Below are 72,089 nucleotides of genomic sequence, written 5' to 3' on the forward strand. Positions count from 1 at the left end.
TGATACACACTTTTGAGAGCTATCCAAACCTTAGTGTAGAACAGATGCTCTAACCACTGTGCCACACGGGCGACCTTCAGTTTTGAAGAATCCATTCAAGACATTTTTATCAAACTTTAGTATCCTGATACATTTTGATCTTGCACTTTCCTGTGACATTGACCTCACTTGTCTTTAATCTGCATTTTTCTTAGTATTAAAGAAACCATTTCAGATATTTTTATGTAAGCTTATGCATATATGCATTATCTGAAGGGAATTTTTTAATCTATATCCATTTTTAAGATTTCAATTTTTAAGAAACTATTCAAGATATTCTCAACAAATGTCATACACTTATACAGATTTAATGTTGCATTATTTACTAATAAACACTCGGCGGGGCATTCATGTCCTATAGATATATTTCTAGTTAAATCGTTATGTAAATCATAGTTTTGAACCTAATAAATTCTTTCGATTCGATATATGTTCAGAAAAAAATTTGCAGAACATATCCAGTCTTTTGGACGAGTCAATGTTACTGACAGAGAAACTTTAAATTCTCAACCGTATTTGTACCAGTGAAGCATTGCTGATATAATGCATGGTGGGGCATGTCCTTGACTCAACTTCAAGGTCACTAAAGATAAAATGTTTTGGGTGCATGTATGGACTAAAAGAATATCTAAAAAACATACGTAAACTTTTCCAGTTGGTAACACACAGATTATGTATTTTTATAAAAGAGTTTGTCATTGCTTGTCGCAAGGTCATTTAGAAAGTTCAAGGTCATGCACAGAGCATTCCTTTACAGTCTTTTTCCTGGCGAAACATTGTAAGTTGCTTCCTTAACAAGCCTTTAGGTTGCTTACTAACATAACTTTAGAATTGTTTGACCTAGACTCAAGGTTACGTCTTCCTTTCCGTAGCTCCAACGGAAGACCTATTCGTTGCTTTGCAACGAGCTCGGCTCTAGTTTGAATTACTTTTTCAATTCGAACTTCTGTGATCAATTTAATTAGTACTAGTTAGATGCCTTGGGATTTAAAAAGAAATCAAATGATGCAGAGTTTGGGGGAAAAAAAATCGTGAGAACTGTGAATTGGCAGAAAAATTTAAGTTTTGACTGAAAGGAAAATTCAGTAAAAAGAATGCAAATTGATGCTTTAAAGAAAAGAATCTTTAAAGAATGGAGGCGTACAAGACGAGGACAATCCCCCGCTCTGAAAAAAGACATTTCTCAATTCTAAAAGTTATATTAATTTTTTCAAAATTATGTGGTTTATAGTGTTTTTTGATTTATTATGTGATGTGTTCATTTTAATAAATCTAAACCTTTACCTTTTGTCATGTTGTGTATAAATCATCTTTTAAACATTTAATTCTGTTTTTCATTGTTTTGATATTTTATTAATAATTTATTTTTCACCCATGTTTTTAAGATATGTAAAAACAAAAAAGAAAAAGCTTCACATATGATTCGAACTCTCTCCATGGGGCAGGGTTTGGTCCAAGACCAACTGCTTTAACCACTACGCTACGAAGTATATGCATTATCGACGTCTGTCAGTGTGATTGTTGAAGCATACATTTTTTCAGAAATTCTCGATTCTCATATAGAATGGGTTCAGATTACATTTTTTGGAAAAATGAAATAGATTTCACATTTACGTTTCCATCATTTAAGCATTCACGAAGAATGGAGACTTGACCCACTTGCAACGATATGTCAATAAAACAAGCATAATAATTTGAAATTTCTATATCTTTAAAACGAAATAAGATTTTTAATTAATTTTTGTGTGAAATGCTATTAAAATATATAAGTCGTAATATTATAGAGAAAATAATAACTTCAAATCTGTGTCCAAGTACCTTTAAAGTTTTAGGAGCAGGTCCATTTCCAAGGAACTATAAGCCCTACCTGGACCAAACTTGCATGGATGATGCATCTAGGGATGGACACTACCTGAATCTTGCTACGGATGCTGGATGTGACCTACATTTTCCAGATGAGTGACCAGGTTAAAGTTTTTGGAGCAGGTCCATTCCCAAGTAACTATAAGCCCTACCCAGACCAAACTTGCAAGGATGATGCATGTAGGGATGGACACTACCAGACTTAATTTGGATGCTGGATGTGACCTACATTTTCCAGATGAGTGACCAGGTTAAAGTTTTTGGAGAAGGTTTATTCCCAAGAAACTATAAGCCCTACCCAGACCAAACTTGCATGGATGATGCATCTAGGGATGGACACTACCAGACTTGCTTCGGATGCTGGATGTGACCTACATTTTCCAGATGAGTGACCAGGTTAAAGTTTTTGGAGAAGGTCCATTCCCAAGTAACTATAAGCCCTACCCAGACCAAACTTGAATGGATGATGCATCTAGGGATGGACACTACCAGACTTGCTTCGGATGCTTAATCTGATCTACATTTTTCAGATGAGTGACCAGGTTAAAGTTTTTGGAGCAGGTCCATTTCCAAGTAACTATAAGCCCTACCCGGACCAAACTTGTATTGATGATGCATCTAGGGATGGACTAATCGAAACTAGCTTTGGATGCTGGATCTGACCCACATTTTCCAAACGAGTGATGAGGTTAATGTTTTTGGTACAGGACAATCCCCAATGAATTTTAAGACCTATTTAAACAGAACTTGCTTGAATATTGTTGTCAGAATAAAAACCAAGTGTTAAGAAAATATGATGAGATTTGCATTACCTAAACTGATAACATTCATCGAGGTGAGCTTCATAATCTTTGATTACCTATGTTTTATAGCTCTAGTAAACCCATTTTCCACTAAATATGCTTAAGGGTCAACTCTGAAATAAAGATTATCAAATGTTAAGTCGTTCAGTAAAATAGAGTAATAAAAAGTTTTGAAGATGACATTACTGAGAACATGATTTTAGAAAAATATTACTTTTCTTTGAATTTAGAAAATTAAGAAACATTTTGTCTCAGAGCGGGGGATTGTCCACACCTTGTACGCCCTCTTTCTTTTTAACTTTAATTATCCTAATTAAATTTTACTTCGCACAAGTGAATTTTGACTGGACAAAAGTTGTGTATGAAATATGAATCAATTAAATTTTTTTTATTTAAGATAGCAAAAAAAATTTTTTTTTGAATATTCCTGTAGATAATGCAGATAATGAACGTAGGATATTATAATAAGACTTTAAAAAAAATTAAAATGTTGGGGGGGGGGGGAGTCACTGTCAGGCCTTAAAAATTTAGGCCTGCAAAAGAAATATTTTTGTATAGCATTGTTGTGATTTTCTTTTATTGTAGAAATTTTGATAAATCTTAAAAATGAAAGAAATATTTTAGATCTTAAATTTATCAAAAGAGGATGAAAAAAACAGGGTCTGCACTGTTAATTATATCAAGGGTTGGTCAGGAAAGCTGAAACATAATATTTTTCAAAGCCTAACAATTTTATAAACAAGTACTTTGTATGGTAATCCATATCTAACACATTGAGGATTAGGCCTGATAAGTTTGTTAGCTTTAACACGTGCTTCATGATCAGTTGTTTCCTTTTACAGGCAAGTACTCGTGTGTTTGTTTACATGGCGACAGAAAGCCACAAGAAAGGAAAGCAAATTTACAGAAGTTTAAGGTAATGAAAATAGGAGTGTGAATGCGTGAAACAGATATGATAGGTATTATATGCTAGTCTAGAGTACGTACATTTACAGCAAAACATGCCTATAGTGAACATCCCTACGAAGTGAGTGCTTACAGCGAAGTTAATTTCATTCCCCACGACTTTGAATTGTAAGCTTAATGGATATAATGAATTGAGCTTATATTGAAGCAGAACCATCCGTCCTGGGTGCTTCATTATTAATAATAATAATTAATGATAATGAGGCTGTTAGGCCAAAGGCAGACAAAACGCATTTTGCCCGAGAACATAGTTAATAAATGTTTTGTTTTACCTTTCATATTATTGTTTTTGGACATATATGTATTTTGTACTGTCTTCCGTGATGTAACCTCAGGTCCATCACTTTTGAACACCAACGAATGAAAATGTGATTAAGCTCTGCCCATTTTGTGACGTAAGCAGTCCAACATCTCATTCGACCAGTCCAACATCTCAGCGGTCCAATATCGATTTTTTTTATGCACGCTCAGCAAAACATTAGAAATGTTAGACTTTTTTCGTATTGATTTGTATTAGGAACAAATTTTTAAAGGTATATCAATATGTTTTACTGTATATAGGCATTAGAGAATTCTCTTTATGTAATTAATTGTAGCACAAGGCGAGTGACAAAACATATCTGTATAAGCAAGTGTCCATTGTATTTGTATATTTTGCATTCACAATCTTCTTGGGCAAACCAAGTATGATCCAAAGAGATTGCTAGGATCTTAATAAAAAGCTTGTATGTTACATTGAGCAAGGTTATTTTTAGCAGACTTCTGAAATTTTTGGGAAGCAGTTTATCTACCATAGATCACTAAATTTTTGGGACACCTTAATTTCATGAGATAGTCAATAACTCTTTAAAAGTGAGACAAAATTTTCATGAAATGTGGATAATATTGATTTACATAATCCTAAGGAATACTTAAGGATGTACAACACACCTACCTCCAAAAATTCCTGTCGTTTAATTTTCGTTATTTTTGTTTACATAGTACATGACTATACCTACTGCATGTATGCATATTTTGGACAAAATCGTTCGAGTGGTTTTTGGACAGGAACTTCCGAAAGTTACCCCCCTTTAGTTGTTTACAAGGAGAGAAAATTTTTAATCAATGAACTACTTAAACCTTGATTTTCAAAAAAACCAGGTTAGATATAAATGTCAAATTTCATTGGCTTATTCCTTAAACCATTTAACACAAAAACATAGTCATCTTTTTGATATACATATCATCAAAACAATTTTTAAAGACCTTAAACTGAAAAACTATGAATTTTCTAAGCCTTGAAAATTGCGTATTTTTCAAATTCAAAATTTTTTTGTGAAAAAACCTGTCGTTTAATTTTTGTAAAAAACTTTCTTTAGGTAGCTGATAGTAAAAATAATCTTCATAATTTTTTAAATAATTTTTGAACGACCAGTTTTGATTTAATAGTGGAAAATTACCCCCCTCCCCCTTTCTCAATAAATCACGTTCCCGCACGTCTTACAGACGGGGTCGATCATTTTGTTATATGAATCTACAAATACACATTAAAAATAATTAAATTGGAATATTGCTTTTGTTTAAAAAATATATTAACTTACAAAATTTAAAAGTTCTAATATGTAAAGCGTATTTAAATGTAGATTTTTAGACAATTTTTGAATACCCCTATCACCCCCAACCCTTCCTTTTTTGCGTCGCAGACCATTATCGTTTGACGAAACGTCGTTTACGGTGCAAATATACTGGTATTTTGTCAAGAATCCCGGAGGTATGCATTCGTTTTTAAATTCATGAATGCAGAATAGATATTGACTACTCTTTTTATATGTATCAGGAAAAATTTACTGAAAGATTTTAGTGTTTAGTCCATATACGTATGCGTTATGCATTCCATATCACATGAAACCTGGATACGAATTCAAGTTTTGTTGAACTTCAATATGTTGATTTTTAATTTTATTTCTTTAATTTCATTCAATAAGAAATGGTGTATGTTCAACTCTCCTGTGATATAAATGGAATAATTGTAGTTTCTTTCATGTCATTATTTCAAACGATACAGTATGTGGCCGTGGGGATACATCGACATTTGCATTAGGTGCACATACACCCCTCGTGATATTGTACGCATTTCTTTCAATGTCGTCGCTTCTAAAGTTAAAATGAAAATTCCGTATTCTTCCACATTAACTTCAAAATATCAAACATAAAACTCTTCATCTATTTCAATTTATATCAAATCGCACATTGATATTTTTTAAAATCTTATAGGCTACGTTTTGTTTTGATTCGAGGAAATGCGAACCGACATTGTTGACAGAAAGTCAAAGTTACGATTTGTTGCAATAGGATATTCATAAATGCAGATAATTTCAGTACAAGTGAACAACTCTTTTCAATTCTATACTTACATTGTGTATATGAGGTCTATAGTATTCAATTCTCGGATTTATCAGGTCTTGCTGTAAATGTATCTGATTCTGTGGAAAACCGTAAATAAAGGGAGGAAAATAAACATCTACATTTTCAGAGTTGTTCCTCTTTGATCAGTAAGGGGCTGAGAACAACATCGTCTTTACATTGTAAAAAGTTTTTTTTGTTTATTTAAATTGTTGTTCTATTTAATTAAAGAAGAAAAACAATATTTATATCGTGTATGCACAAATTGTAATGAAGACCATTAATCGGAATGTTATATCGCCAATTGTACATAATGAGAATTTCGGCAATGTAAAATAAAATTTTCAAAATAAAAAAAATGCTGCGCTTTGATCAAAAATACAATTTATTGTATATGAAATGAAATGAAATAAACATTTAGGGATGGTATTTAACTATTTTATGTCTTGCTTTTTACGGAGTTTAATCGGATTAATTAAAAAAATACTTAGTGATTGAGTATGGTACGCATAATCACAGCCAAGCCCCATATCTCAATTTTCTTTCATGATTGATATACATCGGGATCGTTTTACTCGTCGTTTTGACGCTTTATTTTTGACGTTAAATTTGACGTCACGTCAAACGTTCAATTGAAATCGCAAGAGTTATCTCCCCCAGTGTGTTGTACGTCTTTAAATATGTGAGAATGAAAGTTTCATGAGAACATTGTCTTGCACAATTACGCGAAAATAAAGTTCTCACGAATAAAAAGTGACATACATTATCATTGAATTGAAAAACTTCTATAGATCCCTTACAGTTTGTATTATACTCAGGTGACTGATGAGGCCCTGTGGCCTATATTTAAAAAAAATTATGAGGGAAATGGAAAATTTCTTGTTATAAATGTATTTTCCAAGCAACCCTGATTGTAATATTTTACAGCTCTGTTTGTGAAAAGATGCTAATATGGGCTTTACATTAACAGGTCAGGTACATCACATTCCTTATATGGAATTGAATGAGTCACAAAGCATGAAAGTCTACTACATGTTTTACAATTTGATGGCAACACATGGTTTTCATGTGTCTATTGCATACTATTTACATAATTGTCACTTGAAAATCCGTAGTGCTTTTTTTTTACTTTATAAGGCCGAAATTGAAAGATTATATTCCAAAGACACTGCTCCATGCTCACTTTTAATATTGAGGTTGTTTTAGATGATTATTAGTTGCTTCTAATACAATACAAATGCTTTGACGTTTGCATGTACATTCATGAAAACATTTTTGTGGTATTGAGGGGTACGCAACATGATAATTGTGCACTCTGTATACTGCTTTCTAAAACTGTGTATGTGTACATAATGTGGAAAAAAACACTCAGTGCTTTATCGACATGATAGCACCTACACTGCTTTGAGCAAAGATTTAGACCGATATACAGTGGCTGCAACGTTATTGTTGACAACTTACATGAATGATCATGTTACACGAATGATTCCGCACGATTAACGCACGATTAAACCTGTTACACGAACGATCTTTCATGCACACAATTCTACACGTTACAGGATCTTACACGATTGCTAACGCAAACGCACGATTCTTCACTCAAAATAGTTCAAAATCTTTAGGAATCGATATTATCAAAACGAAATACGGCTTAATATTAATTTAAGATTTTAAAGAATTATCAATATTATTTCATAGACTTTGAAAAAAAACGGATATTGATATTTCTGCATGTAGGTAAATACCTGTAAGACTTAATATTTTAGAATATAAATAATTATTTCTAAGGTAATTCTCAGACCTAAGAAAATGTTGTTGTTTTTTTCTATCAGAAGATGTACATGTATGTGCGTCGCATAATTTGATTGAATATTGGATTTCATGATAATTATGCAAAAACAGGGATACGATTGAAAAAAAAAAATGGCAGCATGGAATGACTTAAATTACAAATTATATCCGTATGTATTCATTGATTCACTGTCCGTGAATCTCTAAAAATGAACTTGTCAATTATTTATCTTTTTTTATTCGCAGAAATTTAAAATTAATTAATTAAAAATAAGCTAAAGAGATAAACACAGATAATCAAAACCCCCAAAAATCATGTCGTGTGCATGTATATTTGTCGACTAAATATTTATGTAAGCATTGAGAAATGTTTATTTATTTGTAAAAACAAATATTTATTTTCGATGTATTGATTTCAAAATTATCTTGACCACAATTAGTTGTAAATAAAAAATAAAAATCAGATTTTTATTAAGAGCGTTAAAGATCTAAGTACGGTTTATCACAATATTAACCGCGCTTTTTGAAGAGAACTTAATATTGTACAACTTACTATATAACTTGTTTACGGGCGATAATTAGTTCGTTCTGCATTCTATTATGTAAATTGCGCTTCACTCATTTTATTTGGATTTAAATAAATAAATTTTAAAAAAACAAGGGAAATGCTTATCTTACAAATAACATTCCGATTGAAACTTACAAAACGAAATTTACACGATTCTAAATGCACGATCTCGCATGATTAAAAACGCAAACGATTGAATCTGATACACGCATGATCTCGCACATTACACGAACGATCACGCACGATATGCGAACGATTCTACACGATTGGTTTGTCAACAATTACGTTGCAGCCACTGTATTCAAAGGTGATATAAGGCTTCATAAAGCAAATTTTACAAGATTAGTTTGAAAATGTACGATTGTATATTTTCAATATTGCTTTCATAAATCTCGAGAATGAATTGAAAGTCAGTTTCCAAGGGACAATTAAAGTTGCCCTTTATTTTAAGGTCACCTGAGTCACTCAGGTGACTTATTCCTATCTGTTTTTGTCTGTCATGCGTTGACATTTAAATTTTTTCAGCTTCTTCTCTGAAACCAATATACAATTTTTTTGCCCCAGGGTCAGTGGTTCCTGTGGGTTGGGGTACTACTGGTTATATAGTGGCAATGCATTTTTTCTTTGTTCCTCAGATACCTCTGGGTATTGATTAACCAAAGTAAGCAATATGCTAAGCACATAATTATGATTATCAATGATGCTTCTTTCAAAATTATGAATTTCATGGCTCGTTTAAAACACAAACCAAATTCAATTGTTGGAAAGTTGTTGCATGATACTCAGGTGACCTATAAGGCCCTGGGCCTCTTGTCAACACAACTGAATAGACCTTGATGCATTATGACACATTCGTCAGTGGGTAAAGTAAACAGCTAATTTACACTCAAATTTATACGGATGTCAGAAAATCCAGTGGTTTTGATCTGATTTTATATTGGTTCCTTTGAGGCACTGCTATTCATTATTTTAAAAAAAAACATGTCATTGTATTGATGATGGGAAATATTTGTGAAAAAAAAAAAAAAAAAAAAAATGTTTGTTTTAGTATGCTTAAAATAAGAATGTCCAAAGTTAATTTTATGTTTAATATCACCCACAGGTACAGTTTTCAGAGAAAATGTCATTTGGAAAGATAATTCTTTACCTCCTGTTTGCTTTTACTTTGGGTATTACTAACTTAAAGTAAAAACAGCATTCCATAGTTAAATGAACAAGATTTAGTGCCCTTTAGGACCCATTTCTGTGACTTTTAAATAAAATATATTGTGAAAGTAACAGATATTGCAAAAAACAACATTAATTTAATGATGGAGCAAAATTGTCAGTCCTTGGTACTTCTTATAAGTATTTTACTTTTACAATATTAAGTCGTTATACCTTCATGAGCTTTTCAGAAATTAAATACAGTATTAATTAAGACCTATGGTATTTTTTTTTCAAACAGGATAATAAAGTGAAGTACCTGATCTGTACAGATGTAGCAGCTAGGGGCATTGACATCAGTGGTTTACCATACGGTAGGGAAACGTTATGAAGTACATGTATTTAATCCTGCAATGGCAGATTAAGTTTTATTGTTTTTTTTTTAAATTTGTTTTAAGTTCAAATAAGTTAATATGTTTGATGTCTCTAACCTGTATTCAGTCATTGATCCTTTCAAACTGAAGACAACCATGCAGTGACATTGTCTTTTTTCAATGTTATATTCTTTATAAACCATTTTTCCCTATTGTTTTTTTTTTACCTTGGTGAGTTTTGCAAGGGTAAAGGATTCATCAAAGATTGTTGATGTGAGAGTACAATTTGAAAAGAAAATTGAAACATAGTTGAAAGTCATTATCTAGAACTTTGTCATCCCAAATACCGTGGATATGATGAAGCGAATTATATGCCCTGAGCACTTTTTCTATATGAAGTTTCATTTTATTTATTTATATCGGAATTTATTTGAGATTTCAAAGTTTTTTTTCTTGGTCCCATTTGGTTCAAGATAACAAGTTTTGATTGTTAATATTGGTCTTCAGTTTGATTCATCTGAGCATCATATCCCATTAGCATCATCTTGGGCACCCTAAAATTTCTTGGATAAAAATATGCAACTGTATTACTATTATTGATAATTTGTAACTTGGTACAGGTTTCTTTCTTTTGAAATTATCATTATAATGGACACTGTCTGTTTCAGTTATTAATGTTACTCTCCCTGATGAGAAGCAGAACTACATCCATCGGATTGGAAGAGTTGGAAGAGCAGAAAGGTAAGGTGGATAAAAGTGCCATCTATTGATATTTCTGGCACATCCATTGATATTTCTGGTATATCCATTGGACTGGAAGAGCAGGAAGGTAAGGTGGATAAAAGTACCATCTATTGATATTTCTGGTACATCTATTGGTATTTCTGGTACATCCATCATATTGGAAGAGTTGGAAAAGTAGAAAGGTAAGGGATAATAAAGTGCCATCTATTAGTATTTCTGGTAACCAAGTGGCACATTCTTTGTTAGTGACAAGAACTTTAAGGCATATATAGTAGGTTAATATACAGCAAACCATATCTTCTCTACTCCTTAATTTCTGGGAGAAGGATGAATGTGATAATGATTATTTAGTACCCACCTATCTGTAACCTTTTTGTCACATGAATTGAGTGTTACAGAGAAGGCCATAGTGATAACTGCCTTAGAAACTTGTATTACTTGTGTGACCAATAAGGCCCAAGAACCTTTTAATTTGTTTTTTTAAAACAGCTGCCTCATCCATTGTGTAAATTTCTATATCAAAGCTTATTTACACCTTTGCCCACAAATTCATTAAAATTTTCATAAAAACAATTAAATAGATCATGCTTTGATGTAATCCTGCCATAATTTGTATGGGTGGGACTACATGAAAAATGTGTGAATTAAAGTGATGAAGGTTATTGTATTACATTAAGATAACACTTTGATAATACATTTATCTAATGTTATATATGTAAAATCTGCTAATTAAACCATCTGCCTATCTGTGCCAAGGTGGGTTAATGTCTTTGAGTCATCATTATATTACTGTCATACTATTTTGAATTCTATACTGTCATGAAAATTAACTACTCTTTCAATTTTTTGCTTCATGTTAAATTATTTGTTAAACATGATGAACAAATTTAAAATAAACTTAAGGGTAAACGAAAAAAATTGATGCACGGATTAATAAATATTTTTTGACTGATTTTGATTTGAAATGACATATATAATGAATTTGTATTAAGAAATCATAAGTTTTCTTTGGTGCTTAGTGATAGGATACTGTGTTGCTTTCTATATAATTCTACACAAAATTGAGTTTTTAACCTTATATATGCAAAATCTTATAATTAATAAAACATTATTCAAGTTACCAATAAAAAGATTAATCTCTGAGAAATGCTGCCAATTTCTGAAAAAAAGTTTGACAGTATTTGTGTTACATATCGTCAACTAACATTAAGACCATGGCCAGCCTTAAAAAAAAAAAGAACCTTGTTCATGCATATTTGATGTCAAAATAAAATCTATTTCCATGACTGAATGATCTGTGGATTGGATTAAAATGCAATTTCTGTCATACATACAGAAGAATAATTGCTGAAGACAAGCCCAATGTCATGTTAGATGCATCACAAAAGATGAGATTTGTCCAAATTTATCTATGTTTTATCTTATGAGGAAAAATATAGCAACCTATTGTCAGTTTAATATCAATCTAATCGCCTGTTTAATAGAGTTTTTATAGTTTGTGTCAGTATCTACTGTTTTAATATAATTTTATCTATCTGTCAATGAAAGTGGAATCGTATTATGTATTATAATAATAATAAAAAATGGAAATAAACTGGGTTAGATTGGAAACAGATTTCATTTTAGTTTGAATTATTAGGGCTTAAATTTTCCTTAGGGTTGGACTTGACAAGAATAGTAAAAAAAAAAGTTTTAAAATCTAATCTTAAATTAAGCCAATTACAGTGGACCCTCATTTATCCGGACGCTTTGGTTCCCAGTCCATTTGTCCGGATATGTGAAGCATCCGGATATCTGAATCACCAATTAAACAAGACAACACAGCATTTAAAAATTTCGTTCCGATGAAAAATCGTCCGGATACTGAAGCATCCAGATATCTGGCGTCCGGATATCTGAAGGTCCACTGTATAGATCTACTAAAAAGAATTGGTTTTAAAAAGGTGTTCTTTTGAAAGTTGCTAAATATAAGTTACCATCTCATGAAAATTGTTATCTTGAACACCGATATCTCAATTATATGTGAAGTGCTTTGTCAATTCCAATAAATTTTTTTTTCACCTTTTTATCTCGAATCATGCATATATTTTATTAAATTGAATGTTATATCAGTCCATTTGAATTTGAGTTAAGAAAGTTTGACTGTACCTTAGCCTAAGTCTAAAAGAACTACGAACTCTAACTCTTGATTCCCGCCTACATTTTGCACCCATTAAATTCAATTTTAGTGGCAAATTGGCCATTAAATCTTTGTTTAATACAAAGAACAGTTCTATGGTAATTGATTAATCATTTTATTTCCAGCGCTAGATAGTAAATTATCATTAATTCCAGCTCTTGAAAAAAGGGGGGTAGGCGATATTTTCTGGTAAAATCGAACTTTCAAGAATCGCCATATTTTGAAATAGTCTTAAATATCATAAAATGTATCTCATATCTTTTATTATGTTTTACGCAAATAAATTAAACATATTTAGATAAATAAATTTCAATTATTTAGTTGTAAATAGCTTTAAAGTTGGTGAAAAATCAACATTTTTTCCGTTTTTTGTCTATAAACATATGTTCCCCCCCGTGAAACACAAAAAGCTTTGGCATGAATTTGTAAATTGAGAGTCCATATTACCTGTAAAAAGGAATTTTTGTTTCACGGGGGGGGGGGGGGGGGGGAAAGATGTTTTAAAAATATTTTCTGTTTTCCTTTGATTTCTATAGTGAAAAACACAAGTTTAACCAAAATTATAGAATAATCTCTCTTTGATATCCCAAACAAGTAACGTTTTATGAAAATTAATATAAATATCTATAAAAATATCGAAAATCATTCGAATATGTTAACTTTTGAGAATTGACTTAGAGGTAGGCGGGAGAACAATACTATCGTTCGTGGTTCTTTAACTTAGCATTTTAAAACCTTGGTCATAATTTTTTTTATGTTTCATGTGATAACTTGTCTGCTTTCTTTTATTTTATAGAATGGGTCTTGCAATATCTCTAGTCTCTACAGTGAAAGAGAAGGTAAGATATATACTGCTGACTGTTGTAAATATGTAAACTTCAGCTTCGATCTTTTAAATGATTGAATCACTTATATTCAACTATGTTCATTATACAGTTTAATACTTAAACTTTAAAAATTCCTCATAAAAAAGGTCAAAAATAAGTTCTCTGTCTGTCTGTTGTTTATCTTGCTGTCTGTTGTTCCACAAACAAGTTCCATTCATTTTCTTCGCATAGGTTGCACATGCTGAAATATTCACATTTGCAAATATTTTTCTCAGATGAACCTATTAAAGAGAAAACATGTTCAATTCTGTATGTGCTTATTTGAGGGTCAGAGGTCATAGCATGTTCGAACCACGTGGCAAGAAAATAACTTGATTACATATATTTCTGTATGGTTTCGGAACTACCAAGTTAAAAGCGATGAAAAAGATAAATTAATTGAAATCTATAGATATTTTTCATTCAACAGATATTTAATAAATTTTTCTTTGGTGTGAAGAATGTCTTAAATACTATAATTTTAAACCTAAAATCACACTTACCTTTTTAACCTGAAATTATTTGAATTTAAACTAAAACAGGAGATATCACAGATTTTGACTTCAAATATTAAGAACGCATAAAATAGTTAAGATTATTCTCAGTAGGGGTCACTGTTCTTACATTATAAACAAGGAATTCCTGAACTAACATCATTGTAAATATTCAAATGTTGTAGTGAGACGAACTTTCAAGATCAAACAGCTTATAGGTCATTACACGTCACAACGTAACAATACGACGGACCGTTTGTGTAATAAATGCATTTTTATTTGGAATTTATCCATCTCAAATGTAAATAAAAGTGATAAACAACTATGTTAAAAAGTTCGCTGGGAAATGAACTTAGTGAAGTCGTGATCAAATCTTCTGAAAAGCCCATAGGGCTTCACAGGATTTGATCATGTGACCAACTAAGTTCATTTCCCAGAGAACTTTGTAAGATTGCTGTTTATTTCTTAAATGGAATTTGGTGTAAAGATTTATTGTAAGAATATCCAGGTCAGGTTGTATTTTGGCTAAGATTGAGCAATTTTTGACAGAGTCATGCCCCTTGAACTCAGAAAAATTTCAATTACCATTATTTGCAGTTTCCATTCATTTTCTTTTCATGTATGGGGGGGGGGGGGGTTAAGTGTTTCACAAACATCTTTTGTCTTCAGTAAGCTTTTCAGGTTTATTTGATTTTTTTAAACTTTTTATCCAGAATCACTAAGAGAGTCTAACCGTTTGAACAAATTAAAATGTCCTTGGGATAATGATAAAGCTTGATAGAATAGTGATTAAAATAAATGGACATGCCTTGTTTAAAAGGGAAGTAATTTTAAAAAATCTGGGAATTGAGGGTGTTATTTAAAAATCTTCTTAAGAATCCCTGCCTCCCTGGGAAAACCATTCCCTTGTGGTGTAAATTCAAGTCTGTTTGAATCATACAGCCACCCTCTATAATTAGAGGAGCGTAAAAGATGGTCAAAAGTTACATGGAATAGCATTTATACAGAGGGAAATCCATATGAAATTTTAATATGAAAAAAAATCAATCTCATTAGAATTAGGTAAATCCTGCTTAAGTATATAAATCTGGGACTTTCACCTTAGTGATGTCAGTAGACATTAATATATAAAAATAGAAATAATTTTGTTCATAGCAATCTAAAGTTATTGCTTCCCACCTCAGTTTTATGAACAAGTTTGATTTGTCATTTCATACCTAGGTTCATTGAGAGGATAGTGTACGTTCTAAAATAGATATTAAATCATGACTCTTCACAATTAATTTGTATGGTTGTGCTTGTTGGGCAAAGGGGGGGTGTACTTTATATGACTTTTCTTGCTTGCAACAAAAACCTATATCGCTTACATCGTTTGACGTAAATAATTTCACTGACTTCATCAGAAATCTAAGTTCAAGTTACATTTCATGAAGATGAACCCATATCTAGCTGTGCATTTGCGACAACTTAATCTGATGTTTCCTCATAGGTAGTTTATTTTAAAAAAGTATCACAGTGGTGCTGAGGGTTGCATCATTTGGTTATAATTACATGTATCAAATTAAAATTGCTCTAGAATTACATCCACTGTCATATAGTGCAGAAAGTCTATTATTTATGTATACTGTATACAGGGTTATTTTCACCTTTTTACACCTGCTAACAATTTTGCCCCATTTAAAATTTGCCCAGTTACAGTTCTGTTCAAGAAATATTTAATACTTTGTTCTTTGAATTCGCCCCGATCTAAATTTGCCCACTTGTGAGAAGGGCAAAAGGGGCAAAAATTTCCATGTATACAGTATTAGGAAGAAATTTGCTGCAGTCTTGTGATTATTAAAATTGACATTTTTATTGACTAGGTATGGTACCACTCTAACTGTAACACGAGAGGGAGGGGTTGTTACAACACAAACCTGACAGACCACGGGGGATGCTGTATCTGGTATGATGAACCTAAGGTAAGAATTACACACACCAATGTCATCATATCAACTTCAGTTAGCAGGCAGACTAATCAGTTTTGTGGTAATTTTTATGTAGCTATTTAAAGCCTCTTTCACACCTCATCTGAAACCATTTCATAAGCTTTCAAATTAGTCATCTACCCTTGGCAATCATTGCATGTAGCAGCAAGTCTCACATTTTGTGCAAATAAGCAGTATTGTTTGGAAAGAGAATGATAATATTCTCAAGGATGAGTCTTATTAATGCTTATAAAATGCCACTTGCTTTCAAGAATTTTCTTCATTATAATATTGAATTTATATGACACTGGGATGTTCTGAGAAATGTTATCAAATTGCCAATTCCTTGACAGTACATATTCTTGCATATTTGCTCACCATTTTACAAGAAATATTTGCATAGATGACAATGTTCCATACATCCAGAATTTGCAAGTTAATTTTTATATTGTTATGCTACAATGTACCACATGAAATTGGAGTGATAATTACTCAGGTCCCTAGCTGCAGAACTCCAGCTCTCTGCTTAAGAAAATTTGGACAGATAAGTAAATAAGGTAAGGTATCAGGAATAAGAGTAAATATTGGATACTATCATACAGAGAAGGAAATAAACACCAAGAAATGATATCCAAGTGAGGACAAAAAAAGCGACAACGTAAATCAAAGGATTTTATGCTTAGATCTGGATAGCTGTCTGCTTTATCTGTCCAAATTTTCTCAAGCAGAGAAGATTTGTAGCTCCTAGGTCACCAATTTGCAAAAATAAGAAAAAATTAATTATTACAATAAGGAAAAAATTAAAGTTTGGTGACTTAAAAGTTCTCTCACAAGCTTAACACAAACAAACCTACACACCCTCACACCCATATACTGTGGTTTCATTAATATTTGTGGGCATCAATTTTTGTGGATTTAGTAAAATTCACAGTTTCTAAGATACGTTAATTCTTGGATAATGGTCCTAACAGAAAAATCAAAGTACTGAGACAGTACTGAAAGACGGGGTCAAAATAATTTTCATGCTAGATATCACAAATGTGATATTTTTTTTTACGAGTTTTAATATTTTTTTTAATCAACATACTAAAAACAAACTGTGAATAATATAAATTTGCGTTTTTCATTTAATTAATTTGAAGTGGAAATTTCAATAATTGCCAAGTCTTGAAACCTTTTTGAACTGTCCGAATTTCACCTGGTCTGAATTAATATCCTTCCAGAAGTAAACAATGGATGATGCGTACACAGTCGTAATACTACGCAGGAGAGTACTTTGTTTACTAGTGTGTTTTACAATCAATATTTTGAGTTTACATTTACAAAATGCTTCATTAATTTGATTTAGAAAAAAGTTCATATCATTTTCTTCAGTTTGATACATAATGTTTATATTTTGATCACAACAATTTCTGCACACTCTTTCATATGCTTAGATTTAATTCATGTGTTATCACCACGGTTTCCGTTTTGAGGGCTCTGACAGTAAACTAACTGACGGGGTCACGTGACGCCGTCTAAAAATTGTCTATCATCTTTTCATTTTTTCTCTCGTTTCTTTGGGATTGGACACTTAAGTTGTTCGAGAAAAAAAATTTAAAACATTTACGCCTAATGACCATCCTTTAGGGATATCCGCAGATTGCTAAATGCATTGCATTGACAGATCTACGTGTTGTTTGTTTAGGCCATAATAAATAAATTGCTAGATTCTCATCCCAATTTTTTTAAAAGTCGAGGCGGGCGGGCGGCTTTTATTTTATATTTTTTTTTTTTTTCAATTTTGCAGATTTTTTATTGACTTGGTCAATCGGTGTAATTTTATCTACAATACCCGAATAAAGGTTATAGTAAATGTTCAGCTATCTCTTACTTCACATCATCACCAATTTTTTTTAAGCAATGACTCTTGTTTAGAATATATACGCATGTATTACAGCAATTACCATCTTTTCAGCTGTCAAAATCATGTCGACTTTCGCGGGATTTAAAACGAAAGTAGAGTGGTAGATGAATACCGATCCCGATCAGAATTACGACGAAGAAAAACAGAAATATAAAAAAAACGAGGCGGGGGTATAAAATCGGGGCGGGCGGGGATGAGAATCTAGGAATATTTTTATTATGGCCTTATCTCTGTGCAGAATATTAAAACATTTTTACTCAAAAAGTTGAGATAATTATGTAAAATTATTTCTTATTATAATTCCTTTTTTTTTTTTTTTAATATTCTTAAAATGATATAATACGTCTTTAAAGTCAATCTATTAAGAAAGGGGGATATTTAATATATATTATTGAAAGCTGGAATGGGCTTTTTAAAGATTTATCAAAATGGAGGCACCAAACTTCGATGAACATTTGATTTCGGGGATCGACTTGACAACGAAATCCACGAAAATTGGTGCTCCACGAATAATAATGAAACCATGGTATGCTCTATCCGCTCTTCAGGCTGTCGCATGATGGGAAAATAACCTCACCCTTTAGTCAAATAGCAAAGTAGAGAATGGGTGTTTTGACTGTCACACCATTGACAGGAGCTTTTGATTCATTCATTTTAAGCCCATTGATAAGACAGGTCATCACTCTTAGTAATCTGCCAACTCTTTGATGTTTTTTGTTTGTATAGTTACAAATACCGGTATATACTATAGGATGAATAAAAAAAATGTAGTTGTCACTATGGACAAGAAGTCATTACCCTGGTTGTTTGGTTGCCTGTTGGATTGTTTTTTTACCTGCAGTTTCTAAAAGAGAGTTTGGGTACTGTTAAAAATCGCATATTTTTAAGGGGTCAAATTTCTGTGGTTTATGGAAAAAATTGGTGTGTGGGGATTTGATTTCACAGTGGAAGAAATGTGGTGATTCGCTTAAATTTTCATAAAGGACACAAATTGATGGGTCTCTCTGTACCCTGAAAACAATAAAATTATCCCTTATACAAAAAGTAATTGCAAGGCATATTTTTTTGTTATTCCAGTCCATCTGTCTTGTTGTCACAATTTCTTCTTCCTGTTATTCATCTTACAATTTTTAAAAGCAGTGAACAATTCATCCAAGTTTAAGAATATGTAATTTTGCAAATTCAGTAACTGATACTTATGTAGATATCACTATTTATTGTTTGTTTGTAGTTTCTAGAGGATGTACAGGAACATCTAGATATCACGATTGATTGTTTGTTTGTAGTTACTAGAGGATGTACAGGAACATCTAGATATCACTATTGATTGTTTGTTTGTAGTTACTAGAGGATGTACAGGAACATCTAGATATCACTATTGATTGTTTGTTTGTAGTTACTAGAGGACGTACAGGAACATCTAGATATCACTATTGATTGGTTTTTTTTTGTAGTTACTGGAGGATGTACAGGAACATCTAGATATCACTATTGATTGTTTGTTGATAATAACTAGAGGATGTACAGGAACATCTAGATATCACTATTGACTGTTTGTTGTAGTTACTAGATGTCAGGAACATCTAGATATCACTATTGATTGTTTGCTTGTAGTAACTAATGGATATACAGGAACATCTAGATATCACTAATGATTGTTTGTTTGTAGTTACTAGAGGATGAACAGGAACATCTAGATATCACATTTGATTGTTTGTTTCTAGTTACTAGAAGATGTCAGGAACATCTAGATATCACTATTGATTGTTTGTTTGTAGATACTAGAAGATGTACAGGAACATCAAGATATCACTATTGTTTGTTTGTAGTTACTGGAGGATGTACAAGAACATCTAGATATCACTTTTGACTGTTTGTAGTTACTGGAGGATGTACAGGAACATCTAGATATCATTTTGACTGTTTGTTTGTAATTACTGGAGGATGCACAAGAACATCTAGAAATCACTAGTGATTGTTTGTTTGTAGTTACTAGAGGATGTACAGGAACATCTAGATATCACTAATGATTGTTTTTTTGTAGTTACTAGAGGATGTACAGGAACATCTAGATATCACTATTGATTGTTTGTTGATAGTAACTGGAGGATGTACAGGAACATCTAGATATCACTATTGACTGTTTGTTGTAGTTACTAGATGTCAGGAACATCTAGATATCACTAATGATTGTTTGCTTGTAGTAACTAAAGGATATACAGGAACATCTAGATATCACTAATGATTGTTTGCTTGTAGTAACTAAAGGATATACAGGAACATCTAGATATCACTAATGATTTTTTGTTTGTAGTTACTGGAGGATGAACAAGAACATCTAGATATCACTCATGATTGTTTTTTTGTAGTTACTAGAGGATGTACAGGAACATCTAGATATCACTAATGATTGTTTGTTTGTAGTTACTAGAGGATGTACAGGAACATCTAGATATCACTTTTGATTTATTTTTTGTAGTTACTGGAGTATGTACAGGAGCATCTAGATATCACTATTGATTGTTTGTTTGTAGTTACTTGAGGATGTACAGGAACATCTAGATATCACTATTGATTGTTTTTTTTTGTAGTTACTGGAGTATGTACAGGAACATCTAGATATCACTATTGATTGTTTTTTTGTAGTTACTAGAGGACGTACAGGAACATCTAGATATCACTATTGATTGGTTTTTTTTGTAGTTACTGGAGGATGTACAGGAACATCTAGATATCACTATTGATTGTTTGTTGATAGTAACTAGAGGATGTACAGGAACATCTAGATATCACTATTGACTGTTTGTTGTAGTTACTAGATGTCAGGAACATCTAGATATCACTATTGATTGTTTGCTTGTAGTAACTAAAGGATATACAGGAACATCTAGATATCACTAATGATTGTTTGTTTGTAGTTACTAGAGGATGAACAGGAACATCTAGATATCACATTTGATTGTTTGTTTCTAGTTACTAGAAGATGTCAGGAACATCTAGATATCACTATTGATTGTTTGTTTGTAGATACTAGAGGATGTACAGGAACATCAAGATATCACTATTGTTTGTTTGTAGTTACTGGAGGATGTACAGGAACATCTAGATATCACTTTTGACTGTTTGTAGTTACTGGAGGATGTACAGGAACATCTAGATATCACTTTTGACTGTTTGTTTGTAATTACTGGAGGATGCACAAGAACATCTAGATATCACTAGTGATTGTTTGTTTGTAGTTACTGGAGGATGTACAGGAACATCTAGATATCACTAATGATTGTTTTTTTGTAGTTACTAGAGGATGTACAGGAACATCTAGATATCACTATTGATTGTTTGTTGATAGTAACTGGAGGATGTACAGGAACATCTAGATATCACTATTGACTGTTTGTTGTAGTTACTAGATGTCAGGAACATCTAGATATCACTAATGATTGTTTGCTTGTAGTAACTAAAGGATATACAGGAACATCTAGATATCACTAATGATTGTTTGCTTGTAGTAACTAAAGGATATACAGGAACATCTAGATATCACTAATGATTTTTTGTTTGTAGTTACTAGAGGATGAACAGGAACATCTAGATATCACTCATGATTGTTTTTTTGTAGTTACTAGAGGATGTACAGGAACATCTAGATATCACTAATGATTGTTTGTTTGTAGTTACTAGAGGATGTACAGGAACATCTAGATATCACTTTTGATTTATTTTTTGTAGTTACTGGAGTATGTACAGGAGCATCTAGATATCACTATTGATTGTTTGTTTGTAGTTACTTGAGGATGTACAGGAACATCTAGATATCACTATTGATTGTTTGTTGATAGTAACTGGAGGATGTACAGGAACATCTAGATATCACTATTGACTGTTTGTTGTAGTTACTAGATGTCAGGAACATCTAGATATCACTAATGATTGTTTGTTTGTAGTTACTTGAGGATGTACAAGAACATCTAGATATCACTATTGACAAGGTGGATCCAAGTATGAAAGTTCCTGTCAACGAGTTTGATGGCAAAGTGACCTACGGTCAAAAACGCAAGAATACTGGTGAGTGGGGTTTTACTTTTGTATTGTTTGCAGTTTTTAAAAATGAAATTGTATTTGAGTCTTTCAAAAGGAAGTGTTTTAAAATTCTACTTCAATATTACAAATCTGATCAAAAAGTGTATGCCAGAAAAATAAAACTGAGGTGCAATGTACAACAATGAATTTTTATGATGAGGCAGCCATAAGCTCAAATACCACATAATTTTACCTGATATAATCTTGTAGAGCAAGATTTGAAAAGAGCATTTTTTTAATCCAATGAACTCATTATTCACTTATGGTGTATGACAAAATTGTTCTGTAAAAAATGCCATTTTTTCATCATTCTGCAAATTCTGGAATTTGGCACCCCCCAAAAAATTACTCTGTAATATGGTGATAAAATGGGAAAAAAAAGCAATGTGAATGTTCTTGATTCATGGTATTTACCACAAACTAAAAAAATTCATGAATTTCATTGCATCCAATACTGTAAAATGAGAAAATTTGGCGCACTACTAATTTTAGCGCCTTGGCGCAAGAGCCCCTGAGCGCTAAAATTTATTGTGCGCTAAAGGATTTTGAAATATCTGACATTTTTTATGTGTGTTCAAAGCTTTTACATAAGTACATGTAAACCGGAACGCACGATTACGTAATGTCGAAGGTTCATTGGATTTTATAAACACATTAGCACTCCACGTGTTCGGAAGGCAGAAAGTTCTGCCAAATTATAATTTAATTAAGCTATTGTTACCCCGGTAGTTGTTACCCGATTGTCATCATTAGCACCTTCAAAGTTTGGCTTCTCGGCGTGTCAATCACCTATCGCCTCGAGGTAAACAATGCAATCAAGCATGGTGATTGAGCTTGCAGACAATACATTATTAGGATTACCGTTTTATCTATTAGTAATTTTCTGTCGATGCATGCAATGTTTTTATACGATTTAAATGAGTTAATACTCCATTTCTTTTAATTGAAAATAGAAATAAAATAAATTTTAACATTGTACCACGTCCATGTGATAGCAACATGTACAGCAGTAAACGTAACGAATGTTTACTGATATACGGGAGTGCTATTGTGTTTCCGTGCTTGACAAACAATATCACATTTACATATTTTACTGACAAGCGCAAGCGCTAAAATTTATTTGCGCCAATGCATTCCCACTTGCGTTTGCGCTAAAATACGTATGCACCAAATTTTCTCGTTTTACAGTATTGAATCTTGAAATTAACCATTTAACTTCTTAACTTCATGCTGATAGATTGGAAAGAGGAACAGTGTTAACGACAGATGGACATTTCATTAAATATACCTCTATTCAAAGTTCATTTACATTCAATTCTCTATGGTCATATACTTCAGACTTCAATAATTTCATCAACAGAAAATTCACACAACAGTTGAACTAAGTTCTATGTATCAGCAGTTTACTATAAAGTAAACATAAATCCAGACAAAAAGTCTCTGGTAGACGTGTTATGTATAAAAACCCATTGAAAACTCGCTGGTCATCTGAAAGAAATTCAATATAATTTTTGAAAAAGCTATTGTCATGCATGTGACCCTTTCATTGCAGTTATGTGAGATAGAAAAAAATGTACTTGCTAGGTAATCTTTATTTATGTGTGAAATCAAATCAGTAATAGGATTTAATATCATTTGATATATCACTTTTTATCAGACAGTGTCTTTTCTCATTTGATACTTGACTCCTTTGATAGAGTTGTTTTTATAGTCATTACCATCATCAAGTTTCTGTGAAAATACATCATGTCATTTAATGCTAGACTGAGATATTTTGATTGTGTACCCATTGATCTTTTAAAGGTAAACTGCTGATTCATACAAGATAAAATTTATCACTGGCTAAACTTAATATTTTATAAGTATAAACTTGACTTATATGAACTCGTTTTACAATTGCATTTAAATCAATTTCTTATTACATGTAATTAAATAAAGTATAAAACAGCATTCTGAATGAGACAGCAGTTTAATCTATGAAATGACTAAAGGAACTTGGATATCACAAGACAAAATTTAGAAATACACAGCATCCTGGTTATATGGGTTTTACTGCAAAGGTCAGGGAGGAACAGGAAATCTATCTTTATTTTCCTCAAATTTGTGATTTTTATCAGATGTAGAGGTGAACTGTACAGACTGTCCCCAGATTAAACCTAATTAAGGGGCATTATTATTGTGCAAAAATGCATTTGCCCTTCTGAAAAAGTAGAATTTCACTGTTTATCATTCTTTTATGAATTGTCATATTAAGGGTTATAATGCCTGTCAAATTTTGACTGCATGATTTGCTTAATTTGTGTACATTGCAATTGGAAAACAATAAACATTAGATATGACACAGCAAAACAGCATTTGATTGATAGGGAATGATGAACCTTAATTAAGGTTGTTTGACCATATGATGAAGGGAGGTAACTATAACTTGGATAAATGTTTATTAATTCCTTTATAAACTTGTGAAGTTCAAAGGCAATTCATGTCAATTTCGCCCCACAATTTCAGTGAGAACAAAAAAATCAGACTTGTTTTTTCCAGAAAACTATTTCATTTCAAAGAGAATATTGAGGTACAATGAATCTTAGGAATCAAACCGACATTTAATTTTTATTTGCGCAATTCATTTTAATTGCACAAGGTTTGACCAAGAAATCCAACTTTTGTTTTGAAGGTGGAACTTATATTGGACATGCAGCATCCTTAGCACCTGCCGTGAAAGAGCTAGCAGATTTAGAGAAGAGAGCCCAGACTTCATTCATTGACTTAAAGTACAGAAAGTTCGTCCAGCGTTAGCAGACTGTTTCTTTGTGCACTTTATTGCCAATATGTTTTGACGTTTATTGCAATCTTTGATGGGGAAATCTATATGAAAAATAGTTTAAGTAGCAATTGGGAAAAAAATTGCTGGAATATGCATTTGTTAGCGTTTGTCTGTTTCATGATTTCAGGTCAAATAAAATTGTCTTACAGTCATTTAGTTTATTCTGTATTCCCAACATGCCAATTATGTTTACTAGTACATTTAAGGATGAGATGAAGGTTTGTGGCTTAGCATTCCAGGGGCTTTGTCAAAATTTGTTAACATCAAGATTTGCAGTCCAAGAAATTCAACTGAATTTATTTAGACTGCATTAAGGAGGGATTCTTCTCATATTTCTTGTTTTTAGAAATTAAAGAAATTCCCATTGATTGAAGAAGACAGTATCACTAAGTGATGAGTTAAATTAAATTTGACCGTTTTATATAAGGCAAGGTCGAATCAAGGTCATTCTCTTTTCCCTTTACTGTGGCATTGAAAATAAAATAATACTGTTGCCAAACATGCTAAGTTGAAATCTATATTTCCAAAAGAAACCACAGAGTCTGACACATCTGTTTCATATTTACATATTTTACATGAAAAAAACATTATATGATCTAACAACCAAGCTCTGTGATAAACATGATGACTTTAACTTTTCAATCGTCAACTTCCCTTACTTATGCAGCAATATACCTTCATCGCCTTTATATGGAGTTTTGATGTCTCTGAGTCAGTTGATTCGATACCCAAGAACATGCTCTACGTATGAACAATTTCTAGAACAAGGTAAATTATTGACAAACAAGTTGATGAAACAAGAATTTCAGCAGTCTCGTTTAATTGTCAGCAAATACAATTTATCACTGAGTCAAATGCTGACTGACGTTTTTCATACTAATTGTTTGCCCATTATTTATACACTGAATTGACGACAAATTTTTCCGAGCATGACAAGGATCAAGCACACGACGGGTGTGACCGATCGGCAGCAGATGCTCACTCCTTCATGGTACCTGATCCCAACCCTGATGTTTGGGAGGTCCATGTTTGCTCTGCTCCTGTTTTGTATTTTTTGAAATGGACTTTTGATCTTGAGTGCTGTTCGTTATCTCCATATGTTTCAATCCGTAAATTTGTAGGATATAATAGTTAATTTATATGCTTTATTAAATTTTTCTTATTTTCACATATTGTTAAATAGTCATATAAAGATACAAAATGATACAAAAAGATTTGATCGTTTACTAAGAGAGAAAAATATTTGGCTCAAATCTGTACTCACATAGGAAGATTTTAAAAGCTAGCATGATTTTAGTTTGTTTTGAAAATCAGTCGGCTCCTTAAATTAAGGTGTTTTACCCAAAAAGATTTATTCCAACAAACATTCCCATGTTGTGTTAATTGGTTGAATATAAAGACAGGTAGCTCAATTATACATACATCCAAACGACAAGAAAACGAACATTTCATTCGAAATTCAATAATCTTAGCCTCTCAGTTCCAAATATATATCTTTTTCTGTTTACACATTATTAGATAACAAAAATTAAGTTTTAAGCCTTAGAATACAAATCTTTAAAGACAGTGAAATTGAGCTGCTGTTGAAAACGTTCGCTACTACGTCCAGGAAAACCCATGGTATTTGTCAGGATCAACTTTGGTCAACGAACGATAACGCACTGCTTCTGTGTATAGATAATAATCAGTACGTATGATCCCCCATATAGTGCCAACTGCTTGCTCATTGCCAACTGCCACTGCTGATTGATAGTGCATATTTTGTTTCCTTGAAGCTTGCATAGACCCGAGGACAATAAAAATATTACAATATCAAAATTGACAACATTACCCTAATTTTACTATACTGCAGCAAAAATTTGGGGAGGGGCAGTTGGTTTTTCAATGAACGTTTTTAATATTGTAAAAGTTCTTTGCGAAAAAAGAGAAGGTCCGCGACCCCCCCCCCCCGATGCCACGTGGTGTTGCATTCAAACAGGCGTATTATGAATCGGAACTGTTTTATTTTTACCATTTATAAGCATTTTTTAATAAGCCGTTGACAGACAATATATTTTTTATGGCTGTCATATATGGGTTAAAAATTTCTATATTCAACTTACACACCTGTATAAATATCCTTGCAGGAATCAAATCTAACATGCACAAATATAGAACCATAACATTTTGGAATATCCATAGCTACTATTTTTTTTTCTATATAGTTTTTGTCCCATTTCGTCCGTTAGTCCGCAAAAACTTGAACTTGCACAGGTGCATTCCTTTTTTCGGGTACCACGATTTGACCTCTTGATTTTGACATTGGAGTCTGACACACTTTTTTCAAAATACTAGTATTTTAAACTTTAAATTTGGCTATGAATTTGAATACTGGAATCTGTGCTTTGTGAAAGTGGTAACCCCCCCCCCAAATATATTTATTTTTAAAAATTTAAAAAATTAGTAGTAGTACTGTAGTAAAGATCCCAAAACAATAATGTACAGCATAATTGATATAAGAACATTCATCTTAATTTTCCCCAAAAAAATCTCGATAAACTTAATTAAAGTGATCATTAATTGTTAATATTTTACAAGGTATATTTACAAGAAGTGTTTTATTTTTTCCATTTTGCATTTCTTTTCTTTTTTTTTCATTCTAATATCGAAGTACATTTTCTGTGTTATTAATATATCATGGGTTAAAAAATTTCTTTCCGAAACAAGTGCCTATGGACACACCTTATAAATATACCACAAAAGATAGAAATTACAGAATGAAGTAAAAATTGCATATTTTTGCGGAACAATTGTATTTCATTACATGCCTGAATTAACGGTATTTTTGTGTGTCAAGTCCTCATATAAAAAGTAAAAAAGAGGTTTATCTCACTTACACTCGGGTTCAAAAGTTACGGCGAAGGTTAAAGTTGACAACTGGACACAAATTGCTTACAAAGTCATTACTAATTTATGAAAAATTTAAACGTACGATTTGTGGTTTATTCTATAGATAGAAAAAACAAGTCCACTAACTTTTTGATCATCCCTAGTACCTTGTATATTATTAGGTAGAGGGTATATTTTGTTATTAAAATAAAAATTGACATGAGATCAGATCTATTTCCTAGGGTTAGGGTCAAGGCTAGGGTTAGGGTTATGGCAAGGGTTAAGGCTAAGGTTAGGGTTAGGGTTAAGGTCAGGGTTAAGGCTAGTGTTAGGGTTACGGCTAGATGTTGGGTTAAGGGTTATGACTAAAGTTAGGGTTATGGCTAGGGTTAGGGTTATGACGAGGGTTAAGGGAAAGGTGTTAGGGTTAAGACTAGGGTTAGATTACGGCTAGGGTTAAGTTATGGCTAGGGTTAGGGTTATGGCTAGAGTTAGGGTTATGGCTAGGGTTAGGGTTAAGTTCAAGATTATGGCTAGGGTTAGGGTTAAGGCTAGAGTTAGGGTTATGGCTAGGTGTTATGACGAGGGTCAAGGGAAAGGTGTTAGGGTAAAGACTAGGGTTAGGTTACCGCTAGGGTTAGGGTTATGGCTAGAATTAGGGTTAAGGTCAGGGTTATGGCTAGGGTTAGGGTTATGGCTAGAGTTAGGGTTATGGCTAGGGTTAGGGTTTATGGCTAGGGTTAGGGTTATGGCTAGAGTTAGGGTTATGGCTAGGGTTAGGGTTAAGGTCAAGATTATGGCTAGGGTTAGGGTTAAGGCTAGAGTTAGGGTTATGGCTAGGTGTTATGACGAGGGTCAATGGAAAGGTGTTAGGGTAAAGACTAGGGTTAGGTTACGGCTAGGGTTAGGGTTATGGCTAGAGTTAGGGTTATGGCTAGGGTTAGGGTTAAAGCTAGGGTTAGGGTTAAGGTCAGGGTTAGGGCTAGGGTTAGGGTTATGGCTAGCGTTAGGGTTTTGGCTAGGGTTAGGGTTAAGTTCAGGGTTATGGTTAGGGTTAAGGCTAGAGTTAGGTTTATGGCTAGGGTTAGGACTAGGGCTAGCCCCCACTTTTTTTGCAAAAATAGACATTATATAGGCATTGAAAATTGAGATTTATCTTTTTTTGTTGGTTTAGCCCCCCCCCCCTTACTTTTGATTAGCCCCCCTTTCAATTTGCCTCCGCCCATATCTTGCAAATTCCGCTTCGAATACGCAACCCGCATGTCTCCATTCCGCGCTCGCGTATGTGGGGTTATACACAGTGCTCAATGCTTAAAGAAAGGAGAAAGTATGAAAACTGTCCATTCTCTGAGAGAAAGAACTGTTCAAGGCTCTAAGGCCTGAGAATAAGTTTTTTTTTCTCTCACAAAATGGACATTTTTGGGAATTTATTCTACTTAAAACACTTTCTCTTATTGTTAACTAATAAACTGTCCCAGGTGATGGTTATGTATTTGCTATGTTTAAGTAACACACATGAGAATGAGGGGTGATGACAAAAAGAATAAAAATATAACTGAATCATTTTACTTAATACACAGTGTCGGGTAAACTAGATTTAAATGATAGCTCACTTGATTTTCCACTACTTTTAACATGTAAAGCTTCACGAGTGAAGATGTCCTCATTGCCATCAAATGGAGAAATTAAGTAATATATATATTTCTCCAAAATACAGACCAAAGGGTGGTAAATACTCTAAAGTAGGTAAGCACAAGCAGAAATCTGCAGGTATGCAGATTCTGAAGTTAGTGTTCAAGTTTTGACAAAAACTATCGCAAATCTTTGTAAACAAGCAAATTCAAAGAATTGTGGTCCCCCGCTTTTGGTGTCTGTGGGTAATATGTCATTATTTACTAGTATGTTGTGTCAAATATGATGAACGCCCTTTCATATTATGTCATTCAAGAGTTATCACCAAAATTGTTGGGGGGTGTTTTGGAAAAAATTAGGTCAAACATGGAGGTTCAGATCAAGAAGTCAGAAATCATAGCATGCTCGGAAATAGGGTAATGCACCTGTCAAATACAGTAGCCCCCTTCTAAGGAACATTTTTGAAAAGTAGGTTAAATTTCAAGGTCAAGGTCATGAGGTCAAAATTCATAGTAAGAAAGGATTTTCACTGGTAATAGGTCAAACGTCAAGGTCGAGGTAAGGGGGTAAAAAATTGTAGTGTATTTAGAAAGGTCTTGTCACGAGTAATAGACATGTATAATATAAAGTCCTATTTCTTCCCATTCAAAAGATATGACCAAGGTTAAAGTTTTTGTGGCAGACGGATAGACTGGCAGACTAACAGACGATTGAGATTTAATGTCCCCACACTTTCACGAAACGGGGGACAAAAAAAAAAAAAATGACACAAGATGTGACTTGCAGATCACATCCTAATGGAAAACTGAAGAGACCTTCTACCTGTCTTCTCGTTCTCGATGATCGAGCTAGGGTAGATTAATCAATTGAAGTTTTTTCGAAAGAAATATATAAAAATAATATCTTTTTTCTAAAATCAAAAGTATAGAATTTTGTTTTATACATTTTTTTCAAAGTGCGTTAAGTGTCTCCATGGTAAACTCAAATGTTGATGTACATTTTTAACGCGCGGTCACGATGTCTGCACAGAAAATGCATTTATGATTAGCCACAAATGTTTATAAATAAGACCCAAATAAGATTTCAAGCTGATATATTGTAAACAGGGTGATAATTTTCAATATATTTATGAATAATAAAATTAATGATATTAAAGGAATATCGTATTTCTTGTTTTTATGATTATTTCATTTGATCATCATCATCCTTGTTTAGATATATGTATATTATTAATAATACCGTAATAATGCACATATTTGCACAACAACCCATCGTGCATGTCTACATGATGCCATCAATACATATACTTAATGGAAGAATTGCTCTTCATCATATGTTGTATTCTGTCCAGTACTTTATCATGTTTATCTGTAATAATTATATATATTACAGCATTTCCATCGGAAGCAAACTGGAAGTGGGGGAGGGGGAGGGCTACGTGAGAGAAAAAAAAAATCAAACCTTAAAAAAAAAAAATTGACAAGCAAAAAATGATAAAAAAGGAAATTCGTCCATTGTCCTAAACCCCAAACACGAAAATCCTATTTCGTTATGGGGGGGGGGGGGGTTAGAATCGAACATTTTTCAGTACCCAAATTTTTCCAAACACTACCCGTTACCTCTTTTGACCTAAACTTCAACGTGCCTGTTGAAAGTTGGGGGGGGGGGGGGCTAAACCTAGGTTCCATGGTTCAAAGTCTATGTTATGTCTACGTCGGCAAAAGAGTGGGGAGGGGCTAAGCTCCCGCCCCCTTCCGACGCCTATGTACAATGTATATGTTTATGCCTAATAGGCCCTGATTTGCTTATAAATTCTACTCTATATCAGTGGTGGATCCAGGAAACTTGTAAAGTAGGGAAGGGCGCTCAGCCACACCAAGACAATTATTAATTTTTTTTTGTGCATATTTTGGACACTAAAAATGGGTGGGGGGCTTGCCCCCTCTAAATCCGACATTGATTTGAGTTGAAACACAAATTGGATACACATTCCTGTATTGCCCTATTCTCTTCTGCTATTGAATGATCATTGCTCTTTCAATTGGTATATAATGCCTATGGCTATTTTACCTATTTGGCCAAATTCAGGCATGTGATACATGTCATGTGGTTTGAAGAACCAATAGGCTTACTTAAGAATTTTCCCCGCAATTGGTGAACTGCCTTTGTTCATAAAAAAGACAGGTTTCTTTGAGGAAAGCTCTTATTAGTGTGTATGTATATATTATAACCTTGCTGTATCTATTATGAAATCTACCAGTTTAGAACCATCCTGAAAAACCTGAAACCTGACAGATTATTGGTATGTATATGTATGTATTGTATACCAGAGTTATTGAGTTTGCCTGCTCCATAAACAGATAAACACAGTGACGGAGTGGGGGGTGGGGTGTTTGGGGTCGGGGTAGGGGCCCACAGCCACATATTTATAAAATCTTATGCATATTTTTGACACAAAGAAGGGGGGGGCTCCAGGTCCCCCCTTAAACCCGCCAGTGAAACAGGTGATTATTGGATAATCATGTGAAGTATTATGTTTTTATGTCACCTGAGTAAACTCAGAGGGGCATTAAATAAACTAGCCAAGTGCATAGTTATGTTGAATAAAGCTGCCTCTTTCAAAATTGTGAATCTCATGACCCCAGGGTCAGGGGTTCTAGTGCTAGGGCGGGGCTATAAAGATTATATACTGAAAATGAATTATTTCTTTGAAATTCTTCTTTTCTGCTCCTGGGTATTAAACCAATGAACTATGTACATAGTTATGAGGAGGAAGGATGCCTCTTTGAGATTTGTGAATTTCATGGCCCCTGGGTCAGGGCTTCTTGTGTTATGGCGGGGCTCTAATGTTTTTATAATGAAAATGCATGAATTCTTTGAAAATTTATTCCTTTGCTCCTGGGTATTATGCCAATGACCTAAGTACATATTTATGATGAAAAAAGCTGCCTTTTCCAAAATAGTTAATTTCCGGGCTACTGGGTCAGAGGTATTTGGAGGGGAGGGGGAAGGGGTACATAGTCTGTAAATAAATTAATGCTTTGAATTTTGGTATTAATCAACAATTTATGATGAAATAAAATTCATGATAATATTTTCAAAATTTTGATATATGTAGCCTCAGGGTCCGTGGTCACTGTGGTACAATGTATGGGCTGCACAACTGGTTACAAAGTGGAAATGCATTTTCTCTTTGTTACTCTTATCTACCTCTGGGTATTAAGTAACCAAAGTAAGCATTTTAAGTGTATAATTATGATAAGCAATGGTACCTCTTTCAAAATTATGAATTTCATGGCTTTTAGTTAAAACATGAATCAATTTGGAAAGTTGTTAGTGGATACTCAGGTAACCTATAATGCCCGTGGGCCTCTTGTTATCATATCTAAATGTAATGTGAAAGAGTTGTATTGAAATTTATATATTACATAATATTATATATGAACAATATTACTGGTAATTTTCAAAATTAACTAATTATGCAATCAAGGGTAAATTAATTAAAAATGAAAGGAGACAGCAAGAGCTATTGTCCTTGTAATATGCATATTACCTTGTAAGTTACTGTTAATTTTTATGCATGCTGCTGTAATCAAGATCCATTGGTATATAGTTTTTGTTCTGTCTGTCCATCTGTCTGTTTATCTGTTTGTCTTTGTTGACAAAAACTAACTTTACCCATTATTTTTTACTGGATCAGGTTTCTTATTTCACAGGTGTATTCCTTGTGACATGACATCTCTTTGGGTACCACCAAATTTGACTTCTTGACCTTGACCATAGATTTTGACCCACGTTAACAAAAGAAACCCCAAACTTTAACCTTAGCCATATCTTGTGAACAATTTGTGCTTGCATGGGCTTTCATACTTCACATATTTAAGTGTTTATAGTGATTAGACCTGTCAACAGGTATGAAAAATGTTGACCTTTTGACCTTGACCTTAGAGTTTGGCCCACTTTGTAAAATACTACATGACAAGACCTTCCTTTGGTTATCAACAATTATAATCTTTTGACCTTGACCGTTGGAGTTTGACTTGCACCTGAGAAACATCAACCCTCACTATTATCTACCATGTGGGAGCATCATTTATTTCACAAACACATCTCGTTTATGCTTAATATTGTTTATTCCTATTATAGGGCATTGTGACCACTACATCTGAATCCATCCATATATCAACACTGTAATATTAAATGAAGAATGGAGCCATGATTATGTTTGTGTTATATTCTTCACATAAGACCGCCACTACATTTGACACTGTAGTTGGTTGTTGATGATGAATGGTGCCTAAGCAGGATAAAGCAGTTAGCTGATGAATGATGGTCAACCTCTGCCTTCCTCCTTGTGAGAGCTACAATATGTTTTAACTGTCAACAGTGAGAGATTTGTGCTGGCTGACTTTAGCCTAAGTGCAATAGTGATCAACATTGTGAACTGTGATTTTATATTGTGACTTCTGTGTGCATTGACTCGATATGGTGATTCAATCGGAATTATTCCACCAGCGATTGGTAAGAAAGTCTACCATACAGCACTTGTTTACCTAACCAGTACATATATAGTTATGAATTTTGTACCCCCTGCTTGAAAAGTGGGTATATAGAGTATATATATGTCTGTTTGTATGTTTAGCGATTGTGATGTCTATATTACAGTAAAACTTGTTTGTACGAACACGGATATTGTGAATTCATGGATATAGCAGTTATTTTGTATTTTATATTATTATCATGTATAACGAATTCGGATATATATATATGTACAGTGACGTTATAACCGAGTTTTAGTACATGTAAATTGAAAACAAAACATTTGTGCCCTGTCCTTATTGTATTGGTAATTGATATATATAGTTTAAAATTTCATATTCTTATACTAACACCTTTGCACTGCACTGCATGATACATATGGATATTATATGACAACTGTTGACTGGACTTGATGTTGACAAAGCTTAACTGGTAGCTGTGGGAGAATGCACATAATAGGTACAGGTAATGCCCCCCCCCCCACCTCTTTGCCCTTCTTAGTCACATGTACATTCACATGTATATGATAGATATTAATATACCATATAATCCCTATTAACCGCTTAGAAAATTGCAAAAAGATGGCGGTTATTTTGGTTTTCTCTTTGTGATATTTAATGTCATATTTTAACTTCAAAAAATCTTTTGAAAAAAAAATTAAATACAGGGAACCACTAAGCTCACTATAGTGAGTATATATTCTAATAAGACTGCCAATATTTCATTATTTCATCTGCTCATATTTAATTTTCATTTCACTCACTGTATTTAATTTTATTGTGTATATTATCTTCATTTTGTTGTCACTGCCTTTTGAAATCTTACAATTGTTGTTTCTCTCTATTGTGTATACAAAATTTAGACCAAATTGAAGTGAACTAGAGTTATTGCCCTTTATTCAGAGTAAACAGTTATTAATGAGGAATGCCACACCAACTCTTTGTCCCCCACTTTCACTGAAAATGGGGGATATTAATTTTAGGTCTGTCTATTCGTCCATCCATCTGTCTGTCCGTCCATATTTTTGTCTGTCTGTAACGCTTTCGTTTCTGAATGATTTCTCGAGAACCCTTTGAGCCTTTTGCAATGAAATTTTGCATAGCAACTTCCTAGGGCCTAAAGAAGAACCCTATTGATTTTGAGGTCAAAAGGTCAAGGTAGTAAATTCATAAATTCTGTCTGTTCTAACACTTTCATTCTCGCGCAATACCTGCAGAATCATTCAAGCTTTTGCAGTGAAATTTTACATAACAACTCTCTATGGCATAAAGAAGACCCCAATTGATTATAAGGTCCAAAGGTCAAAGTTCAAGGTTGTAAATTAATTATTCCATGTGTGTGTGTAACACTTTCTTTTCTAGCGATATCTCTAGAAGATTTTGAGCTTTTGCAATGAAATTTTATATTAAAACTCTCTAGGGCCTCTCTCACCCCTCTGTTGCAACAACTATTGAAATAATTATTATACCCCCCGCTTGAAAAGCGGGAGGGTATATAGTAATCGGTATTTCCGTCCGTCCGTCTGTTACGCTTTGGGGTACCCATCTCTTATCCGCAACTCCTCTCATACCACTGAAGGAAATTTAATGAAACTTTCACAGAATCTTTATTATACCCCCCGCTTGAAAAGTGGGGGTATATAGTAATCGGTATTTCCGTCCGTCCGTCCGTCCGTCCGTCCGTCCGTCTGTACGTCCGTCCGTCCGTCCGTCTGTCCGTCCGTCTGTTACGCTTTGGGGTACCCATCTCTTATCCGCAACTCCTCTCATACTAATGAATGAAATTTGATGAAACTTTCACAGAATCTTTATTACATATTGCCATTGTGCACCTCCTATTTTACTTTTTGATCCGACAGATATTTTGGGTTTCCCGGCCACAGGAAAAGATGGACTATTTCACCAGTTATAACCATATGGGAGGCGGGGGGTATCATTTAGTGAGCTCATCGCTCACAGTACCTCTAGTTACATATTGCCATTGTGCACCTCCTATTTTACTTTTTGATTTGACATATATTTTGGATTTTCCAGAGCAAAACATGGACACTGGCATTTTATTCATATGGGAGGCGGGGGGTATCATTTAGTGAGCTCATTGCTCACAGTACCTCTAGTTTCAATAGTGGTTGAGAGATCGAGTATTTCAATAACAAACATAGGTTGCAACCACTATTGAAATAATTATTTCAACAGTGGTCGTATTGTCTCCTGCTCTCACTGAAAGTGGAAAATGTTAATTTGGGTCTGTCCGTCTGTCTGTTCATTCATCTTTTTGCCTGTCTGTAATGCTTTCGTTTCCAATCATTATTTGCGATGTGTTACACGTAATCAGATATAAGCAAGTCATATATTGCTAGAAAGATAAAGTTCCTAACTTCTGAGTCAGATAAACATCAATTTATTTCAATGTTCGGTGAAAATCAACCAATAACGTACTTTGTTCTTTGTGATTTCATTGAATTCACAAAAATATTTATCTTAAAAATAAATTACCTATAAGATAATGTAAACAAAACAGTGGTCATTCGCAAAATTTTGAAACCTTAAAATTAATCAACAGCAATTCGACCCGAATTTTGCAAAATAAAATCGACGTAAAAATTTCAAGATTTACGGTAATCAATTACTGAATAGAGCTCCGCCCTAACACCAGAATCCCTGAACCTGGGGCCATAAAATTCACAATTTTGGTAGAGGCACTCTTGTTCATCATAACTATAATGCATTTAGTTAGTTTATTTAATACCAAGGATCAGAGAAGAATATTTTCAAAGAATTCATGTATTTTCACTGTATAATCAATAGAGCCCTGCCCTAATACCAGAATCTCTGACCCTGGGGCCATGAACTTCACAATTTTGGTAGAGGACTCAATGCTGATTACAATCATGCAAACAGTTTGACTGCTTGGTGTCCAGGAGTAAAGAAGAAGATTTTAAAGATTGCCTTAATTTAAGTGGTTTTGGCCCCACCCCACAGGCCCCTGGGGGGCAGGGATCATGAAATCCCACAGGCCCAATGGGGGCAGGGATCATGAAACAAGAATATCAACAGTCTCGTTTAAAGTCATCATTTCGTAAATTCTATGGTCGATACAATGACCTTGTCAGCAAATACAATTTATCATTGAATGAAATGCTGACTGACGTTTTTCATACCAATTGTTAGTCCATTATTTATACACTTAATTGACTACGGATTTTTTTTCGTTATTTCCTGATTATGACAATGAGCACACGGCGGGTGTGACCGGTCAGCAGGGGATGCTCACTCCTCCATGGCACCTGATCCCACCTCTGATGTTTCGGAGGTCCGTGTTTGCTCTGCTCTTGTTTTGTATATTTGTTTAATGGACGTTGAGATTGAATACTGTTCGTTATTTCCATATCCTTATATTCACAATTTCTGTTCCCCTTCACCCATAAATGCTTTGTGCTAAATTTGGTTGAAATTGGTTCAGGGGTTGCAGAGAAGAACTGAAGGTGAAAATGTTCAAATGTTAACGCACAACGCACGAAGGAAAACTGATAGCAATAGGTCACCTGAGTTTACTCAGGTGACCTTAAAACAAATCATAGCTTTTCAGTTCTTTAGAAGGAGACTTTTAAAAAAATTTGCTTTAATTACCTACTAGTCTAATCATTCTACTGAAAAATGAGAACTCATTGCAACAGTTTAAATTTTAATGCAGATTTGTAGAAAAGCTATAAGTACCTCACATATAAAAAGTTTAAAAAAAAATCACTCAGGGGAAAGTGGGGGAAATAGAAAGATTAAAATTAGGGATCAATATGAATTTAGAATTACCCATTTGCACACCATACTTTTTCTATATGAGCTTTCTATGACAGACAGCCTGTAAACAATAGCCAGTTAGCATTAAAAGTTGTTGTTTTAACCTGCAGTTTGTTATGCAATCAAAACTAAATAAAAAATATATATTTTTTGATTTTCAAAGAAGTGAAGTTTTGAATTCCACACCGGCCAAATTTCATCTACACATATACGAGGGTCATTTAAAAAGTTCGTAGACTTTTTCATAACTTTTTTATTTAACGTCAAGTTATAACCAAATTTAGTACACATATTTATACAACAGATTCAAATAATTTGAGATAAAAAATTGGAAAATATCTTGATAATTATGAAAATTATGAAATATATAATGCAGAAAAAATGGGGTCACGGAGCAGGGTCAAAATTGACCTGTTTTCTAATTATATACTTTATAATGTCCAGAGTCCTACCTCTTATAAATGACTATTAAACGAAATAAAATTGAATTGTTTAAATTTAGAATTGTTCAATTACTTAAGAATATGCTAAAATTTAATGTAATACATTGCTTCGTTTAAAAGATATTGATCTTAAAAAGCATATTGACTTCATGTAATAAAGCAAAAAATAATGACATCGAAGGACGTCACGGAGCAGGAACTGGAAGTACCGATAAAATTTTGTTTTGCATTCGGAAAACCTTTAAAACGAACTCTCAGAATGCTTGAAGAACTAGGAAAGATATAAAAAATGTGTTATGCTTTGCTTATAGTGGGAATGACTATTTTTTTGTGTTAGAGACTTGGAATCGGGCCATGAACGGTTTGCAATGAATCGAACTATAGTTTGAAAATCTTGTCAAAAAGTTAGTAACGTCATAAAATGTCATGTGCGCTTCACTTTTGTGGAACTTGTGCATGCAAACAAGAGTTATGCTATAAAGAATTTGAAAACATAAATGATTTAATTTAAGGTACTCAAACAATTGTTAGCAAACTAGGTGAAAAGGGATATAGATTCAAGAATTCAGAAAAAGCAACAAACCGTGGATGAAATGAAAAGGCAAAGTATTTTTATGAAAATTTCTCCATGTTGTTTTTGACGTCAAAGTGTTGTTGACCGTGCTCCGTGGTGACAAAACATGCTACTTTTAAAATTGTATAACAGGAGATCCATTAAATCAATTGGAATGAAACTTTACACACTGACAAAAAAAAAGTTTTTACATATAAAAATGTGTTGATCTAATATTTTGTTAGAATAATATGACGATTGAGGACATTGTCTACATATTTTTTGAATGACCCTCGTACTCGTATAATGGTTGCAATTACCATTAATGTAAACAAAAAAGTATGGAACGCTGTTTGTATTTCCCAATATACATGTATGTGACATTCCTAAATGTGAATGTGTTACTTTCATTTTATTTGTAAACACCTGATGGATATTTATACTTCAGTATTTCTGGAATTTATACACAAGAAACAAAAAATGTATGGAACACAGTTTGTAACTATACAAAATAAGTCAAAACAGCCTTTTCTAAACAATTCTGCAAGGAAGCCAGCCTATCAGACAAGTGCAATGTATATCAGAGTTGTTACAATTGCATCATCACAGGATATATTTTGATTAAATATCTTGAAAATTTATCATTTTGAAATAAAGAGTACAGAATTTATGGAATCACATGAACAGGATTTGATTTGAAGGTCTCCAAGTTAAAAAAAAATCAAATAGTTAATCCATTCAGACATCTCCGGAACTTAAATTTAAACTGTGTGATTCAAACAATTTTTTTGCTCTCCAGATTTACTGCTTATTGCTTTAGCGAACCTCATATAAAAAGCCAATTGATATTGACCTTTTTCTCTATAAAGACTGCACCATGCATCTATACATATACAAAAGCTGCATTATATTTATAGTAATGGAAATAATTCGAATGGAATCGTTTAGACAGAATTGAATGCTTAAATGCTCTTTTTTAAAAAATTCTAAATGTAACTTTTTAACAAAATATTTGAAACCCATTTATAAAAACTTAAGTTCTCCTTGTAGATCATATAGTCATTTTTGCAACAGTAAAATGCCTGAAGCGGCACTTATTGAAGCTCCATTTTATGGGGACTGGTGATAACGGCGTTTCCATGAGCATGCTCTAGAATGTGAACAATTTGGAACACTTTCAAAGTCACTTCTTAATAAGAGCAACATTGAAAAAAGAAAAGTAGATAGATGTGAATCTTTCTACTATAATTGTATATTGTTTAAAGTCCCTCTCGAGAAATCTTCATGCATATGGAGACGCCACCACTTGCCAGTGGAAAGCTGCACATTTTGTTCTATACTCAGCACTTAGGGCCATTAAGCAGTGAGGGATCTTTTTCGCGCCAGTGCCTACTGCGACAGGGGACCTCGGTTTATACGGTCTTATCCGACCGGTCTCCACATCCCACAGTTGGATTCGAACCCGCGACGTAAGGATTGACTCCTTACTTCGCAACTCTAGAGCAGATACTCTAACCACTGCACCATGCGGGTGAGTTCCTAGATTAAAGCTAAAGTCTTATAATTTCTATTACTGTTAGGATAAAAATATTTGGGGAAAATATAACAATAATACTTTTACGTATGTATTTGAACAAGTAAAAATTGACTACCAGTATCTACCAAGAGTTTAACATTTAATTCTTCCTTGAAACAAATACTTGGATTGCTCTCTTTTACTTCATTCCATTTGTGTAAGTGTTTTAATTTGACCTTAGGTTTTTTTTTATCAATAAGAATAAAATAATCTACTGTGTGCTTTCAACTGCCCCCCCCCCTCTTTAAGTAACATTACATAGCAACGGTTAAGAATTAAGAAGGGTAACAATATAATAATTATTAACTGCGCAGAACCTTTGCGCGCACATTTCACAAAATTTTGTACTCCATGCAATTTAATTACTGTTGATTCGGCTACATCTTGGTCAACAATGATCATTTCCAATGGATAACAATTTCAGATTTTATCATAAAACGTGTCTTATCTTCATATTACTGAATGTAGTTGAGGGTATAATTACACTGAAAAAAATCTTGAAATATTTTTGGAATATCACAATCCATGAAGCAACATTGACTGCATGTTGCTATGTTCTTATCACACCGGAGGGCGTGGTTTCAATACATGGAGGGTAAAAAAAAATACATTGATCCACTTGATATGAGTTAGGTTGCACTTTTATTAAACTCAGGAAAAGAAATACCCTGTAGGGTACCCGGATGTGGGGTGGGTTCAAGTTCTGATCAAGCAAGAACCATCATACTCATTATAGTGTACCAGCATTTTATGATACTGATGTAAACAGAGTATTTTTTTTTTATTTCTGAGCATTTTATACAAGTTACCAACCAATCATATTGCAGGGACTCAAAACTGGTGTCACGTGTTGAAAGAAAAATTTTCTGAAGGGTGGACAACACAACTACAATGTAATATTAATCTATAGGGAACAGCTTTGCTGTGCGTAAAAAAATTTCAGATTTCAGAATATTTTTTGACAAAAAAAATTAACAACCTACCTAATCCAGAATAAAAGCATAATAGAAACATAACAAATAAATCTATTTCGGGGAGGAATGGGATTCTACGAGATCTTCTCACAATTTTCTTTATATACGGGGAAAACCTTGCAGTTACAGGAGGGATTCATTTTTTTGGGAGGGGGGGGGGGGCATTTTCTGCTACTTTTTCATAAAAAAAATTCTTATTGGGGGATGTCCCCTGACCCCTCTAAATCTGCTCCTAATTATTTTTGGATATTACCTTTCATATGAATTCAAACATTTTTATTATTTCTTAACTCTTGGTGATTGAGTATATTCATGCTATACTTAGCATTGCTGAATACCGAAATTTTTCATGTAAAATTCATTTATAATGTATCCATGGTTACCACATATTTACATGAAGGATATGGAAATCTTCCAAATAATTTCTTTGAAGCATTTATGGCAAAAGAATGCATTCTGAGTATGTGTTTAAACGAACGTAGTGACTGTATTCGTGTTTGTAAAAGTTCATTGTTCAAAAGTAGGTGATATTCTTAATTTACATTGTTTCCATGGCAACCAACACATATAGTTACCCATATTCAATATTTTTCCAATTCAGTTTATTCAGTTAAGTTTATTTCCCTACTTACATGGTTTTTATCAAAACCAGTAAAGAAGTTTCTGCTTTACATTGTTCGTTTATCATTTAATCAGAGTGAACACAATACGTCCCAATAATGACCTCAATTTTTCAATTTTCCCATGTATAATTTTTTCTAAACTTTTTGTTATATATTCAGATCATATCATAGATTGATTAAAACTAACTTTTGAAACTGTTGCAATTAGTTCACATTTTGATGGAAAATTTGATAATTTGACTAAACTATACCGCTACTCATGCAGTATGCAAAACATTGTTTGTTTATTGTGGCCCCACCCTACCCTGAGGCATTATTAGAATATTAATCTCTTATATCAACACTTCCTAAAGATTTGTTCATGTAAATATCACCACAGCAAAAAAAATTACATTCATAAATTTATATTCAGTGCTTATAACTAGTTCAAATCCATTAAATTTATTTTTTCCAGGCAACTTGTATAATTTTTCCTCTTTATCCCTCCACTTGAAAAGCTGTCTGGTATATAGTATGGTATGTCCGTCTGTCTGTACATCCATCCATCTGTTACGCTTCATGATACCCATCTCTTATCTGCAACTCCACTCATTTCATTAAATGAAATTTGATGAAACTATCACTTGAATTTTTATAACATATTGTCATCGTGCACTTCCAATCCGATTAAAATCAGATCCTTTGATCCGCTCACAAAGATCACTACTCAAGGATCTGAAGAAACCCCATTCAGGGTCATCTCCTGGTGACCCTTCTATAAAAATATTCATGTAAATTTAGACCAATCAGAGAGATCGTACTTAAGCGACATACGGGAAAACGAATATAGAAGTGAAAGTAGCTGCGGCGAAGATTTTATCGCTTTGTATAAAACAAAGGGCTAAAACACAAGACAAAAGCAAATATTTATAATATTTCTGTACAGAAAAGACTGTGGTCCTTCTGTTGATAAGCTTTAAGCATGGACACTACCATTATATCCATACGGAAGGCAGTGGGTATCATTTAGTGAGCTCATTGCTCACAGTACCTATAGTTTTTTTATGGTAATAACATCAAATACAGTCACAACCATGATATTGCTGAAAAAAATTACATTGTCCACAAGAAGTGAATTTTAATGAAAGACTGATGTAGGAAATTAGGCTGGACTGAGGACATTGGCCTGGATAGCTCATTGATTAAAACACCTGACTAGAAATACAGGGTCTCGGGTTCGATTCCCGGTCTAGCCATTTCTTTACATATATATATATGTATTTATAAATTTTCAATGTGTGTTTACTCATTCCTCCTTTCCATACTACAGATAGTACTGTGGCCTACCTTGTTCAGGCAATTTATATTTACCAATGTTTAAGTCCTGACAAGGTGAACTTGAGTTGTGTCTTCGAGGTCGAAGACTATTTTAAGGAGGGGTGAATGTAGGAATATAGGCTTGACTGAGGACATCAACCTGGATAGCTCAGTGGTTAGAGCACCTGACTAAAAATACAGGGGTCCCGGGTTCGATTCCCGGTCCAGACATATGTTTTTATTATACATGTGTATATGTATTTACGAATTTTCAATGAATGTTTACTCATTCCTCGTTTCCATACTACACTGATCTAATTAATTTGGAAAAATAAATTGTAGTCAAACAATTTCCCATCAAAGACTCCCCCACCCCCCTCTTTTGGAATAATTCAAAATTCCATTCACCCAGGGATGAGATCTACAAAGTTAAGTTAAATTTGGCCAATTGGTTCTGAAGATGAAGTTGAAGATGTGAAAAGTTTACATACAGACGGAGGGTGGACAACAAGTGATCAGAATAGCTCATTTGAGCTTTCAGCTCAGGTGAGCTAAAACGTTTAAAAAGTATATGTAAAATTATCATGGTCTAATCAAGATTTCTTTAAAATCACAAAAGAAACTGACAATGTCCAATTTATTTTATAGGCCTAATTAAAGTAATTATACTTCCTTGTCCTAAATTGTAGTCTATCATCATGATCATAACACAGGAGTCTGAAGTTTTTATCGTCCAAAAAAAAAAAAAAAAAAAAAAAAAAATCCGGAAAAAAATTTTCCTACCCTTAACTAAAAAAAACCCCAGGATGGCAACGTGTTTTGGGGGGACCCAACTAAACAAATAGATCTGGACTTGGTCAGAAAAATTTCGCGACTAATTCAGTTTCCGGAGCGTTTTTGTTATTTATTTAATGTGAAAAATTCAATCTGCTTGACGACTACGGGCCGTTCCTAGCCCTTTTTCCACTTTGACAGCTCATCCTGGACTCCATGCCACTAAACCGGAAGAGAATCTCGCAGTGTATATTTGACGTTTATAAAAACTTGTTCAAATTAAATAAAATAAATAATTGTTCAACGTAATTTTATTCAGTTATTTTAAATATATTTAACAGAACTTTTAAAAGTTATTTATTTTTTTTCTTACTTGTACGACGATGTGTACCAGGGACAGATAATTCAGTTTTTACAAGCGCCAAATTTAAATCACTGAATAGCCATGTCGACAAAGAGCCAAACAGTTAGACTAAGCGCCCTTATAAAGCATTATTTTGTTTGAAAAATATATCTTTTTATTGATCACGTATGGTAACATAAAATTGTACATGAAGTTTTACATGCATTTTTTTTGGTTCTTTTCTTCAATTACGTCATATATTCACCTCGGAGTTCACTTCCGGTTTAGTGGCATGGAGTCCAGGATGAGCTGTCAAACTGGAAAACAGGCCATGAACAGCCCGTAGTCGTCGAGCAGATTTGATTTCTTAACTTGAATAAATAGGACAAACACTCCGGATACTAGAAATTAGTTGCGAATTTCCCGACCAAGCCCAGATCTATTTGTTTAGGTGGGTGCCCCCAAACACGTTGCCATCCTGGGGTTTTTTTTAGTTAAGGGTAGGAAAATTTTTTTCCGGATTTTTTTTTTTTTTTTTTGACGATTAAAACTTAGGACTCCTGTGATCATAATCAAAAATGAAACCGAAATGGGAAAAAAAGATTACCAATTACTACTTTCATGTAGCCGATAAAATATTGCTTTCTTCCATCTACCATGAATTTGTAGGTTTTTATACCCGATCGATTTTAGGCTGATATGTACTCAATCTTCTCTTTTCAACCACGCCTGCTTGGTTTGGGCCCCTTAGAGTACATTTTGTATTTCGATCCCGATGTTTAATCGGGTGTTGCTTAAACGCGGAATGGAAAACGGAAAATTTATGTCAAACGAATAACATAGATTCGATATATAAATCAGATATAATAGCAATATTCTTGATGCAAAAGTCATACCTAATAAAATATATTGTAAACTATTATATATATTCATGAATCATACACACCCGCCGCTCAGAACTGTTGTACACAGCCAGGCGCGTAGCCAGCATGGAAAGGAAGTGTACGCAGAAAACGGTCGGGGTCTGGGGCCTCCCTGAGACCCCCATGCAGTGGGTCCAGCGCGAAGCCCTGGTTTGGGACCCAGGGGCAAAGCCCCCGAAAGCTCTGGATCTACGCAATTTTCCGTCATTTTCTCGCAAAAAAAATCACTATAATATCACTTTTCTCGAGCAAACACTTACTGTTGAAGCGAAAGATCTATAAAATACATACTAACTAGACTCAAGGTCCTGAGTATTCATCTGAGCTTTTCAAACAATTTTTTTAAAGAAAGTTCATTTCTAAAAGAGATATTACTTGAAATAGGGAGAAGGAAAAGAAATTACTAGTATGTACATGCATAATATATTTTATCATAGGCATCAGAACCCGGGGCGGGGGGGGGGGGGGGGGCTCCCCCAGCCACCCATCCCTAGTTACACACATACTTTTTTTGAAAAGGGAGCAATGGTATAGGCAATAGATTTTGGAGTGAGTACATTTATAGGCTTAGCCCACCCCTGCCACTTTCAACAGGAACATCACAAGTAAGCCAAGGAAGGTGAAGTACGTGGTAGTGTCTGGAACAATTTGAAAGGAGTTTGACACCACCACCCCCACCACCCCCCTTCCCCACGAAGGAGGAATTTCATGTTTGGGCAAAAGAAATATTTTACTTTTTTGGCTGGTCAAGTTTTATGTACGTTGGATTTTTTTTTCTCTTCCACTTAACCTCCCCACCCTTCCGACTCCAATGTTTGTAAAGATAAATATACTGCAGTAACTGGTTTTTGTCATTCAGATTATGCAAGCAGTTATGATTAGCAAATCCAGGAATCTTGAAAGGGGCAGGGACAGTTTGGGTTTGGGTAGGGGACCAGAACCACATAAAAATATCAAATTAAATTTAAAACTTGTTTATATTTTGGACAAAAAAGGGGAGCAGGCCTTTTTGCAACTTGTCAAACCTTTCCGATAGTGTTGTCACGATGATCGATTAATAATCGATGATTGGTCGGCTGTCGATTTTAGACAATCGATTGGACAATTTACAATCGATTAATCGGTTAATCGATTAATCGGTATATTTCAGCACATATCTTTTTAATAGTTTTCTGACTTTTATTTCAAGAACAGGCTCTTGTTATCAAAATTTACATCTTTCAATTCATGTTGTCATTTACTACCTATTTTAAAATACATGTACTTAAAATCTTTTCAAAATAAATCATAAGATTATGATAGGCCTATTTGTATTTCTAAACGGAAGAAAATAAACTACTTTTCAGTATTTGGGGGAATTCACTTTTCATATCATGCGTAATCACAAGGATTTGCAATATCAAATGTATTATTATAGTTTAAAAAATGAATTCCATATATATTTTAGATGATCATGTAAATTAAAACCTGATCAGTCAATGCTTATGTTTCCCAGGCCAGGTAATTAATAATCATGCAAAAATCTGTATTACTGAAATTGTTAATCAAACTGTTTTTAGAATTTCGATCTGTACAATGCACCTTTACTTACATTATTATGTTCCCCAAACGAAGTTTGGGAACATATGTTTTTACTTTTTCTGAATTTTTTCTTTGTTCTCCGGTACATTTTTGTCCGCGAGTGTTCTCGTAAACTACTCATCCGATCTAGGTGAAACCTTTTTAGAGTCACTAGGTATGTTATGTAGATGTGCCGAACGAATGTCATTTTGCATGTTTTGCGCGCGCGTGCGTGAATGTGCGCGCACGTGTAACGCGTGAAATGACCAATATAACAGATTTAGCCGTAACTTTTTAAATATTGGATGAAATGCTTTGAAACTCATAATATAAGGATATAATAGTAGTATAGACATGATGACATGGTCAAAATAGCAAGATCTCACGCGCATGCAGGTGCCCTTCGCTGCGATTGGCTGAAACTAAAAGTCTAAATATCTATTTTGTTTTCCGACAAAATCCTTTGAAATTTTGAACATAACCTTACATTATGAAGATCTACAGCATGATATATAAAAATAATCATAAACGCACGCACATGCACGTGTGCTGCAATCTGATTGGCTAAAACTTCAAATGCCTACAACTTTCTTGGTTCTCAATATTACAGGGTGAAATTTCAAATATGAATAAATAAAATGATTACCTACATTATACTACTATTAAAAGTAAATGCATGGACGTGCATGCACATGCGACCGCACACAATGTATTAAAAGGCAGTGTACTTGAGTGTTAGATGTTCATGCAGAATTAAGAACTTCTAAATGTCAAGACATGTAACATACTGAAGCATGCAGATCTTTTTACCCTTGACCTTGAAACTTAGGTCAAGGTCACTGGTAACCTGAATAAAATGTTGATATTAGCTTTTTGCCAAAATCACCTTGACCTATGAACTTGAAATCGACCTTACATATTGTTTTTACTTTTCCTGAATTTTTTCTTTGTTCTCCGGTACTTTTTTGTCCGCGAGTGTTCTCGTAAACTACTCATCCGATCTAGGTGAAACCTTTTTAGGGTCACTAGGTATGTTATGTAGATGTGCCGAACGAATGTCAATTTGCGCGCGCGTGCGTGCATGTGCGCGCACGTGTAACGCGTGAAATGACCAATATAACAGATTTAGCCGTAACTTTTTAAATGTTGGATGAAATGCTTTGAAACTCATAATATAAGGATATAATAGTAGTATAGACATGATGACATGGTCAAAATAGCAAGATCTCACGCGCATGCAGGTGCCCTTCGCTGCGATTGGCTGAAACTAAAAGTCTAAATATCTATTTTGTTTTCCGACAAAATCCTTTGAAATTTTGAACATAACCTTACATTATGAAGATCTACAGCATGATATATAAAAATAATCATAAACGCACGCACATGCACGTGTGCTGCAATCTGATTGGCTAAAACTTCAAATGCCTACAACTTTCTTGGTTCTCAATAATACAGGGTGAAATTTCAAATATGAATAGATATAATGATTACCTACATTATACTACTATTAAAAGTAAATGCATGGACGTGCATGCACATGCGACCGCACACAATGTATTAAAAGGCAGTGTACTTGAGTGTTAGATATTCATGCAGAATTAAGAACTTCTAAATGTCAAGACATGTAACATACTGAAGCATGCAGATCTTTTTACCCTTGACCTTGAAACTTAGGTCAAGGTCACTGGTAACCTAAATAAAATGTTGATATTAGCTTTTTGCCAAAATCACCTTGACCTATGAACTTGAAATCGACCTTAAACTTTGTCCTTGACCCAAGGCTAAAAAGAAACATGAAGTACACGCACATGTATCTAGAAACACCTTTCAGAGTTTATTTCGGTTGACAGGTTAGAAGTTAAGGAGGTGGTGGTTTTTAATGACCTTGACCTTTCATCCAAATGTCACAATCAATCTTAAGTTCTTGGAATAAGATACAAGATTCAACTCCAACGTTAAATAGGTTAAGAATAAAAATTCCCTCCCCCCCCCCACACACACAAACAAATCAAATTAATGGCAACGTAGAAAATCACTGTTAAACTCAAATATCACCTCGGACCCACATAAAATTTCAGGAAAACTGCAGAAAAGAGCTCCAGAAAAGTGTATTAAAATATTTCAAGTGAGTTTCCAAAGTATATAGAAATTATTAATTTATACAGAAAAAATTACAAATCCTGTCGTGTTTAAAATTAAAGTGCAGATGACCAAAGTTGACATATAAGCCATTTATAGCCTATTTATTCAGATGTCGTTAATAGCATTCAATTCTACTGATTTGAAATAATATTATTGTACCAAGCATCCTTTGTTTAATTTACCTTTGAAATTTATTTGAATTTTTTTTTAGAATTACGCAATCCCCAGAAATACCGATTTTCGGTATATTAAAAATCAATATACATGTACGTTCCTTCGTAAAATAATCAGATATTTGCATTCATGAAAAAAATATTAATAAGAAGGTGTTAAACAATATTGGTCACATTAGCTGACACGAATGTCTTTTTAAACATCTCTTGTAAAACCCAGAGAGTAGCCCCCTATGCATTGGAAAAAAATGAATAGTTCCGGTCAAACCTTTATATATTTATTTACAAAGTATATAAAATTTACCAGGCACAGGTATCAGAGTTGTCAAAATGGCCTGAGAGGAAATATTCAAAAAAAATTCTGAACAGAAAGGAAAATCCCTTTTCCATGTATGGAACTACTATTGAATAAGTTCATTTTGATTGGTTAGGTATTGACATGATACTCTTAGTCGACTTTAAGTTAACCCTGCCTTGTTCCTGGAATAAAACCAACTTTGAGCCCGAGGTTAAAATAAGTAGAAAAATAAAATGTGTATCGATATATTAAAAAAATGACATATGCTTGAAAAATGGTATATTTATGTATGTTTTTTTTTCTTTGATTCGCGGGATAGAAAGATATATATGTTAATCGCTTAATCAACAAGCCATAATCATCTTGCATATACATGTACATGTACGTGTGCGCGCATGCAAAACGTTAAACAATATTTATTTGATATCATGTGTAACATTTATATTCTTAAATGAAATCATTATTATAAACAACAAGTATTTGATTGTTTGCAGGCTGGTTCTGTGCAAGTCAGGGTAAGAAGAGATGCAGATGAACAAATGTAACGGTCCCCGTTACAATTAGCACTTTTAAAAATTGTTCTCAATTTTATATTTATGTAATGCCTTTTTTATGCAAAGGGTTACCGATTCTATTACCTGGCCGATGATCAGTTGGTTAGGGCCAACCGATGCCACCAGGGATTAATCGATTCTGATTTTCAACCAATTTGACAACACTACTTAATTTCCAAGATTTTAGTAATGTGCCACAAGACCAAAGGACTTCTACTCACACAAACATTGCATACAGACAAACTTTAACTTCATTATAAAGATGCTTCATTTAATCTACCACAGGAAAGTCATCAAATTTATTTATCCAGAATTTAAATACTAGTTTATAGAAAACGGACCCATTTATTAAATTTTAAGTTTTAATATCTTTTTAATGAATTAAGATTTTAAATTAATTTTTGTGTGAAATGCTATTAAAATATTTCATTCGTGATATTATACAGAAAAAAATTAACATCAAATCTGTGTCCAAGTACCTTTAATTAATGTCTCTTAAATTATAATGTATAGTGGGGTATTTTTGTGTCCCAGCGTTTATTTTGGGGTTTGATGATTAGTTCCTATTGCAAACATGTTGAATAAGTGTACTAAATATAAATTGTGACAAAAATGTCCAATAAGCCCCGCGGGTTAATATCGGGGGGGGGGGGAGCGGGGGGGGGGGGGGGGGGGGGGTCCAGTCCACAAGTACCTGTGATGTAGTTCAAAGTGCTTGCGACATCCAACAGAGGTGTAGTCACCAACTTAAAAGTTGGCGGGGGCCCAACTCCAGAAATTCTTAATTTGACAAGCAAAAAAAAAAATTAAAAAGGAAAAGTTCCCCCAACTCGAAAATACACCAGAACTATATAATGTGTAGATCTCAATAGTGGTACTGTAATTTACAACATAGTCCGTCAGAACAATAGTGTGTAGGTCTCAATGAGTGGTACTGTAATTTACAACATAGTTCCTCAGAACTATAGTGTGTAGGTCTCAATGAGTGGTACTGTAATTTACAACATAGTTCCTCAGAACTATAGTGTGTAGGTCTCAATGAGTGGTACTGTAATTTAAAAGATAGTTCCTCAGAACTTTTGTGTAGATCTTAATGATTTGTACTTTTATTTACAACATTTATAGTCAATCAGAACTATAGTGCAGATATATTAATGAGTGGTGCTGCAACTTACTAAAAGGCCTATCAGAATCTTGAGTGTTTGAGAGCTGTTTCACTTTACAAAATTAGAAAGTCAGAACCTTAGGTTTTTTGCTAAGTATTACCGTGATTTACCACAGAGGCCAATTAAAATGGGTGCATATCATTACCGCAACATTTTCAAAATTTTCATTGCCGCTACAAAAAAACTTACGTTACCGCTACATAAACAAGAGGTCCATGGGCCCACATCGCTCACCTGAGCACAGTGGCTATGAAAAAGGAGAATTGGTTTAAACATGAAAAGCTTAAATCCAAAAGTAGCCCCCAAGACCAATCATGGCTTTGCTATTCTTTAAGAAGATGTTTAAAGAAGTTTTGTACCTATTTTTATGTAAAACTTTGGTTGGCCATTTTAACTCGGCCCCTACCCGCAGGGTCATGATTTGAACAAACCTAAATCTACGTTACCAGAGGATGAAACCATATAAATATGATCAAATATGGCTTTGCTATTCTTGAAAAGAAGATTTTTAAAGAATATTCCTATATATTTCTATGTAAAACTTTGGTCGGCTATTTTGGCCTCACCCTTTCCCTGGGTAATGATTTGCACAAACTTGAATCTACACTACCTGAGAATGCTTCCATATAAATATGATCAATTATGGCTTTGCTATTCTTGAGAAGAAGATTTTTAAATAATTTTCCAATATATTTCTAGGTAAAACTTTGGTCAGCTATTTTGGCCCCACCCTTCCCCTGGGGGTCATGATTTGAACAAACTTGAATCTACACTACCTGAGGATGTTTCCATTTAAATATGATCAAATACAGCTTTGCTATTCTTGAGAAAAAGATTTTTAAAGCATTTTTCTATATATTTCTATGTAACACTTTGGTCGGCCATTTTAACTCGGCCCCTACCCCGCAGGGTCATGATTTGAACAAATCTAAATCTACATTACCAGAGGATGCTTCTACATAAATATGATCATTCATGTCTTTGCTATTAATCCTGAAAAGAAGATTTGTAAAAAAAAAAAAAATCCTATATATTTCTATGTAAAACTTTGATCGGCTATTTTGGCCCCACCCTACCCCTGGGGGTAATGATTTGCAAAAACTTGAATCTACACTACCTGAGGATGCTTCCATATAAATATGATCAAATACGGCTTTGCTATTCTTGAGAAGAAGATTTTTAAAGAATTTTTCTAATATATTTCTAGGCAAAACTTTGGTCAGCTATTTTGGCCCCACCCTTCCCCTGGGGTCATGATTTGAACAAACTTGAATCTACACTACCTGAGGATGCTTCCATATAAATTCTTGAGAAGAAGATTTTTAAAGAATTTTTCCCTGATATATTTCTATGTAAAACTTTGGTTGGCCATTTTGGCCCTGCCCTACCCCCGGTGGTCACGATTTGATAAAAACTTGAATCTACACTACCTGGAATGTTTCCCCATACGTTTCATCTTTCATGGCACAGTGGTTCTTAGAAGAAGATTTTTAAAACATACCACCAAATTTTCATTAATTCCCAATTATCTCCCGTTGAATGAGGGCATGGCCTTTCATTTAAAACAAACTTGAACAAAATGTAGCGGTAATGAGTTGAAATTTTTGGCAATGTAGCAGTAATGTTGACCTCCCATTTGAATCTCACCGAGTGACAAATCATCAGGATTTATTCAAGTTAACATAGGCGAATAAAATTACAAATTAAGTTTTCCAAACGAATTAGGAATGTCACGCTCTGTTGATATATCAATATAATCATTGTGTAAATTGTTTTTCATAGATTTATTTGATAAAATAAAATAATCATTTTAGAAATATTCATTAAACATGTTAAACAAACAAGATATTCAAATTAATCCTTTTTATTCCTTAAACATGTTAAACAAATACTAGAATCGTTGAGCAAAAATTTGTAAGTCACAAATCAAAATACATTTTAAATGATTTTACATGATTTCTGAAATCACTTCTATGCAATTGCACATTTAGGTATACATTTCAAATAGCATTTTAATAGGAGTGTTTAAAACAAGTTGAAAGAATGAAACATACGGTGAAATATATATGATCAAGAAATTTTTTTTAAACATTATTTAGTAAAACAAATAATAGCTCCCTCTTTTTTAACATCTACGAAAGAAAAAATATATATATCTCAATTTATATTTTTGGTAGTTTTAAGTTGTAAGCATTTTAATCACTTAAAATCCACTTAATTTTCTCTTATTTTACTCTTTGATTCTCCTTAAATTTTAATGGAGACCATAATTAATTGAAAATGAATATACATTACATTACTAAACTACATAAATATATAAAGTTTATTGATGGCTACTTCTATTTCTAACATTTTTTTTATTCATGGCACAATTAGTTAAAATTAAATATACACAGCTTAGAATACAAAAATTTATGCATCACACAATTTAAAAATTATTAACAATTAAAAACAGCATAAAAATCTCCATGGAATGTGGAAAAGCTCTAAAATTTACAAGCACTTGAAAACTTTCGAAAAAGATTGGAATGTATTAAATGTTAAGCTGCAATTCAAAACCAATTGAAACACAACTTAATACATGTAATATATGCCCAGTAATTTTCCAAGCCTGCACTTCACTAACACATGTATAAACTGTAAAAAACGCTGAGAAAGAAGTTCACTTAACCTATTTGTATTGAAAATTAATGATCTTTACAATAAAATGTCCCCCGTCTAGGCCAGAAAAAAGTCAAGACACCATGTACCCCCCCCCCAATTTTTTACTGTTACCAAGCAACCAGTGTTTAAAATACCTTACTGAATTTGTTTTCAGGAGCATATCGTGACCAATAACATATTAATAAATTTGTAGTTTTAAAGTTAAATCGACAATATAAAAATTACCATATGTACCCAAAACACTACTAATCTACTTAATATTTGATTTTTTGTATGCACTTCACTGACGTTGTTAATGTACATACATGCATATGAGATAGGTTAAATTCTTACTAATATTTACAATAACATGGGATAAAACACTTCTTATTCATGAAAATTTACTTAGCACAGGGCGTGTTTTTTGTGTAGCAATATCAAAAGAGTAGCACTTTAACCTACACATAATTCAAATGACATACTGGGTATTCCTAATAAAATCTATATGTAAAGCTCATTTAAGCCATTATGAATAAGTATCAAACTTTACTACAAAATTACATTTTCATCAATAATTTATGGAGTACTTTTCAAAAGCTGTATAAATTTATGATATTTTCTAAGCAGTATGAAATATTACTTTTAAGTATAACTTCCACAAAACAGAATTTTATGAATTTGTAAAGAAACCTTACATAATAATATAAACTTTTCAAGTTCTACTTCAATCTTAATACAACATAAAAACCTGTACAATTTCAAATACCAACTTTGTATTAGTGTTGGATCAACTTCAAAAGGGTGAACAAGGGTTTCTACATTTTAAATATAGACCTCTATAATGGAATGACTTTCCAAATTAAAGCAAAAAACAAAATTAATGAAATAATTTTCTGTCAACATAAAAGCAATATAAAGTGTACAATGTACTTAAAATTTTTACAGGGTCCTCCATTATTTGAAATTTTACTGTGTTGCAGGGATACTTCACGGAATTTCGCGAACAAATTCGCAACTGAATCACAATTCATTATAATTACAAAATATAACAAGCACTCGCTCATTTAAAAATCGCTAATTCGCGAATGGTATGATCGTACATACTGATAAAAGAAAAAAAAAACGTTCTGAAAAGCAGAGGAAATTCTGACCGATAGTCGAACTACTTAACATTTTTGAAAGTAGATTTGCCGTGTTTATTTATCAGGTTTCTTGATCGAGTTACTGGATAACAAAAAAAGAATTTAAGAACAGTAAAATATTTAAAAGAAATTCCTTGAATATGCTTAAATTTCAAAATTTTCGGCAATTTATTTACATCAATTAATGATTTCGGTAGGATGTTATGTTTGACTTACAGTGCCTACATTATTCTAGAACGGTGGCTCTATAGGAAAGAAATATTCAAATATTTTTCATAAATGATACAATGTACAATGTATTTTATTTGTCTTTGTTCCGTCATTCGTAAAGTCCAGCGGGAGTCTAGGAGATAATGGATTGATAACTCAAAGTAAAGACCTAGTAATTAAGTGTTATAACTATTTCAAAGACGGTATGTTTGTTTGTTCAAAGTTTCAGTAAGGGAGAATCTGTGTGTTTAGATTTTCTAATTATCACAACTCTTACTGTGTCGGCAAATGTTTTACTGTGTCGCATGCATAAAATTTGAATTGTTACTGTGTCGGAGAAAATTTAACTGTGTTGGGAGCAACACAGTTAAACAGCTTATGGAGAACCCTGTTTTTACCTCTAAAATGTATATTATTACATTTTCAAAAATTGCATAACAAATGCATGATATGTAATGTATAGAATTGATATGTATGAAAAATAGATGTGAGAAAAAAATCATACAGGTGCTCAAAAACAATATTTGAATAAATATGTTGCACTTTATTCATGTATATGTAGACTTATGGAAAACTTACACTATTAAGTATACAATATTATGGTTAATACAGGTGATGAATATTCATTTATACAACAGTAAATACATTATGAATTAACATACACTATTAAGTATACAATATTAGGGTTTATATACACGATTTCAAAAATTCGCGCACTCAAGTTACTTCCCTTTACTATGACGTCAGACGAGGAAACTCGAATCGCTTACATCATAAACCTAAAGCGAAAGAGTTATCAATTTGATATCACAGGCCCAAACTTTACTTATTTTTCTTTTAATAAAAAATAATATAGCCCTTACCTAGTGTTTATTAGTAGGTATAGGGGTATATATTATTCCTTATTAAAAGAAAAATAAGTAACGTCAGGTGCCTGCGATAGTTATCACATGTTCATTATATCTTTTCTTTTTCACCTGATTTCGGTATCATAATAGTACTAATAGAACCATTTATTGTTATTGATGCTTTTAACATTTTTTAAAAATACAATTAATCTCATTTATAATTACATGTATGAATTAGCGGAATCGTTGCGCTGGTCAGGTACACAGAATCATTTTCTTTCGTATGTACATCATGTACATTGTACACGTGTATACCATATAACCCCCCCCCCCTTCAAAAAATATTTTTAAAGAAAACTTGTAACCTTTTCAACAGTTTTTTTTATATATGTTATAAATATATTTCCTAACAATTTCGCATGTTCTGAAATCATTGTGTGGGAAAAGGTTTCCGGAAGAAGAACTGTCATTTGCTTCTACTCCAGCCACCAGTCTTCGAAATGAGATCTATCTTTCACTTTCACTTTTTCTGCATTGTTTATACTTTTACTTGTCACATGCATTGAATATTCAAATATTGCAAAATATGAAGAGATCAGGGTCTGGATCACTTACTTTGAATGTTGTACCTGTTGTTAAAGCCCATATATACTTAGTTACTTACCCAACTGAACAGGCGTGATATAGTTTCCGACTTTAATTTTTTTTTTACATAGACACTCCGATATTTCAGCGATTATTCCAGCTCAGTTTTCTAACACATTTCATGTTTAATAGATACATGTAACACAGATGCGGGATATTGTTCATCTAAAGTTATAATATTGAACAACAGGGGCATGCAGCTATCATTGTCCGTTATAGCTCTGCCGACACCCGCGATTAATCCATGACTTATTTTAAAGATATTAATTAAAAGATATCTTGTAGGAATAACTTTTGAATTTTTTTTATTTCATCAATCGAGTGGCTTGCGTGATAATTTGCATAAAAATCTGACAGCTGTTCCTTATATTTACATGCTCTTGAATGGACGCTTATCCACGTGCTACAGGTCCCGCTTCAGTCTCAATCTGACCACGTCCCGCCCGCACGTGTTTTTTTTTAAACCGCACCTATCGATGAACTAGTGCATTCATGAAGAATTAAATAGAGGATATTCAATGTTTTGTAGATGAATATGGAAGTTTATTTATTTCACGAGTGCCAGTGGGACAGGATTTTTTAAAAATATTTCCACGAGTGTGAAGCACGAGTGAAAATGTAAAAAAAAAAAAAAAATCCTGTCTCACGAGTTTATTTCGAAAATGTAATCGTATTAAATTCTAGAAACTGACTATCTATTAAGATCATTGATGTAAAGTTCCGTGATAAGTTTCAGTTCTTTTTAAAATCTGAATTAAATAGATTATGAGCGACAGGTAATGCACGAAGTGATTTGATATCTTTTTATATAGGATAAAAATCTTTTTAAACATTCATTGCATTCTCTTTAATTGGAACTATTTACGGCTGAGAATCCATCTCGAAATTGTAAATTTTATTAATGAACGACATGAAGATTTGCAGTTGAATTCGTTTTTCAACATTTTACATTATTTCCTTGTCGAATACATACGCGTACAGTAGGCCTAACTAGTTACCAAACCATGTGTGTATGTTAAATAATTGAGACTTAGAATTGAAATCAATCATTTAGCCTAATTTAAAGTCAAGATGTTATAACGGTATACTTTTAAGTGATATTGAAAAAATCTTAATTGGTCAATGTGTTGTTGTAGAATGACTGACGTATTTATCATTGTTTACATAACAGTGAGCGCAAAAATGAAAGTAGATACATGTATTAAACCTTACATGCCCATTGATTATCAAGACAACATCTTCATCATCGTTGCAAACCACGGCCAACATGTACGCTCCTCTCCCATTCTGGCCGTGGTTCAATGAGGAGAGAATTCTTCGTAGCTCATTAAAATATTGACCAATGCGAGTAAAGCATAGTCGGATGATGAACTTGATTGCGACCTTTCAATAACCAATCGCAGTAAAGGAAATATTTCTTATATACTGTTGACGTCAGTTGTTGATTTCGATTGCGATGGAAACAAAACTTTGCACTGAATGAATATGACGTCACAATAGAGAGGCTTGAATATTCAAGAATACGACACTTTTTGTGGTCAAGCAGCCACGGGTAGGAGAGAGCTATATAAGCGGACTCCGGACCGTGGCTTGAGACGATGCATCTTCATTTAATTCATGTACAGTACAACGGATGTAAATTTAATAATGCAAGTTTTCTAACACAAAATTGTTTCCATTTAAGTACTTACGTTCAACTATGTTTTGAATCTTGTGCATTGTACCATGTGTGAATCTTACGTTTATCCTCATTTGACGTCATCAATACATAAGGTAGATAACTCTCCCGCAAGAGGGCGCGACTTTTTGGAATCGTGTATACAGGTAATGAATATTCATTTATACAACAGTAAATCCATTGTGAATTAACATACACTATTAAGTATACAATATTAGGGTTTATATACAAGTAATGAATATTCATTTATACAACAGTAAATACATTATGAATAAAACCTATCCTAATTAATCACTTAGAACACATTTAAAAATCATATTTTAAGTACAAAAAAAATATAACACTAAAAAAAAACAAAAAAAAATTAAATGCAGATAAATTTGTTCACACTAAACTGCAATCAGCCAAAAATGAAAGAACATCCTGCATCAAATGGAGACTCACAACCACGAGATGGAGTTATGAAATTTATAAATGTATTTTTTTATTATGTGTGGTTACTATGGATGATTACTATGTGTGGTAACTATGTGTGGCTACTATGGTTGGTTACTACGGGTGACACTATACGACGCTCTCATTCCCCACCGCATTGTTCTGACCCTGCTGAAGTCGACTCTGCTGCTCTGTTAATCGCGTCAGCACGTCCCACGAGGAATTATGGGATAGCTCGCTGCCGACAGAAGGACTAGGATGGGCAGCTGGTGTCGTCCCCAGTGGAGAAGGATTAACTGCCAGGGGTACACCACCTGATGTGAGGGGATATTGTTAGTAAACACAGAGCTAGTCACTGACCCTGTCTCTAAGGCTTCCCCACTGTTCTGTTTGTCCGTCATCTCACACAACATTTCCCAGTTTGACTTTTTCCTGGGAATAGGTGCAGGCTGAGACACAGTTCTGACTGTATTGTCAACAGGCGGAGGCGGCCCCACAACTAGAGATCCCTGACCGTTAACAACATAAGGAGGTGGCTGGGACGGCACTGCACCGGGTGGTTGATGCTGCAGAGGTAAGGTGGCGTAACCTGGTGGTAGTCCATAGGGTACCACATACGGCTGACCCTGAGGCCCCATGGGATAAACCACCATTCCAGGCGACACTGCTGTCAGTTCCTGTGGAGCCTCCACTGTGTCTTCTGCAGCGGGAGCCTCTTTCTGAGATTTGGACTTCTTCATTTGTGCTTTGGTAGGAGCCTCACTTTCAAATGCTACTGCCGATTGGAATTTCCTGGGCTTTGGTTTCGGTTTTGGCTTTGGTTTTTCTAAACTTTCTTTCAGTGATTCCCGACTCTTTGATTTTTCCCATTTTTCATTTTTAAGTTCATCACCTGTGTCAGAATCATTACCTCTTGACTTACCGCGACTCCTGTGTTTTTTATTTGTAGTTTGCGTTCCTGTTGCAGACAGACTTTTTGAGCGACGTTTTCTCTGCACCATCCTCTTTGAATGGACGATAACCAATTTGTCGTCCCCGACGATAACCGATTGGTCGTCCCCGGTCTGTGTTGCTGTCTCCCTCAATGTTTGTGTTGCTCTGGTTGCTTTTTCGCTGCGTCTTCCATTAGAATTCAAATCTCCCAGCGATTTAAACATTCTGTCATTTTCATGCCGAGATATCGGCTGCACATGGCCATCAGAGTCATCGTCATAATCCGCGGGTGAATGACCCCGTGACCTTTGACCTCTTGGTCTGCGGTAATAGTCAATGTCATCATGAGCAAAGGTTGACCCAGAAACTTCAAGGTTCTTCAAGGTTCTTTGAATTTCTCATAGAGGTCTAATTAAAAGTTAATTTTTTTATCCCGTAAGAAAAGCTTTATAGATTCCAATGTTTATTAACATGATATGAAATTAGAATTGATTTATGGAGCTTTGCAAAGAACATTGAAGCACATTGAGAGGCTTATAATGAAAATTGTTGCATGAAAATATTTTATTTTCAAGCTTCATTTAAAAACTTTTTTAAATTAAATAATAAATTAAAGAGTTGTTCTTCCTGGCTGAGGGTCGAAGTCCCTTTAAGCGTCGATGTTCGAATCTTATCTAGTGTTACCGTATTTACCACATAAGCCAATCAGAACGTCAGATATTCACTGAGTGTTACTGTAATTTACAACATAGACCATCAGAACTATTGTGTGTAGGTCTTACTGAGTGGTACTGTACTTTACAACTTAGTCAATCAGAACTATAGAGTAGGTATCAATGAGTGGTACTGTTACAGTAATTTACAACAAAGTCCATAAGAACTACAGTGTGTACGTCTGAATAAGTGGTACTGTAATATAAAACATAGTCCATCAGAACTTAAGTGTGTAAATCTCAATGAGTGGTACTGTAATTTACAACATAGTCAATCAGAACTATAGTGTGTATGTCTCAATGGGTGATACTGTAATTTACAACATAGTCCATCAGAACTATAGTGTGTAGATCTCATTGAGTGATACTGTAATTTACAACATAGTCCATCAGAACTATAGTGTGTAGATCTCTATAAGTGGTATTGTAATTTACAACATAGTCCATCAGAACTATAGTGTATAGATCTCAATGAGTGGTGCTGTAATTGCGTAGACCCTGCGGTCCACGCAGTAAATATATAAGCGGAGTTAAACAGGATGCCATGGGCTTACGACAAGCTACGCATGCGCGAGAATGCTGGAGAGTTTGCAATCGCATTATCTCGGGTCTTTCCGTCAGACGCGGGTATGTTAAGGCAACACATGGACCAGAATTCGGCAAATTAAGACTTTTTTTAAATTATGTAACACCAATAAATCGGAAAAGTCAAGCATAAAACTTTTGTTATAAATATGCATTCTACAGACTTCAATTTGACTTATTCTACATGAAGCACTTCACCCCGACGTCATCACGTGACGTCTATAATTAGAAAATATGCCTTAATGAAAAAGTGAAAAGTTCAACACTACCCGGGGATAATTAATTTCAATTTGTAATAATAATTATGTAAAAACATCTCTGTATCTTGAAAAGTGCTGCTAGAATCCTACTGTCCTTTTACAGAAATAATTATTCAACACTTTCTGACGAAACCTTCCCAAAATTTTTTCATTTTGTTCATAACATTGAAAAAATGCATTAATTCCCGTAAACCATACGATTCTAGCAGCACTTTTCAAAAACAAGAGAATAAGAACTTTAGATAGACACAAAAATTAACTTTCAAAGTGTGCGGGGTAGTGATGAACTTTTGCATCTTATTTGTTACGAACGACAGAGGAAAGGCTGATCGGCAAGTAAACACCCTCCCTGCTTTAATTCTACGAAGAAATTGTTGAAGTATATTACCATATCTTATTCATAAGCTTTATTCCCACAAGAATCAAACATGATATTCATTCTAAATGCTTTTAAACTCCGATTCCTTGTGTTTGTTTACATGAATTTTCGTTACGTTTCACTTTCACTCTGCAACTGCATGATCAACAGTTATGACGTCACGGGTTTGGTATTTAACTCCTGTGATAACTACAGAGACCCAGAAACGACACAATTCTGTTTGTATAATGCATCTGCATATTTTGATTAATTTTTACGACCTCAAATCAATCTTAGATATCGATTATAAGAAATTGTTATCTCTAAACTTCACGTCATATAGCTTACTATGACGTCATATCATGTAGGCAAGTTGAATATTTGGTTGTAACCTTAACCTACCTGCGGAGGTCGGAAAAACAACAAAGCCAGTCGGAAGGGCCCGAGAATGTTGATTGGGAGAGTTTGCCCTCTTCCTAAGACAGCTCACCCGCGAATTCGCCCTATTCGAGAATATACCTTGTTCATTGGCAAATTTCGCTTTTTAACCTGCATATCGTATTCATTTATTTAATTCTATGGCAGATGCATTTTAAAAGTAGGAAGAACTTGACTATATCAGCATTTGTTTTGTGCATCACGGCTCCCAAAATAATTCGATATACAGCAATCCAAGTATAGCGCGATACATGCCTGTAGCAAGAGTTTTCTACATTGAGGAAAGGGGGGGGGTGAAAAAAAATCTTACAAAAATATAGCCCATAATTTTTAAAAATGACAAAACTATATAGGCCAATCGTAGATAACATCTAACAATTTTGCTATTAAAGTACTGTCAGTCAAAAAAGGCAGATCATAATAGAAACTGTGATCAAACTTACATGAATATTCACTAAACCTAGAAATTCGGTTAGAAACACATGCATATGGTCCACGTATTGTAGTCCTTTTTTAAAGGACAGATTCTTGTTTACAACATAGTCCACCAGAACTATACTGTGTAGGTCTTAATATGTGGTATTGTAATTAACAACATTGTCTGTCAGAACTATAGTGTCTGGATCGCAATGAGTGTGTAATTTACAACAAAGTCCACAGGAACTATAATGTGTAGATATCAATGAGTTGCAGTGTAATTTTGAACATAGGCCGTCAGAACTATAGTGTGTAGGTGTCAATGAATGGTACTGTAATTTGCAACAAAGTCCATCAGAACTATAGTGTGTAGGTCTCAGAGTTCTTGTTAATATTCACTTTAAAAAAAAAAATTATTGTGTTTTGTTTATATACTCACCGTCAATGAAAACTCTCTAATTTTAGGGACCTCAGTACATTTCATGATCTGCACACAAAAAGGCGTTCGATTTGCTTTATATTTTTCCTTAGGTTGAAAGTATATGCATCTTCCTAATGTTCATTCCCAACAAAACAGAATTGTAAAGTATCAGAATTCGGGAATTTATAATAATTCCACATCAACACGACAAACATGAACAATTTGTAAATAAATAAAATTATACGGAAACACATTTCACACACCAGATAGGGATTGTTTATCGTATCTAATTATGCGTCATTAATTACTTTCACATTCATCTTGTGCATAAAATCAAATTTATTTATGAATGTATAAATAATGTAATGATAAAAATGTCTAAAATTTTGGCTAAAAGAACCCTCTTTCTCTTTTTTTGAAAATCTTTTCTTTTTTATTTATCATTCAAACATATTTGCAGAATATGTCTTCAACATTTTAGCAGAGACAGTGATAGTTTCAGAAATATAGCGTTTGAGAGAACATAACTGTTGATCGTTTAATTTCGCTGAGTCATCAATATTTTTCCATTTCTTGGCGACTTAAAAGGAGGGGGGGGGGCTAAAGGCTTCTTGATTACCTCTGACAAAACAACTTCGACTGTGTTCTACATGTGTCCAAGAGACCTCTCTTTGAATGTCAAGGTCGGTTAAACTCGGTCATATATTTTTTTAATCGTAGGGAAGATTTATTCATCAAATAAAAATCATATACATTGTAGGTAAACAAAAAGCAACCTGTTATTTTCTAACACAATATACGACTACAAGTAACTAGAATTCATGTTTATTTTTTAAACACATTTTTTCATTATAGATGAGTATTAAGAAAAGTTATTGCCATGAGTAATACGTATATCATAGATAAAATAACTAAAAGAAAACTGTGACATATTTTCTAGAACCAATCAGATATTACGTTGTATTAGCATATTATAATGAGGCATAAGATAGCGATATAAAAAGAAATATAGAAGGTAAAGAGGTAAAATTTACCCTGTCTATCAAATAGTATAATAAAGAAAGGAAGTGGCTACGATTTTTATGAAATTTTAATGTCCGATGAGGAATTGTATTCCCAAAAAGTAAGACAAGAGTTTTCAAGGCAATTGATCATTCCATTATTTCAGTTTGTTCATTAATATGTTCATAAACAATGTATTTTAACTTCATGAAAAGATGTACACATTTGATTTGATTTTTATTTATACCCCCCCCCCAAAAAAAACCCACACACACAAGAAAATCCTGTTCATATGGCTTCTCGCTCTCAATTTTCACACAAATGCATAAAATAAAGGTAAAATAGTATATCTTGTATCGATTAAAATGCAACCAAAAAAATTAAGGTGTCTTTGAATAAAAATTTCATGCTAAATTGACATAAAAAAGAAACTCACATTCAATTAGCTATTTTCAAACTGTTTTCTCGTGGGTATTTATTTCATCTTATGTTATTTTCTTCTTTATAAAAACGTTGGTATTCTATTATTGCAGAGATATTCAATTATTACTCGCTTATACTGTACTCTCTAACTGTAAGGAATAAGTTATATTTCACGAAAAAGGGACGCCATACATTTTTCAGTAAAAATACATAACACTTCGTTAGTCGTTTAATTTCTTTAAAGTTTCACATTTTGTGAATATTGCACAAAGTAGAAAATTAAGTATATGGAATACTTTAATGGGAAATAAAGACAAGCGAAGTGTAGTTTTTTGTTTTTAGAAATTATATTGAAAAATAATAACGTCATTGCGTCCTCTTTGGTACCCCAGCTGTGTTTGTCGTGTGATTTTAAACTTATTTGACAACCTTATGAATTAGGTTAAATAAAAATAAATCCACAAGATACTGATGTACAAGTAACAGTTACTGGCATAATGCGCCGTTGCTTTATTTTTTTGTTTTTATAGAAAGTTGCACGGAATACCCGATTTCGCGGATTCAACAATCCCCTAATATCGAGTATTATACGCGATTTCACGGATAATACCAGATTTCGAGTTTTCTCTCCGACCTGTTTAACGGTTGAATGAATTTCTTTCCTCTGCCAAAAGTTGCTTTTTAGCCCTCTTAACAGAAATCAAATTTCTTTTGCATTTTTAATAAAAATTTTAACAATATTTTGGCTTTTCAAGGTTTTGTAGCTGTTAATCATAAGTATTGTACTAAAATGCCAGGGAAAAAAATCTTTCTTTCTTTACCGGATGTGATGCCTATATTTTATCAAATTGATTGATTTTCATTGTTAATGCATGAAATTCTAAAAATAAATAAAAAAGGAGCTGCAGATGCAAATATACAATATATAACGACTCATCAGGCTCATGTGTTTCAAAAGCAGGAACATAGATACTACAAATACGATATTTCACACTGGGATAACTGCGTCCAGTGTGCAATCTTGTATTTGTAGTGTCTATGCCCGGGAAATGCGCGAACAATCACGCTCTGTTCTCTAGTTTTTTTTTTAGCGGCGATGAGAAAAAAGCGCGTTTTCGGAGAGAAAGGCGCCGAAAAATGGCGATGACCCTTTTTTGGGCAATTTTGGGAAATTTGTGGATGCGCAAAATTACGTTGCACGCGCATCCGCTCAGGCGCAAAAATAAATCTCGTGCGCGCGCATGCCATACTGCGTACTTGGCACTTGGTAAGCAATAACCCAGTCTTAGCGCCGCAAGTGGCCAATAGCGTCCTTACTTGTTTGGTACATAGATATTTGTATATAATTTTTCCCCCTAAAATTAGATATTTGCGTTTATTGACAGTGAGTATATATTTATATTACAATATAATTGATATAATTACACATGAATATTTAGGATCTTCCAAAAATATTATAAATATTTTGTGACGTAAGCCGATTTTGCCATTAAGTGGATGGGACTATTTTTGTCTTATTTTGTACTTGACCCGACCATTTTGACAAAAGATTTTGACATTTATATGACAGGGCTGGATTAAAAGTAAAAACAGTTTTTTTTTTAAATACCTATGAAATCATAGGAGGTTAAAAAAAACAAAGTGTTTTAAGAGTAAAATATAATTAAAGCGATTTTTTTTAATCTTAGATTTAAGAGTTTTATGTTTGTTATCAATTAAGAATTATGAATTATTGAAAATGAAAAAAAAAAAACCAGTTCAAGCAGAACAACAAATAAATGCCCCCCCCCCCCGCACCTACTGGCCGATAATAAGCGATAATGTTTTTCTAGAGGGTCAAAGTGTGATGACATAAAGTAAAGATAGAAACTTTAATGTCTCTAAAGAGATGGTCGATCACAAAATTATCATTACTAGTATCAGGAATAAAATTGTTGGCAAATATCGGAGGGGGAAGATTGTCCATGAATATTTTGGCAATGTCTTTAATTGACATGTTTTACTTTCTTTCCTGCTTACGGAGTATGAATAATGATTACAAGTACAGCAAAAATCTATTTTTTATCAAATGGAACTTTAAGCAACTATTAAGTTGGTATACTGATGTATATCTTTCGTTCGAAATTTCCTAATTTATGAAGAGACATCACCATATATCAGTGAAGGGCTTCAAAGTTAAAATATTTAAATTTGGCACTCAGTGCAACTGAGCAGTGAAGGATTTTAATCGTTTCAACGCCTACTGTGAAAGAGAATTTCAAGGACAGACCAGATATACACATGTAATACCTAGGACCCACAATTTTCACTTCAAACTGCAGAGCCCTATGTGAAAAAGAATTTTAGCTACCTTTTTATTGACTTATGTTATCCGAATCAGCTTAGGCTCGAACCCACGGCCGTTCGGTCAAGAAGCGAGCTCTCCACAAAGTGAATAAGTATAGACAAGCAAGAAGTTGTGATCAAGTTGATTGATAGCAACTTATTGTAATTCTGTCATAAGTCTTAGCCATATTATTTATGTTTCATTTTTAATGTTTCTACTCTTTTCTCGAGCGAATATCGATGCTACTACAACTTTTGATGAAGTCAAAACACATCTAGAGTTATTTCCTTCGGTCACTTTTCATTCTCAACATAATGCATGACAGTCCGACATTATAATCCAAGTGACATTAAAGATGACTAGAGGTACTGTGAGCAATGATACCCCCGCCTCTCATATGAATATAATAGCAGTGTTCATTTTTGCTATCGAAATACTAAAAATATAAGTTGGATCAAAAAGTAAAAAATGTAGTTGTCGAAGGGCAGATATGCAGTAAAGATACTCGGAAAGTTTTATCAAATTTCAACTTATGGTATAAGAGGAGAAAAGAAGGAGGTACCCAAAAAGTAACAAACGGACATGCTATATCCGGACAGGACATCCCTTGATTACTAATACCCTCCCGTTTTCTCCAAGCGGGGGATAAAGAAAGAAAAGCATTTAAATGTACAGGAGTAAGTTTTCGATTCAATTGAAAGAAGTGGGAAAATTCAACTGTCTTCCAGAAATGATTTTATATGTTATTAGAACTTTTATATCAGAATTGAATGGAAAATAGCTAAAAGAATAAGATAAAATTTGTAACTAATGTTAATCTTTCGGATCAATCACACCATAAATCAATTTGTGAGGTATAAATTTAAGAAAAGATACATTTTTCTAATCAAATAAAATTAGCTTTAATTGAACAATTAATATTTTTGTTTCAACAAAGGATGACATGAACAACAATGTTAAAGGTCAAGTATAATATTTTTTGTTAAAATTCATAATTACTCATTATTGTCAGCCTCTGGGGCAATATAAATGACATTCTGAGGACTGTTTATTTTTTTGGTACCAAATTCCATTACTAATCGTCGTTTAAACTTACCTGTGTGACAAGTGGATCATTAATTGTAAATCGCTTATCTCCCTTGTTGCGTGACGTTATCCAGGTACAGCATGAAATAGGAAGTGCATGCTTTATTGCCGTGTTTTGAACATTATTGTTTGCGAGATGTTGCCATGTGGGCTTTTAACTGTACCAATCAATCGGAACAAGACATGAGTATATATTTAAATTCTTACGCACCTGAAATTGAGGGAAATATAGAAATTCAATTTAAAAAGAGATGTTTTTGAGCCCAATAAACACGAAACACTATAAATATAAGCGATATTTTACATAAACCAGTGTAGGCTACATTTTAATTAATTACAAAATTATCTCACGAACTTCTTGGTTTTATTTCAAATTTAAATTGCATTTTTTCAATTCGTCAGTTTAGGTATTAATAGCCGCAATACTGTTTTGAGGAAAAGTTTTTTTTTTTTTCTTGTTACAGTACTCGACAAGATCACAAGTACCGGACGATTGGTTCATGTACTTTGCCCCGTCCCCCCTACTGAAAATAAAACTAAGCAAAATATACATTAATTCCTTGTCCGTCATACCAATACTTCGATATTTTATATTTTCCGCACTTGTCAAGTTTTAGAGATTGGCCTTTTACATTAGAGCATGCACTCGGTATATACATGTACATGACTGAACATTATACGCGCGCCAAGTCAAAAGTAAATAAACCGGCGTAAACCTCTTACATGCTGGAGTAAAAAAAAATACTAGCAATTTTCATATGCTGTGAAAGGAACAGTCTCTCAAAATTTGACTGACAAAAATCGGAAGGTGTGGTAGAATAGACAAGGCATTGATTATCTGCCAAGTTATAGTGTCTAAAAAAATCTCAGTTGGGATGGGGGATTTCCCGGACCCCCCCCCCCCCCCCCTAAATATCGCATATCTGTCTCAGAAAATACTTACTCAAGAATGCGTTCATTTACTTCCAGTTGTCCCTTTTCTAGAAAATTTTCGTTTTAAAATTGTTTCCATTACATATTTATTAAAACAATAAAACCTCAGTGTTCATGCACGCAAGTGATTGTTTCTCAATTTTCTGCCCGCGGTTTTGTTTTCCTCCCGCACTTATTTTCTGTTGCGCTGGCTTGATATAGTTACCACAAGAGCATATGAAATCAGAATGTATGCTTAAAATAGTTTGGTTTTCTTTTTTCTAAAATAAATTAAGGTGAAATAATTCATATTAAAATATTTTTAGAATGAAAGCGCTATGTGACAAAGATTTTCAGGCATGTATAAAGCAATTAATATCCATTGAGGGGGACAACAAAGAAATGTTACTTCGAAGTAGTAACGGGAGGCAAATAAAAATTACTTGTTATGCATAAATTAAAAAGGTGCCAGACAAATGTTTATTTACCACAGGTTCTTAGGGACGGGGAAAATTCATATCCTCTGATACTAAAACAGAACGTTCTGTTTTAGAATCGGAGGGTATGAATTTATAAAAGACTTAAACTAGCATTCTTTCCCCTTAAATTTTGGATTTTTCGGTTTGTAATACTTTATGAATACATCATAGAAAAATATTGTTTTTAAGTAAAAAACGCACGGGGGTACGGAACAACCGGGGAGGGAGGGGATTTCTGTTGTTCCGTTCACTGTTCATTATAGTATACATAGCATAAAAAATTCGCTGTGTGCCCGGTTCAAACGGCTATGCAATGTAAAAAAAAAAAACAAAAAGAATTCTATACTTTTTCACAAAGTAAAAGTCCTGGTCCTATATGATGAATAAGAAACAACACATAAAATCAATTTTCCGCAGTTAAATAATTTTTGCGGAAATATTGAGCAGACTCAGTAAAGGGCATTAAATACAAATTACATGTATGTACATTCGTTAGCTTCTGCGATGATCCCTTGTCAGTTGTGTTATTTTAATTTCCACTTTCACCCTTACCGGCTTCGGACGAAACAGAATGGGTCGAAGAATTATGAATTATCAATTTGCGTACTTTCTTGACTCAAATATATAAAGCCTATTCTTAACAGACAAATCTACGCATAACTCTGATATATTGATCAACATTACTGTTCCCCAAAATTTGCCATAAATTTAGATAACCAAGAGCATTTTTTACTATACTTATGTAACTAGATTTTGTCGAGTGTCTCAAATGACGTCACAAAAAGGGGTAGTAACTCTATTGATGAACGTTATTTTTAGCGATATTTGAACAGGTAAATAAAGAAAACAACGAGGTTTAAAATAAAACGAATATTGTAATTCCCTCTTTTGAACCATTGTTTACAACTATATTATATACAAGTATATTTATTTCCTTGATATTTGACCTTTAAGCAAATTAAATGTTTGACACCTACCTTGAATGATTCTCTCTGGCATGCCAAATCGTGTTGTTTAAACTTGATAATGTTATAACATTTACTAACGATAAGTTTATTTGCATTATACAAAAATAGATATGAAGTGATATGAAACGAGGACCGACTAAGGCTAAAGTGTATTAAAAAAAATACAAAACCAGAAGAAGAGTATCTCAAGAAAAGACAGCTCTAATAACTATTGTATTAAATTTTGCAAATTCATAACTACTTCGTTTACTGTTTTTCTGAGTCTTTTGTCTGGAAATTAGGACAATAAACAAATAAAATGGCTGTTATATGACCGATATTTACTTGCAACTGATAAGATAATAATCATTGTCCACAAATAAGGTGAATCTTGTATGTCCACAAATAGAAACCGATTATTTCTCATTAGATCTTAATATAAAAGACACTATATCAACTAGATCTACATAAATATAATACTTCTATAATATTTTTTTAGTTATTACTTGTTTTGATTTTTTTTTCGTCTAGTATTGACATGAAACCTGAAAAAAATCGCAACATTAAATCATCAAAAGAATTAAATATATCCAATCCTCCGCTAGGAAGGATAACACTGAAAAAAGTTATTAGTTCAAAAGTCTCAAAACACTCATTATAAAGCTGGAAATAAAAATATTTTCGTGCAATAATTTTCATTTTCTGCATCTTCATATGATTCAAGATTCTTTAAAGTCATAGAAATGATTTCTAAAAAAGATGATACTTTTACTCTAATAAGGAAGAAGGATATGGAAATAACGAACAGTATTCAATATCAAAGTCCATAAAAAAATACAAAATATGAGTTCAGAGCAAACACTGACGACTAAAACATCAGAGGTTGGATCAGGTGCCATGGAGGAGTGAGCATCCCCTGCTGACTGGTCACACCCGACGTGTGCTTTTTGTCAGGATAGGGTAATAATGGTAAAATCCACAGTCAACTCGTGTATAAATACAATGGACTAACAAATAGTATGAAAAACGTCGGTCAGTAATTCAGTTATAAATTGTATTTGCTGACAAGGTCATTGTATCGAACATAGAATTTACGTAATGATGACTTTAAAAGAGACTGCTGATTCTTGTTTCATCAACTTGCTTGTCAATAATTAACTATTAATCTTCAATATTTATCCATTTCAACAGATCATGTGTACTTTTAGTTGAACTTTTGCTGCTATTCTCGAGGGAACGTAACTTAAACAAGTGTTGCATTGTGGGTCCAAATTACTGCGTCAAAAAATTCTATCGAATAAATGTGCAGTAGTCCGAATTTTCTCGTCGCACAGGTGTTGCTTTAAGAGCTCGCTTCAAACACAAATTGGCCGATTCATTAATTTTTAAACAGTGGGGGCGATGGCGGAATAAATAGGAGGAAAGATTATTCTCCTTTAATTCCCACATTTCCTTAAAAGCAAATAGTTCAATAGATTTTTGACAGGGTTATTTTAGTAGTATCTTTTGTTATATTTGTTGGTATATGCATTTACATCAGTTTGTGAGATATATTAATCAATGATCATACAGGCCATTTTACTCTATGTTAAAACAGTATGCGTTGATATCAGAAAAAGAAAGAATATTTCATTCAGTGTTGGGGGTTGGTTGCCAAGACCCAACACAGTTCCCTTTAAAAAGATCACAGACGTCTTTATTAAAAGTTGAGGGAGCACTACTGGAAAAAGTATATTTTTGAAATGTTTTGCGTACACCCACCACCACGATTGTTTTTACAGGCCTACCATTAGCCATTAAAAAGAGCACACGGCGGGTGTGACCGGTCAGCAGTAGATACTCACTCCGCCATGGCACCTGATCCCACCTCTGATGTTTTGGAGGTCCGTGTTTGCTCTGCTCCTATTTTGTATTGTTTTACGGACTTTGATACTGAATATTGTTCTTTATCTCTATATCCTTCTT

The 72,089-nt window shown here is 33.5% G+C and overlaps 1 protein-coding gene, 1 non-coding gene and 1 pseudogene across 2 annotated transcripts; 2 read left to right on the top strand and 1 right to left on the bottom strand.

Moving 5' to 3' along the window:
• Window positions 1–3,547: 3,547 nt before the first annotated feature.
• Window positions 3,548–25,141, top strand: LOC134252740 (ATP-dependent RNA helicase DDX1-like; the record flags this gene model as incomplete). Its single annotated transcript, XM_062735243.1, has 7 exons — window positions 3,548–3,621; window positions 9,860–9,932; window positions 10,601–10,673; window positions 13,652–13,694; window positions 16,078–16,176; window positions 22,033–22,153; window positions 24,840–25,141. Coding segments are annotated over 7 exons (605 nt in total), but the record flags the coding sequence as incomplete, so codon positions are not given.
• Window positions 25,142–43,448: 18,307 nt separating this feature from the next.
• On the top strand, window positions 43,449–43,521 carry Trnaf-aaa (transfer RNA phenylalanine (anticodon AAA)). The gene has a single exon. It is a non-coding gene; the product is annotated as a tRNA-Phe (tRNA).
• Window positions 43,522–58,801: 15,280 nt separating this feature from the next.
• Window positions 58,802–60,144, bottom strand: LOC134252739 (uncharacterized; annotated as a pseudogene).
• Between the last annotated feature and the right edge of the window lie 11,945 nt (window positions 60,145–72,089).

The sequence above is a fragment of the Saccostrea cucullata genome, unplaced genomic scaffold, assembly GCF_032062105.1.
Source record: "Saccostrea cucullata isolate Sc308-1 unplaced genomic scaffold, CSIRO_AGI_Scuc_v1 ctg3441, whole genome shotgun sequence".
Taxonomy (NCBI): Eukaryota; Metazoa; Mollusca; class Bivalvia; order Ostreida; family Ostreidae; genus Saccostrea; species Saccostrea cuccullata.